The sequence below is a fragment of the Dryas octopetala genome, chromosome 8 (assembly GCF_963921425.1).
Source record: "Dryas octopetala chromosome 8, drDryOcto1.1, whole genome shotgun sequence".
In the NCBI taxonomy this organism is placed as follows: domain Eukaryota; kingdom Viridiplantae; phylum Streptophyta; class Magnoliopsida; order Rosales; family Rosaceae; genus Dryas; species Dryas octopetala.
Window position 1 is genome coordinate 18,387,536 of NC_141373.1, and position 71,662 is coordinate 18,459,197.

General features: G+C 37.1%; 5 protein-coding genes, 1 non-coding gene and 4 pseudogenes across 8 annotated transcripts; 5 read left to right on the forward strand and 5 right to left on the reverse strand.

The window, feature by feature from the left end:
- The first annotated feature begins 530 nt into the window (after nt 1-530).
- LOC147277749 (uncharacterized) lies at nt 531-1,579 on the forward strand (annotated as a pseudogene).
- Nucleotides 1,580-3,134: 1,555 nt separating this feature from the next.
- LOC147277750 (uncharacterized) lies at nt 3,135-4,935 on the reverse strand. Its single transcript, XM_086255709.1, has 4 exons — nt 4,531-4,935; nt 4,328-4,463; nt 3,973-4,102; nt 3,135-3,777 (listed from the first exon to the last, which is right to left on the reverse strand). The coding sequence occupies exons 1-4, from the start codon at nt 4,933-4,935 to the stop codon at nt 3,135-3,137; spliced, it is 1,314 nt and encodes a 437-aa protein (XP_086111835.1).
- A 14,911-nt stretch (nt 4,936-19,846) lies between these two features.
- On the forward strand, nt 19,847-25,009 carry VIP1 (VIRE2-interacting protein 1). Its single transcript, XM_086252943.1, has 4 exons — nt 19,847-20,625; nt 21,074-21,206; nt 24,233-24,317; nt 24,459-25,009. Exons 1-4 carry the CDS (start codon nt 20,057-20,059, stop codon nt 24,701-24,703), a joined length of 1,032 nt encoding a protein of 343 aa, XP_086109069.1. The 5' UTR covers nt 19,847-20,056; the 3' UTR covers nt 24,704-25,009.
- Nucleotides 25,010-39,331: 14,322 nt separating this feature from the next.
- Nucleotides 39,332-40,822, reverse strand: LOC147277752 (uncharacterized). Its single transcript, XM_086255711.1, has 3 exons — nt 40,096-40,822; nt 39,786-39,837; nt 39,332-39,674 (listed from the first exon to the last, which is right to left on the reverse strand). The coding sequence occupies exons 1-3, from the start codon at nt 40,820-40,822 to the stop codon at nt 39,332-39,334; spliced, it is 1,122 nt and encodes a 373-aa protein (XP_086111837.1).
- A 6,747-nt stretch (nt 40,823-47,569) lies between these two features.
- On the reverse strand, nt 47,570-47,675 carry LOC147277753 (small nucleolar RNA R71). The gene has a single exon (XR_015124139.1). It is a non-coding gene; the product is annotated as a small nucleolar RNA R71 (small nucleolar RNA).
- A 3,469-nt stretch (nt 47,676-51,144) lies between these two features.
- On the forward strand, nt 51,145-59,171 carry LOC147277754 (uncharacterized; annotated as a pseudogene).
- Nucleotides 59,172-60,222: 1,051 nt separating this feature from the next.
- LOC147277755 (uncharacterized) lies at nt 60,223-62,414 on the forward strand (annotated as a pseudogene).
- Nucleotides 62,415-63,419: 1,005 nt separating this feature from the next.
- On the forward strand, nt 63,420-66,064 carry LOC147277756 (abscisic acid 8'-hydroxylase 3-like). The gene is made up of 9 exons (XM_086252939.1): nt 63,420-63,753; nt 63,857-64,175; nt 64,257-64,409; nt 64,572-64,838; nt 64,919-65,005; nt 65,087-65,165; nt 65,263-65,369; nt 65,461-65,579; nt 65,974-66,064. Exons 1-9 carry the CDS (start codon nt 63,545-63,547, stop codon nt 66,062-66,064), a joined length of 1,431 nt encoding a protein of 476 aa, XP_086109065.1. The 5' UTR covers nt 63,420-63,544.
- A 458-nt stretch (nt 66,065-66,522) lies between these two features.
- On the reverse strand, nt 66,523-70,579 carry LOC147277757 (uncharacterized). 3 transcript variants are annotated; one of them, XM_086252942.1, is made up of 4 exons: nt 69,534-70,579; nt 69,288-69,408; nt 69,113-69,190; nt 66,523-69,000 (listed from the first exon to the last, which is right to left on the reverse strand). In XM_086252942.1, the coding sequence occupies exons 1-4, from the start codon at nt 70,034-70,036 to the stop codon at nt 68,575-68,577; spliced, it is 1,128 nt and encodes a 375-aa protein (XP_086109068.1). In that variant the 5' UTR covers nt 70,037-70,579; the 3' UTR covers nt 66,523-68,574. The 3 variants fall into 3 exon arrangements, with proteins under 3 accessions (XP_086109068.1, XP_086109066.1, XP_086109067.1); XM_086252940.1 differs by having other exon boundaries at nt 69,288-69,411; nt 69,534-70,578; XM_086252941.1 differs by having other exon boundaries at nt 69,113-69,187; nt 69,288-69,411; nt 69,534-70,577.
- Nucleotides 66,534-67,282, reverse strand: LOC147277758 (TMV resistance protein N-like; annotated as a pseudogene).
- Nucleotides 70,580-71,662: the final 1,083 nt, after the last annotated feature.

Genomic DNA, 71,662 nt, shown 5'->3' on the forward strand with positions numbered 1-71,662 from the left:
GGTAATGGCCCACAAGCGGTAGGAGAAATGGTGGTGGCTAAAATTGGGGTGTTGGCGGTGGCAGTGGCAGTGGTGGTGTTGGAAATGGCGGTGATGGTGGTGGCGGCGGTGACGGTGATGGTGGTGGTGGCGGTCTTGGTGTTGGTGTTGGTGGTGGTGGCGGCAGTGGCAGCAGGGGTGGTGGCGGGGGTGGTGGTGTTAGTGGTGGTAACGTTGGCGGCAGTGATGGTAGTGTCAACATGGTCGACACGACTTATTTTTCTTTTGTAAAAATTGGAATTTTGAAAATGACACCAATTTAGGTGGAATTTAAAGTTGGAATTTACAGCCTTCAAATCCCAAGTTTTTTTCCACCTAGAATTTACAAAATTCTGTATTTATTGACCCAAACAAGGAAATTAGAGCATGTAATTTCTTAAATGCTGAGTTTTGTTTAAATTCCGAGTTTTTTTCCTCCATCCAAACACACCATTAAAGTTCTATAATTATTTTTTATGAGTTCTAAATATCTCATTTTCTTTATGTAGAAAATGATGAACTTGACCAAACGAGAATTTGTTGAACTGGACATCTCTGGAAAAAAACTATTTGTCCTGGGTCCTTGATGCTGAGATCCATCTTGAATCCATGAATCTTGGTAACACTATCCAAGAAGGCAATAAAGCGTCCCCGCAGGACCGTGTCAAATCCTTGATCTTTCTTCGCCATCATATTCATAAAGGGCTAAAGAGTGAGTATCTCACTGTCAAAGATCCGTTGACTCTCTGGGATAATCTAAAAGAGAGATATGATCACCAGAAAACTGTGATCCTCCCTAAGGCACGCCATGATTGGATGCATTTGCGTCTACAAGATTTCAAGACAGTTTCTAAGTACAATTCTGCACTTTTTCGAATCAGTTTTCAACTCAAATTATGTGGTGAGAAAATGACTGATGCAGAACTGTTGGAGAAAACTTTCACCACTTTCCATGCTTCAAATGTGGTCTTGCAGCAGCAATACCGTGAGCGTGGGTTCAAGAAGTACTCTGAAGTGATCTCTTGTCTTCTCCTTGCTGAGCAATAATGAGCTCCTGATGAGGAACCACCAATCTCGTCCAACTGGGGCGACAACATTCCCTGAAGTGAATGCTACTTCATCTCATAGCCGTGGTCGTGGCTATGGGCGTGGGCAAGGACAAGGAAGTGGTAATAGGCGCCGTAATGGTCAAGGTGGTCGCAATAATAACTTGGGTCTAAAAAATGCACAAGCATTACATACCCACCAGAAGTGGAACAAGCAAGACAAAGGGAAAGGTCAAATGGACAAAGCCCCTAAAGCTTCTGAGGGTGCCTGTCACAAGTGTGGTGGAACTGGACATTGGGCGCGTGCCTGTCGCACACCCAAGCACTTGGTAGACCTTTACCAAGCCTCTTTAAAGGGGAAGGTTGAAGTCAATTATGTTGACCAAGTTCATGACCCAATGGACACTTCGGACCCGGTGGACATAAGTCATCTTGATGTCTCTGATTTCTTCGCTGACACCGATGCAAAGTCTTTTGATGCTATGATTGGTGGTGAGGTTGTCCATCCCAATTAATTTGTCGTTTATTTAATAAGTTTATTGCTTTCCTTAGGATTAGTTTCAGATTTGCATCTGTTACTTTTACTTAGTTGTTTTTCAGGTTTTGCACCTGTAAGAATAATTTTTATTATTGAATAAAATGTTGTAGTTATTTCTTTAAAATTGAAAGTAATTTTTTTCATTTATTTTATTGGAAGACATTAAATATGGACTGCGGTGGTCAAAATCATGGCAAAGATATTTTTCTTGTAGACAGTGCGACTACGCACACTATACTTCGAGATAGGAAGTATTTTTCCAATATAGCATTAAGAAAAGCTAGGGTAACCACTATATCAGGTTCTGCAAACCTGATAGAAGGCTCCGAAAGAGCCCACATTACGTTACCAAATGGAACTAAACTGTTCATTAGCAATGCTCTATACTCAAGCAAATCCAGAAGAAATCTGCTTAGTTTTAAAGATATTCGTTGAATGGATATCACATTGAAACCACAACATTGAATGGATATCACATTCAAAAGAAGAGCTGAATAACAACAAAATCATAAAAAAGGACATTCAAAAGTTCAAAGCAAATGTAATTGAAAGGTTCATTAACCATGAACAAAGCTGGACTTCACAGCAACTTCAATCCTTCAAGAAAATCTAGAACAAGGACTGATCACACTCTGTGCTGTGCCGAAGAAATACTTTACCTACTGATTTTTTATGTTTTAAAATTCAAGTTTATGTATTTTTGTTTCAAACATATTGCAGAATTTTATTTCTATGTTGAACTCTTTTGTCTTTTTATTGAAATCCTTTAGTTTTTTATTGTACTACTTTCAATTTTTATATTGAATTTTAAAATGCTTAATAGGTTGACACTGACACACAATGGAACAATACTAGATTGCCACTGCCACACAATGGAACAATACGTGATTGCCACTGCCAGGCAGTAACAATACGTGATTGTCACTGTCAGGCAGTAACAATATGTGATTGCCACTATCAGGCAAATACATTAAATAAAAACAATACCAAATAACAAATACATGATTGCCACTGTCAAACAGTAATAAACAATAACAATAACAATAACAATACACTGAAAACAAGGAAAACACAACACAATACAGTAACAAAACACTATCAAAGTATAACAATATGTGATTGCCAGTACGAGGCAGTAACAATAACGTGATTTAAAAACAAGGGAATCATAACACATGCATGGACTTCACAAACCACCATATTAAAACAAGCACAACAATTTGAAATCATAAGAATAACATAAACCGAAATCAAGAGATGAAAAAATATCATTTCCAAAAACCAAAACAACATAGTAACAAAATGTTACTATGCAACAGTAACAAAAAATATCTATCCAAAATATCATTTACAAAATAATTGAAAATCCCTAAGCCAATTAAAAATGAAAACTATGGGCTTGTATTAATAAAGTCACATATTGCCAATGCATGGAGGTGGCAATCATAAAATTCCCTCAATTGTTTAAAACCTATAAACCAATAAACTGTCAGGCAGTACCATTATTACTAAAACCTAGAGCAACCATAAAACTAAATTGGCTCTCTACATGTCTTCCGGTTATGACCATCAGGTTTTTCGCAGCAGCTACACTTTCTGGCAGGAGCAGCTTCTTCACCTATAGACTTCGACCTGTTTGTCTTCGGCCTACCACAAGGTCTCTTAGTAATAGGAGGCTGAACTATCATAGCATCTTGACTAAAATCATATAATGACTGAGCAATATTTGGAACCGAAAAAATTGAAAACTCATAAGAACCCTTAAAAGACTCCATCTTGAAATAACTGTCAATGAAACTGTACATTGAAGCTCCATGTCTCTGAATGGCAACAAAAGCATGAGCACAAGAGAACCCTGAAACACGCCACTCATGGCATGAACAAAGCTTCTTTTCCAAATCTACACACACAGTCACCTTTCCTTCAACTTGGTAGACATGAGATGGAGATCGAATCACCTTCCAGTGCAAACCAACTTTGGATCCCTCTCTCAACTTCAGTTCCAAATTAGGACAAAGCTCAATAGACCACGATTCTGCCTCTATTTTTCGATTTTCCATATTCTCCATCACTTTGGTTTTAATGTCTTCAATCATATCTAAAATGGGGAGGGACCTCAGCTCCAAAATCCAAAAATTAAATGACTCGGACATATTGTTGCACATTTTCCCATACCTGTTACCTTTTTAAAAAGCATTAGACCATTTTTCATACGGTGCTTCTACCAAAAAGTCAATAGCAGGACGACCACCCTCTGCCTCTAGCTTCCTAGCAGTTAAGTTAAATGTCTCCTCAGTACGTGCATAAGCACAACACATGAACAAATATAAAACCCTCGCACGCATATAGTTATTGTGTGTTGTCGGATACCTATTTGCAATGTTACATTTCAAATGCTGAAAACAAAAACTGTGAGGCCAACTCGGAAAAACAGTAGCAATAGCGTTGATGAGACCAGCATTTCGATCAGTAATGAAAGTAACTATCTGCTTTTGAGGAACTAAAACATCAGCCAACCTTTAATTTCCATTAACCACGTCCAATTATCTTCAGTCTCTGAATCCACAATTCTAAAGGCAAGAGGATAGAAACTTGCAAAAACAAAGCATTATAAGAAAGTTACTAACTAACAGTAGCAATTAAATCAGACAGTTTTAACACTTCAAATCAAAATGAAAACAAACCAAATTCCAAAATACAATCACATTAAAAACAAATAAATTACCTTCATTTTCGTTCTTTCCAGTAGCAGCAAGCAATTGGCCCTTGAACTTATTTTTCAAAAAAGTACCATCAAGAAAAAGCATCGGCCTACATGCCATGAATCCCCTCTTGCAAGCACCAAAACAGATAAAGAGCTTCTGAAAACGTTGTGTCTCACCATCCACTTGCAATTTCGCATCGATCAGTACCATCATTACTCAATACCAAAGATTTCAGATACCAAACAAGCTGCTTGTACGACTCCTTGTCATCCCCGTAAACAACATCTTTTGCCAACTCTTTAGCATACCATGCAGTACAATATGACACATCTAAACCATAGCTATTTTTAATGTCTTTCACAATATCAATTAGCCTCTTCCCAGGATTAGACCTAATATCATCAACGACAATACTTTTCACAACACGAGAAACCAATCTTTCAGACTTTGTTTCCCGAATCACACCACGACATGTGTGAACATTATCCAAATGCCTAATGTAAAAAGAACCATTGACTCTACAAAGATACGCTTTTACATGCCAATGACAACCATCATAAAGCTTCTTAGAGCACTCAGCATACACACCAGTTTTTTCATTTTTAATATACACAAACTTAAAACTCATCTCAGTAGCATACTTGCACAACTTCTCCCTAAACTCGATAACACCACCTTCAAATCTTTGACCAACACCTTCAATATACCCTACCCAAGCCTTGGTCAATTAAACCTTCTCTTCCTCAGCCTTATAACACCCTAGATAATCATTTTCAACAATTGATGAATCACTAGAAGAAATCACACCACTATCAACAGAACACAAAGATTTGCTACTAGAACCACTGTCAGTAACAAAAATATCAACTATTTGACAATTGAATAATGACAAACACGTAAACAACATCTTTAAGTCCTGATCATCTGCCAATACACATCCAGATTGATCACTAAGAACATATTTCAACACAAATGAGCCAATCTTCAACATTCTAAACTTTAAGCAAATTGAATTGCACAAATCAGAAAAACTCCAACTAACAGACAGTGGAAAAACCACAATTTGAGAAGAGTAAATAACCCTCGCAACAAGATTTGAATCCATGAAACCTAAAAAAGCAAAAAAAAAAAAAAAGCAAAACTAAAAAGTTAATCACATGCAGTAACAATAACAATAACAATTCAAACAGTACCAATTCTAATAACAATAACAATGGAAAAATAACAATAACAATAACAATCACAATGAAAAAATAAAACAAAAGCCACACCCTAAAATCATAAATCAAAACAAAAAACAAACAGATTCTGAATGTAAAAATCTTCAATCGATGTAAAATTTCAAACATATAAAAATTGAAATCAAACAACAATACAAAAACCATACCAGATGAAGCACAAACCGAGAGACAAAGAGCCAAAAACAAATAGATTATGAACCTAAAATCTTCAATCAATCTAAAATTCCAAAAATACATAAATTGAAATCAAACAACAATACAAAAACCATACCAGATGAAGCACAAACCAAGAGAGAAAGAGAAAGAAAGAGAGAGAAAGAGAGAGATAAAGAGAGAGAGAGAGAGAGAGACAAAAACCATACCAGATCGAGTAGACAAAGCTTGATCGATCGAGTAGACCAAGCTCAGTTGATCGAGCAGAGACACAGAGCAACTATGATCGCAACACGACATTAAAATATAACAAATTATAACAATAAGGGTAAAAATGGCATTTAAAAAAAACAATGGACCGGAAAGAAATTAAGTGGGCCGGCAAAGAAGAAACTAGGCCAAAGTAGAAAACAACAAAACCACTAGGGTTGCAAAGGAAGCGCAAGCCCAAAACTGGGTGTTAAAATCATTAACTTTAAATTATATTTATGGGCTTTAAAATGGGCCAATTTCTATACACTACTCTTAGCCCAATTGTAAAATGTGTTTTACAAAAGGTTAAAAGCCCAACTTAAAAAAATGAAAGAATTATGAAGATAATACCAACGTCCATTCCCTTAATTGCACAAGACACATAGCTTTGATCAATGATGTTGATTTTGCTTAGAGGGATGAGTCACCTCTAGGCAATGATTAGAGCCAATTAACGTAACTAGAAGAGCCAATTAAAGCCAACTAATTGGTTATTCCAACCAAGAGAGGTTGGCTTATAAATAAGAGTTGTGGTCTGAAGAGCTCACCCTTAAGCAAGCAACCAAAAAAAACAGAGAGAGAGAGAGAACTAGAGAAAGGGATAGAGAAAGAGGAGGGAAGAAACTTGAGAATGAATCACAACTTTTAGCCTCTATTTAACTTCAGAGGGTAGAGAAGAAGACCCGAGCACATAGGAACGGACCAAGAGGGAACTCGTGCTTAAGAAATTAAGGTAGGGTCTCTATTCCCCCCAATGATTGGACTATATTACAATTAATATTTGTGCCATATTGTGTGATTTATTTTCTTATGATGATATTTCTTTATTAAATGTACCAAGTTCATTATATTTGTGGATAAACTTTTATTATTAATCTTGTTGTTATTGATATCGCGCGTGGGTGTGCACTATGAAAGGGGAAGGAAGAAACTTGAGAAGGAATCACAACTTTTAGCCTCTATTTAACTTCAGAGGGTAGAGAAGAAGACCCGAACATATAGGAACGGACCAAGAGGGAACCTGTGCTCAAAAAATTAAGGTAGGGTCTCTATTCCTTAATAATTGGACTATATTACAATTAATATTTGTGTCATATTGTGTGATTTATTTTCTTATGATGGTATTTCTTTATTATATGTACCAAGTTCATTATATTTGTAGATAAAATTTTATTATTAATCTTGTTATTATTGATACCACGCGTGGGTGTGCACTGTGAAAGGGGAGGGAAGAAACTTGAGAAGAAATCACAACTTTTAGCCTCTATTTAACTTCAGAGGATAGAGAAGAAGACCCGAGCACATAGGAATGGACCAAGAGGAAACCCGTGCTAAAGAAATTATGGTAGGGTCTTTATTCCCTAATGATTGGACAATATTACAATTAATATTTGTGTTATATTGTGTGATTTATTTTCTTATGATGATATTTCTTTATTAAATGTACTAAGTTCATTATATTTGTGGATAAAATTTTACTATTAATCTTGTTATTATTGATACCGCGCGTGGGTGTGCACTATGTGATACACTCAAATTGCGTAAGATTGGATTATCATTTATGTACAATTTAATTTCTCTACACATGCATTAATATTCATCTTTACATGCATAATCATAAGTGCATAAGAAAAGTGTGGTTGTGAACAGTGTTAAGAAAATGATTAATTGAGACACCAAGAAGATAGGGAGATGGACTTGGTGGTCTCGTAATTTATTAGAGACACCAAGGAGAAAAGTGAAAATAATAATATTCAAAATATTTGGGCTTAAGGAACGGAGGGGTGTTGGCTCATACATGGGACATTTGGGGCCACAGTGGTAGAAAGCACGGTATAGGACGTGTAGACCTGTTTGTCATGGATATATGTCAACGAGAATAGTTAAGAAGTGAGTACACACATTTTTATTGCATATAACTGTAATCATTATCCATTTTCTTTTCTTTTATTGAGACATTGATTAAATGTGATAACTAGCCATGAAGGATCATTATACCCTACTGAGCCTTAAAAGCTCACACCCTAATAGATTGTGCATGTGACGAGAATATGATCGATGATGTGAAATACTAAAGTGGAATTTAGAGAATTTTCTGGAGTGTTATGTTTTTTTTTTTATAAATAAATTATAATATATAAGAAGATGAACATCTAGTGTAGTACTCTTGGAACAATAATTTTCTAAATAAAGTTTATTTTCATATTCACTTTAATTAGTTTCTTTACTTATTCTATTTTATTTTATTTTCCTTTATTTTCACGTCTTAATTGTAGAAATAATTTTATTAATTTGCGATTAGGACGTAAATCACACTTCACTCCGAGATGTCAGGTTTTATTTAGAATTGGAGTGTAACAAGTTCCTTATTTTATTTCTTGAATTTTATTTTATGGGGATGAAACTCTCCATGATGGGTTTCTAACCTCCTTATCAAGGTTGAGGAGGAAACACCACCATAGTATAACCCATTAGTTTTTTTATTTAATTAACATTTTCCTTCTATATGCTTAACTTAGATTTAATAAATATCATTTGTCGTTAAAGTGGAAAAATGATTTTTTTTCACCCATTATGCCAAGTATATTAGGTAGTTAGAGCCTATTCTACAATATGTTTGGTTTTATACTTTTTTTATAAGCAACTCCTTTTGATTTCTTGTAGTTAGCTTAGATTTAGTTTTACATGGAATGCTTAAAAGTTGTACAGCCCTAAGCTTGACAATGATATACCTAAAGATGTAATTTTTGTGCTTAAAATATAAAAATATTTGGAGAGAGCATCAAGTTGGTTATTTGGTGCTCTCCTTTGGGAAATTTTTAGATAAATGCTTTAGATTGTCAAATAGTGGTGTGGAATCCAAGACCTTGGTTTCTACAATTGTCTAAATTCCTACACCTTTTTCTCTTGTATTTATTTTTGCACTTTAGTTTCTTGCATTTATTTTCATTTTTATTTTATTCTTCATCAAATAATCACCGACCAACTCTAAGCTAGGTTAGAAATAAATTAATTAAAATTCTAAATTAGTGTGTCTCTTTTGCAACATTCCTAGGGGTTCGAGCTCGTTAATTATATGACCCTTACTACAAGGCTCGTATACTGGCGAGTAAAACTATAAACAAATAAAATTTACAACAATATACTTGGTAAATATTTGCTCTACTACATTCAAACCTACTCAGGGTTCCATGAGGGGGGAAGTTATGAACGTATATGATGTTTACCCCCTACTGTACTTGTTTTGAGTGCAAACCTTCTTCTGGTTGACATCTTGACTAATTCAAGCAGTGTGGCACTTGATCTAGGTTGACATCTGGTAGGTCTACATTTTGCAGCTTCTATTGGCTTCAAGTCACCATGTCCTACATTTTATTTTGTCCATTATCCAGTATGTTACTATCTTGAAAATTGGTTATCTAGTTTTCTTTTGGGTTGGTACTTTTTAAACATCATCCTTAGTGAATGATGTTTTTCTTTTGCAAAATTAAAACCCCAAGGGGTTGTTATTTCAATTTAAATGAATTTATGTTTTCAATTATTTTTCCGCTATGACTAAAACTCTTATCTAATCTCTATCCTTCACTCAAAGGGCTTAACTCGTCTTAAGGCACCTTGGGAAATATTCTACTCGAGATACAAGTATTATAATTCTCAAGATCCTTTGGGCGGGTACCGCTGGTATGTACCCAAAGTTTTGGGACGTGACAATTTATCTCTGATCCAATCCGGCTTTAAAAACAAAATTCAGCTTTAACATTGATTAATTGGTTCTAGAAGTGAGTTACTAGACCTTGGTAATTCATTATAGGGCTAGATGGTCAATATGGCAGCTGTTGCCGTCCATACCTTCCAGGCCCTGTTTTGGGACGACAGATAGATGTCTTTCCAATTAGCTAGGTAGAACTCTCCACCTCAAAGTCCTAGAGAAAGAGAAACAAACAAAGAAATCAACTCACTACATAAGGTAACAAGTTAGTGTTGTGAATCACTTAATGAACAAACCAATTCAACAAGTATTCCATGTTATCCTTATTAATTATATGTAAAAGAACACAAAAGAATTACTAACCTTGTCCTGCCATATCTCACCAATAAGCCGAGCAACAAAACCTTCAAGAATGCTCTTCTCACAGCAGCTCCTTATGCACAATAACTAGATGAGGTAGTTTATTGATTTGTGGTGGTGAGCTGTGTGTGAAGGGACCCTTGTATTTATACAGGCATACACCCCAACACTCCTTGCCCATCAAGAAGTTCTGGCGTGTTCCTATTGCCATCAGAAATATTAGTCCATGTCTTCTTAGAATTCAGAATCCCTTTAACTATAGGATTGGTCTTTTGCACATGTATATCCTATAACAACAAGGCTAGTCCTTATTGAATTCCTCGATCAATTCTAAGACTTAGAGTCCTTAGAAGACTAGGAGACCAATATGGTTTGTCTGTTAATAAAACCAGCTAACAATCTCCCACTTGGTCGACTAGTCAACTAAATCTTAAGCATTGATCTCTTTATGGCCTATGGAATTCATCAAGATATATAACTCTTTTCAAAACTTCTGTCAAAAATGAAAACTCATATGGAACTATCAAGGCACTTTGAATTTCAGAATATTCAAGGACTTTATAGCTACTCATACAAGCATTCATTTCCACATGAAGTACCATCAAGACATGGACACCAAAATGATCATTGTATCTCTTTAATCATGCATTTTAAAATACTGATCATTTTGTGGTCCTCCTTAACGAGATCACTAAAATCTCCCATCTGCAGCAAGCAAATGAATGACTTTTTGGTGATTTCACATTTCAGCAATCAAACTGCTAGCAACTTTCGGCTGAATGTAAGTAATTTGATCACTTGTCAATTTTATCAAGAACAAAAATAATAAAACAGAATTCATGAATTAAACCTCAACTTTATTCCATCCAGCAGAACTATAAAACAAAATTTCAAATGAAAATAACCATAAATTAACACTCCCACAGACTCTTGTACAATTTAAACATCAAAACCAACAAGCAATCCCATGTTGGTTACATGGCTTTGGAAAACTGCATTGGGTAATCCTTTATTGAGAGGGTCTGCAATCATTGAATAAGTGTCTATATGCAGCAGCTACATTTCATTTCTCTTAACCTTTTCTCTAACCAACAAAAATTTGATTTCCAGATGTTTAGTTGCATGTGATCTCTTATTACTGTTGGCAAAAAATACAGCTCCACTATTATCACAAAAAAGTTTGATTGGCCTATGAATTGATTCCACAACTTGTAAGCTCAAAATAAAATTTCTAAGCCACATAGCATGGATATATTGTAGCCTCATAACAAGCCACATACTCAGCCTGCATTGTTGATGGAGCAATAATTGTCTGTTTGACACTCTTCCATGATACTGCTCCTCCACCAAACATAAACATATAACCTGAGGTTGATTTTAGTGAATCAACACATCCTGCGTGGTCTGCATCTGCATATCCTTCTAATTCTAATGAATCTGTTCTTCTATATACAAGCTTGAAATCTTTGGTTCTCTGCAAGTACCTCACAACCTTTTTCCCTGCAACCCAATGAGCATGCCCTGGATTGGATTGAAATCTACCTAAAACTCCTAATGAGAAGGCTATGTCAGGTCTGGTGCACACCTGAGCATACATAAGGCTTCCAACTAGTGAAGCATAGGGTTTTGTTCTCATTTCTGCCTGTTCTTGTTCAGTTTTAGGACTTTGATTCTTGCTCAGTTTGTCACCCTTAGAAATAGGAACCTGTCCACCATTTGAATCTGCCATGTCAAACCTTTTGAGAACTTTTTCTATATATCCTTTTTGAGACAAACCAAGCAGCCCTCTTTTTCTATCTCTAGTGATTTCGATACCCAAAACATAGGAGGCCTCTCCCATATTTGTCATTTCAAAACTTTTAGACAGAAATAATTTTGGATCATGCAACAATGTTAAATTGCTACTAGCAAGCAAAATGTCATTGACATATAGGATGAGAATGATGAAATGCCTCCCACTAACCTTCAAATAAATGCATTCATCCACTGGATTTTCAGAGAAACCATGTGACCTTACCACCTGATCAAATTTTAAGTACCATTTCCTTGAAGCTTGCTTTAGACCACAGATGGACTTGTTAAGTTTACAAACCAAACTTTCTCTCTCTTCTTGAATGAAACCATCAGGTTGCTTCATATAAATTTCTTCAAGAAGTTCACCATTCAAGAATGTAGTTTTAACGTCCATCTGATGTAGAAACAAATCAAAATGAGCTACCAAGGCCATGATTACTCTAAGACTGTCTTTTGTAGAAATAGGTGAGAAGGTCTCATTGTAATCCACTCCCTCTTGTTGAGTGTACCCCTTTGCCACTAACCTTGCTTTTAAACGATCTATGTTTCCTTGAGAGTCCCTTTTGGTTTTAAAAACCCACTTGCAGCCCACTGCATTGCACCCTGCAGGCAGCTCAACTAACTCCCACACTTGATTCTTTTCCATAGATTCCAACTCTGACTTCATGGCAGCAAGCCAATTCTCAGTATGTTCACTAAGCATGGCTTGTTTGAAGGTAGTAGGGACATCTGAATTGGTTAAGTCATGCTCAGACTCTTGTAAATAAACAACATAGTCACTTTGTAAAGCTGGTCTTCTAATTCTTTGAGATTTTCTAACAGCTACAGGTTCTAAGTTTTGTGGCTGATTCTGCAAATTTGGTGGCTGAACTAAGTTTTGGTCTTCAACCTCCAAAGGCTCTACAAAATTTTCTGTAGGAATCTCAATTTGAGTTTGACCTTGTAAAGGTGCAACTGCTCCTACTTGGTCATTTAAAATGGTGGCCTTGACTGTGGTTGAACTAGGAATAATGACAACATTCTGAGATTCAATCCTATGTTCTTCTATTTCATCAAAATCAAAAACTTCTCTTTCAATCAAAACATGATCATCTTCAAAAAAACACTGCTCTCCCAGTCTCACCAAAACGTGTAAAGTTATTTGGACAGTAGAACCTATAGCCCTTAGTGCCTTCTGGATAACCAACAAAATAACAGCTAGTTGTCTTAGGATCCAATTTCTTTGCTGCAGGATTATATAGTCTCGCCTCTGCTTTGCAGCCCCAAGTTCTCATATGATTAAGACTAGGCTTTCTTTTAAACCATAATTCAAAAGGAGTGCCAACTACACTCTTACTCGGAACTCTATTGAGTATATAATTGGCAGTCTTGATAGCCTATCCCCATAAGAAATCAGGGAGACCTGCGTTACACATCATACTTCTAGCCATATCTTTAAGAGTCCTATTTCTTCTTTCTGAAACACCATTTTGCTGTGGTGTTCCAGGATTGGTGTATTGAGCAATGATACCCTCTTGCTACAGGTATCTAGCAAAAGGGCCAGGATTTCTCCCACTTTCATCAAACCTCCCATAATATTCCCCTCCCCTGTCTGATCTTACAGTTTTTATCTTTGTGTCTAACTGGTTTTCAACTTCTGCTTTAAAGATTTTGAAAACCTCAATGGCATTAGACTTTTCTGTTATCAAATACAGATAGCCAAACCTAGTATAGTCATCTATGAAGGTTATAAAGTATTTATAACCATCGCGTGTAGGAGTAGGGAAAGGTCCACAAATATCTGTATGAATTAATTGTAGGATACAATTGCTTCTGTTTGCAGTTTTCTTTCTTGCATTTGTCAATTTTCCTTTCACACATTCAACACAAACTTCATTCATGTCATCAAAATTCAAGGTTGGTAACACTTGTTCTTTTGTCAAGTTTTGTAATCTTTCCTTTGAGATGTGACCTAATCTTTTATGCCAAAGCTTGGATGAATTTCTTTTATCCAAAGCAAGTTTTATAGCAGTAGCATTCAAAATTAAATTGGACTCACTTTTGCAATTGAATTTAAACATATCATTCTCAAAAATTCCACTGCCAACAAGCTCTTTATTCTTAAACATTGAAAAACCAAGAACATCAAAATCAATCCTAAAATTCGACTTGACTAATCTACTAACTGAAACCAAATTTCTCCTTATGGAGGGAACATAACAAACATCAACTAAATCCAAAAAGAAACCAATTTCTAACTTAATCCTAACTACTCCAATGTACTCCACTTGGACCTTCATTCCATTTCCAACGAACACTTTCACTTCATCCTTGTTTGGGTGCCTCTTGCTTATAAACCCCTGCAAAGAATTAGCCACATGAGTAGTTGCACCACTATCTAACCACCAAGTATCAGTTTGTATATCAACTAAGTTAGATTCAAAACATACTAAAACTTGACAAGTGTTACCTTTAGCCTTCTTGTTTTCTAACCAACGTTTGTACCTTCTGTAGTCCATCTTAAGGTGTCCAAATTTCTTACAAAAGAAGCACTTAATTCTAACAGGTTTGGTAACTTTAAAATTCTGGTTGTGCTTCTTAGCATGTGTAGAACTAGCAGCTTTTGCTTTTCCTTTGTCATCATCAGGCCTAAAGTCCTGAACCATATTAACCTGTTTTTCATTCCTATCTTTCCTTATATTTTGTTCCTCATGAACACAAATAGCAATCAGATCATCTAGCTCCCAGTTCTCCTTTTGTGCAGTATAGGTACTCTTGATTTGCTTATATTCTACAGGAAGTGAGTTGAGAGCAAAATGAACAAGCAAAGTGTCATCTATATTAACATTCAGATCACGCAGCTTTCCTCCTATGTCAATAAGATTGAGAATGTGCTCTCTGACACATCCATTACCATCATACTTTAAATCAGTGAGCTTGTTCATTAGAATACCAATCTCTCCTTTCTCAGATTCTTTGAATTTCTGTCCTACTGCAGCAAGAAAACCTTTCGTAGTATCAGAAACAGGGATTCCTCCTCTTACAGTCTCTGAGATGGATTTTCTCATAATAAGCAAGGCCATCCTATTAGCCTTTTCCCACTTGTCATAGAGAGATTTCTCTTTTGCAGTGGCATCTTCAGCAGGTTTCTAAGGTTCATCGATCCTTAAAGCTATGTCAAAATCAATAAGGCCAAGAGCCAATTCCAGATCTTGCTTCCATTTCTTGAAATTGGTACCAGTTAAGGTTTCAATTGAATTATAGTTCAATGAGGCATTCATGACTGAAAATTAAAATTAAACACAATCAAAAAAACTTTATCCCCATAGGCAAACGTTATCAACATGACCTTACTCACACCAATAGGCAGTAAGTCGATCATGCTTGAAGAACTAAAAGATGAAAATCCATATGAACTTAATTTTGTAAGTAAAGATTCCAACATCAATAGACAGAAGGATTCTTCTTACCAGTTCATATGGCTCACTTTCATACTTCACCACTGCTAACTACATCAAGCATGAAGACCTTACACCAATAGGCAGTAAGTTTTTCATGCCTGGGTCAATTAACAGTGCAATCTGACCAATTGCTTTGAGTTCAAAATTCTCGAGCCAGCCAAACTGCTATAGCCCGTTTGGTTAAACTCAAGAATCAAGAAAACTTTAATCAAAACTTGTGTATAAGAATATTAATAATCATGTTATTGAACAAGCAGATAGAAAATTAAAAACAACTACTTATTGCAGAAGATAATCATACATTAGTCATGTAATTCAATAACTTCCAGATTTTTAAACATATAATCATGCTATGATACCACTTGTTATCCTTATTGATTATATGTAAAAGAACACAAAAGAATTACTAACCTTGTCCTGCCATATCTCACCAGTAAGACGAGCAACAAAACCTTCAAGAATGCTTTTCTCACAGCAGCTCCTTATGCACAATAACTAGATGGGGTAGTTTATTGATTTGTGGTGGTGAGCTGTGTGTGAAGGGACCCTTGTATTTATACAGGCATACACCCCAACACTCCTTGCCCATCAAGAAGTTCTGGCGTGTTCCTATTGCCATCAAAAATATTAGTCCATGTCATCTTAGAATTCAGAATCCCTTTAACTATAGGATTGGTCTTTTGCACATGTATATCCTATAACCACAAGGCTAGTCCTTATTGAATTCCTCGATCAATTCTAAGACTTAGATTCCTTAGAAGACTAGGAGACCAATATGGTTTGTCTGTTAATAAAACCAGCTAACATTCCCTACTGCCAAAGCAAGTTCAAAACTCTAGAAAAGGTTTCTAAGGTTTTTCTTATGTAGGTTAAACTCAAAGACTGCTAAAAGATTTGTTTTCCCTTGAAAAATCTTAACTATGCAAACTGCCAATTCAATAGGTAATTTTGTACAACACTTGGAGTTTGATTTGTTTAAAAAGTTTTGTAAAGAATTTGTCCAATGAATTTCACCAACACAAAATAGACATAAAAGTCACAAGTACTGAAAATACCAAGGTGCAAATCCATTTACAAGTTCACGAAAACATGGAGACAAGTTCATGCTATCTGACTTCCAGGAATGTGGTTAGTCAGAGCAATGCACCTTCTCCAAATTTAATAAACATTATTATAAGGTCAATGACTTTAAGATTTTACAAGGAATTACTAGACATGTAAGAGAACATTTTAAAAAATTTCAAGTAGTTTCAATTCAATACAGTTCTTCTATCTCTATATTTCCCGATCACATTTGTGAGGCGTGGAGTATTTAATCAAAACTTCTAATGTGGTCATATGATCAGAATTTACTAGATATGAGTTTTTATGAGATATAATTAGAAGACACAATTCTCAATTATCATCTCGCATAATTTCTTCGGTCAAAGTCTTTATGACTCATATTAGATCAATTACATAAGACACCATACTTCCTCTATGGTAAGGTGATTGATTCCTTGTTGACTACTCATATGTTCTCGTACCTTACTTAGTTATACGCAGAACAAAGTATAGCGGCCAAAAGCACATATAATCATGGTGTCTAAAGTCTAAGAACTAATTCGAATGTGCTACAACCCTAAGTGATCTTAGCTGAAAATTAAGTACTCTATACAAGATTCTCATTTAATTAGATCAGTTTAGTGAACCAATGTGTCAATAGGCACTTATACACTTGCCCTGGTGTCCCTCACACAGAGTTTGAGAATGACTATCTCCTCAATCGAGCAAGCTTAAGAGCGCGCTATTGTTTCTTGGAATCATTATTTTCCAGTAAATGATCCTTTGATCAAGAACAAGTTTAAGAACTACAAACATAGATGTATAGGTCTCGCGGTTAACCCACTTTAGTTTACTATACTTCATACTAGATAGTTCTAGGGATTCAACTATAATGGGTCTAGTGATGAATAACTGCTCGAAATGTTTAACCTTCAATCCAATTCTCGATTTGCCTTAGGGCACATTTTCTACACTAGGAACATTGAGGAATTCTAAATTTCGGATAACATGAGTCTCAAAGACTAACACATTATCTCATCATGTTATTCTCTTAGATTCCAATTAATGACTCATTATTAATTAATAAAAAAATCATAAATGATTGATCAAAAGAATAATGTGAATGTCGATTGATTGAATAGTAAATCCTATTTAAATCAATAAAATATTTAAATATTATATAATAGTCGTTGTCGCTCTTTCTTTTTTCCCATAAAGGTTAATGGGTTTTGAAATTTTATCACACTTTAGCCCAATACACTTGCTAATGTCATGTATTTTAGTGCGTTGGGAAATACCAATTTGTCCATTTCTATTTTTTTCATTACTTATAGGCGTGAAATTATGACGTTGCCCTTAATTTGGTTAAGGGGTTAGAAATGAAGTTTATTGTTTAGAATTAGGGTTCTTGAACTTATGCATGGCTAGGGTTTACGTTTCAGGTTTTAGGCTCTGCGTAGCAATCAAATACAAAACTAATACAAATCTAAATATGCATTGTAGTGTATGTTTTATTGATTTATTGTAATTTTTCTTTTTTTTCATTTTGGTTAATGGTGACTAAAATAGAATTATGGAAAAGTGCATTAAGGAATCTGTAATTTTGAAAAGTTTTATTGATTTATTTATAAATGACCCTTGATTAAATATCTCTTAGGGCCCGTTTGGTTCAAGTTTTGAAGGTCTGAGAATAAGAAATTAATTTCATTCCTATGTTTGGCAAGTTCAGGGAACAGAAATCATTTCCTGACCTAAGGGAATTTGATGCCCTTATTGGGGGGAAAATGAAACCTTTGTTAGAGGTTGATTTTTGTTTCCCCCCCTCTTGGAAAAGTATTTATTATTAATTTTGTTGACCAAACTAACCCTGATATTTTGTAATCCTTCAATTAAATTAATTAAAAAATATATTGCTTTTGTTTAATAAATAAGGGTATAATTGAAAAACTATACCAATTTTATTTCCTATTCCTGCACAACCAAACATGAAAATGGAAATGAAAATTGAATTATTGGTTTACTTTCCCAACATTACCAAATGAGGGAATGAGAATCTTACATTCCTTTTTTCCTGAAAAATGTATAGGAATTGATTTTTCAGGAAATCAATTCTATGTACTAAACGGGCCCTTAGAGTCATACACCAACTACATTGGTTTTAGGGCATATTTGATATATGTTTAAGTATGCTTTAGAGGTTTTATTGGTTTAATATTTAAAGTTAGTGTTTTTTTATTAAGGATATATAATGTGTCTACAATGTTGTTAGTTATAGCTGCAATTAACAACATTGCAACCTGAATTAACTGCAATTGTTGTTACAATTGAGATAACCATGATCTACTGAGCAATCAACAGTTCCTGCTGAGTGCTTAATATTGCTTTTTGTCATTTTGGGTAATAAAATTAGTGGTATGTCACTTATAGTTAACGGACCCAAAAAAAAAAAATTATGCTTCATGCACAAACAATGCGTAATGCGTACGTAAGAGAAGGAGTTGAGTTAGTTAAAGTACCAACATGATAAGAGCACCTAGGTTGTTAGGGGTTATAATTTACACGTGCATACATCTTAGAACTTTATAGAAATGATAATCTTTATGGAGAAGAAATCTTAGCAAAGAAACTCTCATAACCTTAGAAGAATTCTAGCATATAATCATTGATTTATTGAAATTTAATTTGTTACATTTTAGCAAATGGAAGGTTATTCGAACCCAAATTTATTATGGAAGGAAAGTTGGTGCCCTTTTTGAGAATTCATATTTGCAATGTCTCCTATGAAATGTACATACAATGAGATGTATTCTTTTTAAGCAAACATTTGTGCTTGTTGTTTTAGTTTAAAGCTCAACACATGTAGAGTTGATTGAACAATTTGGCAGTCGTCCAAAGTACATCTCAAGTGTAAAGTAAATTTTCAAACATCTTCATGAATAAGAATAACTATGGTACAAACTATAAGAAAAAACTAAATTTCTCTTACAACAACATTTAATGCAATATTTAACCATGTTCGTACTTCAATTAATGTAACTCTTCCTACATACGCATAGCGTGTGTGCGAAGTATGAATAAAAAAATAATGTCAAACTATAATTTAGAATAGTCTAATGCAACATTTAACTATGTTCGTACTTCAATTAATGCAACTCTTCCTACATATGCATTGCGTGTGTGCGAAGTATGAATAAAAAAATAATGTCAAACTATAATTTAGAAGAGTCTACTCGTAGTAAGAAGTTCTCATAAATTTAGAAGAATTTTTAACCTCGGTAAGCATACAATCATTGATTTAGTGAGATTTGTTATCTTTTAGCAAATGGAAGGTTATTGATACTTGAATATTTTCTTATGGGAAGAAAAGTTGATGCCCATTTTGACCATTAATGATGGCAATGCGGCAATGCCTCTTATGAAACTAAATAGTGTGAAACTAAATAAAACTGTGCTGAACAGAGTCAACTCAACTCGTTCGAGTCGTACTCAGCGAGAGCAAAAGCAAAAACCCAAGTGCCTTTTTATCACTTTACCAACCTCCAGCTCCATTTTTCAACGCACTCTCTCCTCCCCCACCTCAGCTATCTCTCTCTTTTTCTCTCGCTCGTCCCCGTTGCTTTCAGAAACCTAAAACTCTCCCACTCTGAGTCTCTGATTATCAATAAACATTAAACACCTGACCATCAGCAGCATCAGCAGCAGCAGCAGCACTGAGTTCACTCACCACCAAAACCAAACAAAAAAAAAAAAAAAAAAATGGATTCCAACAACAACAACAACTTCACCAGCGCAAAGCCATCTCCAACCTCCTCAACAGACATCGAGCAGATGCCGGAGACCCCGCAGCGTGGGTCCCACCACCGCCGGGCCCACTCCGATACCTCCTTCCGCTTCCCCAACTTCGACGACCTCCTCCTCTTCGACCCGTCCGACCTCGACCTCTCCACCCTCCCCTCCCCACCCTCTCTGCCACGTGGCACCATCCCCATGGCTCTGGACTCCGACGATTCCTCCGGCCCAAACCCCTCCTCCAGGCCCAACCACAGCAAGCCGGCTTCCTCCGGGTCCACGGCGGCCCATTTCCGGAGCCTGTCGGTGGACTCCGACTTCTTCGATGGGCTGAGCATCGGCGAGGAGGCTGGGAAGGAAGTAGTTGGGGGGAAGAGGCCAGGTGGCCACCACAGGCATAGTATGTCGATGGATGGCTCCTTTACGCCGTCGTTTGAGGGTGACTCTTCCATGGCGATGCTGGACGGCATGAAGCAGTCTATTGCTCCTGATAGACTTGCTGAGCTTTCTCTGATTGACCCTAAGAGAGCTAAAAGGTTGCCCCTTTTTCTTTTTATTTTTTTTATTTCTCGGTCTCTGCTTGACCCATCTTCAAATGGATCATCGTTTTTTTTTTTTTTTAAAAAAAAACTTTTTTGGGGGCTTTTTTACTTCTTTTTCGAGAATTTCAGATCAACTGTTTGCAATTAAATAATCTTGTAATTAATGCAATTAAATTGGGGCAAAATTTTACTCTAGGTTGCCCTTTTTATTCTTCAAAATCTCTGTCAATAATTGAATCTGATTTCAAAATCTCTGTCAATAATTGAATCTGATTTGATATTTGTTGGTCCCTCTTTGGAATCTTTTAGTTCAAGTTTGTGTTTGGGAAGAAAGAAAAACTGATTAATTGGACATATTGGGTTGTTTTTGTACATGTTATTTATTTGGTTGAATGAGAAAGTGATTTTTTTTTTTTTTTTTGTTTAATTCTGAGGTGTATAGGATTTTAGCTAACAGACAATCTGCGGCGCGGTCCAAGGAGAGGAAGGTAAGATATACCAATGAGCTGGAGAGGAAGGTGCAGACGCTTCAGACAGAGGCAACCACCCTCTCTGCCCAGGTCACCATGTTACAGGTATTAATAACTAATACCTTGACTTTTGTAGAGTCATATAACAAAAAGTATGAAATGGGCAAGACTTTTAGCCTTTAGGTACAACTTGCTAATCCAATGGAACCCACAGTGGATTTATTGTGCAAATTCATTATCAAGATGGCATTTTCTGCTTTGCAGTGATCATCAAGAAGTTATTTTCATTTTTTGTTTATGTCGGTGGTTTGGTTCTCAAGCATGGTTGATAAGTCTTCATTGAGACTTTATTTTCCTTCTGTTTTCTACTACTTGTTAAACTGTTGATGCTTACAGATGAAATGTGGATATATGGAAAATAATTTAAGAGAACTCTATCAATTTCCTTAATAAATACTTTTTTATTAAAGGGTTACGATAAAAAATTAGTTAGTTACATCAAAGTTCCCCCTCAGACCAAAAAAAATAAAAAATCAAAGTCCCTCTTAATAATTCTTAGTCTAAAGTTCAACATTCTTTTAAGGATTAGGTTCCTCGGTCAGTTGAGTTAATGAAGCTAATTCCCTTGATGCTACTGGTTCTTGCGGCAGGATTTTAATTCCATTATTCTTTTAGAAGGTGCTTAATTTAAAGAATAGTTTACATTGATTATGATTCTTATTTTTGGAATGATTTCAAATTTCTGTTAACAATACAATAAGAAGACATACACATTAATAATATGTGTAAAAATTTAATGATATAACTCCATCACACCATATGAGCTTGTACTGTATGAATACATATAGATTAATGTCCCTACATATTGACACATAAGTTATTTAATGCATGACATATGATTATTGTAATACATTAATATAAGAATGAAAAATATCAGTAGACATATTTTATGGAAATGTCGGTGAAAATATTAATAATGATGGAAACGTGGGTAAAATTTACAGAACAATAAAATTAATATAAGAACATCGAAATTTTGCATGAAACTTTAAGAAATGCTAAACTAATTAATAATGCATCAATAAACATGTAAACTGCATAAAGTAGTATATCCATGATAAATATATGGCACATGGTATGAAAAAGGTTCAGGTCACTGCCACCAGCATATAATGTTCTCAGTGATATATCGCCAAGTGGTCAGTGATATTGTTCCACCCCATATCGCTATTGGTTGCTTCACAAAACAGAAACTTTGATGGAAATATCAGTATGTCGATGGAAAATTTAACTGTTAATTTTATATGCATAGATTATCCACAAGAAAAAGCAGATGTACAGAGTTTGGGTGATACAATCACTTAGGTTAATATTTCAACTGTAGTGTATGGTATTAGTGATATTTTTGATTTGGGTTTTTTGGTGTGTGCGTGCGTGTGTGTGTGGTTTGAGTTGCTACTGTTGAAATAGTTAACATGAAGCTCAATCATTTGTCTTTTCAAAAAAACATGGGGCCGCTCCTACCAATAGCTGCTAAGGACCACTTCCAAAAAACACTAAAAAGATCAAATAGTTTTCTAAGATTGACATAACAATTCATATTTGTAATAAAATATCAAAATTAGTATTAGCTCGGGCATGCACTCGCTGAGAATCACCATGACATCAACAATCTTTTATATTTTAGTGTCAAACAAAATTGACTACATATTTAGAAATAAGGATGCAAATAGGGAAACAATATCAAGGGGAAAACACAGTTTTGTAACTTACAATCAATACTGTAAGTAAAATTGATACTGACTTTTCTGTTTAATCACATTTAAACATCTGTATTGTTTTAGTTATTGGGAATCCAGATCTTTTTGGTGCAGTAATCGAGTTTGGGATAGGGCAAGGGCATTGGCCACTTAGCTAGAATGTGGAATAATGAGCAGGTTTATGCATAGTTGATGTTGTTTATTTATTAGTAGTTAATGATGTTAAGTTATAACTTGACAGTGAAAAAGTCAAACTCTTCTAAACTGAGATCTTCTGACCAAAACTTTTAGTTGTGTATAACATTTTAATTATATATATATATATATGTATGTGGTACCCTTTCAAGATGGTTAGATGAAATAAGAAATACTAGATGGATCACACACACACGCGCTGCATGTGTAATTTGAGGACAGTTATAGTAAAAAGAGAAAAAGTATGTGAAGAGAAAGTGAGTAGGTTGGATTATATATTATTTTCTCTTTTCTGGCAGACATCTGCATTTTTCTTTGCTTGATTGAACTCTAGAGGTTGATATTTGTATCACAAACAGATTTGACAAGTTGGGATCTTTCATTGAATCTGCTTAATACTCACAAGTGAATGATTTAGTATTCTTAGGTGTTCCTTAAAATATCTGATATGTTTTAAAAGTCTGGACATATCCAAACCTAACACGTGCTTGGTGCAAATAAAGTCCCTATATTTTATATTTCCTTAATCAAACTAGGCTAAGCATTGTCACTGTAGATCCTTAAGACACATGGAATGGCATGCATTTGTCTGAAGCTGCCTAAATTCTAGAAAATTTATTTATCATTGCTTAATTTTCAATGTGTAGAAAGGTACCTAGGTGTTTGGTGTATCTTGCATTTTTCGTTGTCTATACTATATACTATATTATATACATGTGCTGTATTGTTTATACTAGAGCAACTATTCTTACAAATAATTACATCACTATTCCAAACAGCTTGGATGTGTCACTTGACTGCATGTTTCATGTCTCTGCCCTTAAATTCTTGGTTGGTTCTTAGGTTCTGAATGGTTACAGTAATAGCGCCATATTGTATTTGTATTTCAGCCCTTGCTGTCATTTTGAGAGTAAGAGTAGCTGATTTGATTTTCTTCACAAGCATGAGTAGTTTGCATCCTCTAACCTTATAACTGGAGTTTATATATCACATACTAGTATTCCAATTCGTCTGATGTGAGCCTGTAGGTCACCTGATTGAAACCTCATGTTGTGTATTGTTGGCCTATTATGTTGGTTGGAGTCACCCCCAAAAACTTAATAAGAAAAACAATAAAAGGAAAGGCTACAACTAATACAAAGTATTCTCATGTTTATTAACTCATATGTGATGCAGAGAGACACTGCTCTAATAACTTCTGAGAATAAGGAGCTCAAACTTCGGCTACAGGCAATGGAGCAACAAGCACAACTTAGAGATGGTATGCATGTTATTTAGCATGTTTGTGCTATTTGTGGGGTCATGGGGAAGCCTCATGGAAATGGAGTTGTCAAGCTACATCAACTTTTCTTTTAAATTGTTTGTGTTGTTATATTCTTATTTGTCTATTTTATACCTACAGCCCTGAATGAAAAACTAAAGGAGGAAGTGCAGCGGCTTAAGATAGAAACCTGCCAGATCCCCCCTGTCAATGGAAACCCTTTCTACAGAGGGTTCCCCCCTCAATATGCCTCCCCCCATCATCAGCTTGGTAGTGGCCAGACCCAGCAGCAGCAGCAGCATCAGCAGCAGCTTCACATGATGCACAACCAGGCTGTCAATGGGCAGCCTCACCCGGGCTTCTTGGACTTCAACCAGAGGGCTTAGAAAACTCTATTAAACACAGGAAGTAGTTAATCGCAAATAGCTTCTGGTACATACTACATACAGATGTATATGTATGTGGGCAGGTACAGGTTGTGAAGATTGTTACTGAGATCAATACCCACAGGACCCACTACCCACAGCACCCTGTTTTAGTTAAAACTACATTTTATTATTATGTTCTTACTTTTAGGGTAGAATATCAATTAGAGCATGTTGCAGCGCAAATGGACTCTTTGCTGCCTTTGTATTTATTGAACAAGCAACCTCTAGGGCTTCAACGGTTATATTGATATCATAAATTTTTCATGGAAGATTGCTTTACATCTGCTGTTGGAATCAGAAAAGGCAGTCATTTCCTGCCATCACTATAATCTCATTGTCAGTTAAGTCTTGTGAGAAATTATTGCATACAATTGTTCTATACAACCTCAGAAAAGAGTAGCATACAATAGTTGTGTTTAATTAAGTCCCTTGTGTGAGCATTTCTGCAAATGCACAATGTATCTAGATTTTGGACTTATCATAATGATTGAAATCATTGAACATTCAAGTGAAGTTGGTGCTCAAATATATTGTCCTTCAAATTAAGTCCAAGTCCTTAATGTGAGCATTTCTGCAAACTGTAATCTATAGGTCACAACTCCATTATTTGTTTCTGTCAATTTTGGGTTTGGGCTTTTTCTTTCAGTTTTTATTTTTTGTCACTTGAGTCCACACTTCCACTCCACCGTTCAAGGTTGTCAATGCAAGATGTTCCCTTCCAAATGGTGAGGCTGATGTCACTGTGTCCCCTATAATTGCATATGAGTGGAGCATTAGGATAATTAATTGTCGTTGTTGACTAAAAACAATTAATTGTGTTGCTTTCATATTTTATTAAGTCCATTATGAATCATCGAGAAGGAGATATATCACATGCAAGTTAAAGTGAGCATGACATGTGCCACCCTTATACAGGTAGGATTGAGAATCATGTTCAACGACCAATTCTCTATTTTCTATTAAAAAAAGCGAGACTTACTATTATGCAAGTTAGAGTCCGGTCTATTTTATGAAGTTTTCTTAGACTAAGACTGATATTAATTTAGGATTTTTAATTAAATCTTTTTATTTTTCTTTTTTGACGGCTTTATGTTAGGTTTTTTGCCTCTACAAAGTCCACTCTACACCTTAGGAGAGGAAATACTCTTCAAATGGAGGGAAATACCCTTCAAATCGGAGAAGAACTTTATTATGAATTAAAAAAATTTTCTTATAAATTAAAAGGAATTTATTATGAATTGAAATGATTTTTTTATAAATTATTATGAATTAAAAATATTTTTTTATAAATTTTAAAATACCCTCGTTCTTCATCTAAAAACTGTTTTTCTAAAGGACCTAAACCTAATTATTTCTTTATAAAATTTCAATTATATATTATTTGATATATTATATAATAATGAATTGGTTTAAAATTAATTTTTTGAGGGTTGAAATTTCTAGGGCTGGGTCAGTATCGGTTACCGAACCGCCAGACCCATACCAATGACCGACCCGCAAGCCACGGTTTGGCCAGAAATGGAACCGCTGTCGCTACCTCCACCTTCGGTTACCGACAGTTGCGGTTGCGGTTCTTGTCAGTTGTGATTGTGGTTCTTGTCCGTCGAGCTGGCTTTGAGGAAGAGTGCAGCTGGACCAGTTGGTCACGGCAGCGCGCATGAGGACTAGAGGAGCAGGCAGAAGAGAGAGGGCGGTGCATGGTGGCCGGTGGCTAGGTCCTAGCGTGTGAGCTCGGTGGCTGCCATGCAGCGGGTGGGTCGTAGTTGTTTGTTCGTCCGTCGAGGTTGCAAGTTGCGGTGGTATGTGTATGTAAGTTTGTCGAGCTCGCAGAAATCGAAGAAGAAGAAGAGCTCGCAGCAGTTGAAGAAGAAGAAACTGCTGCCACCAGAAACCAGAAGAAGAGGAAGCGGTTTTGGTAGGTCGGTTTACCGACCGTACTGGGTTATCCAAACCGCGATTGCCACCGCGAAGCTTCGGTTCAGTCGCCAATCGCTAAGTCGGTATCGGTTTACATCAGTATCGGTTCCCGTCAGCATTGGTTATGGCGGTTTCGGGCTGCGGGTAGGTTTGGGCGATACACCGACCCAGCCCTAGAAATTTCAGGCTCACAATCCGTCAATTGAGCTAGTTATTTACTTATTTGACTCAAGTTCGACCAATTAGGAAGTCCAATTTTTATTTTTATTATTATTATTATTATTTTATATTGGATTGTTTATTTGAAGTGGGCTTCTAAAAAAACTCCATAAATTTCCTTTTTTTCACTCGACTGAAATTTTTTTCCAAAATATTCTAAATTACTTTCAGTCACAGAGTCATTTTACTTAAGAGACTTAACCTAAGGGACAACTTATTTCATTGATTGAATGTAATACGATTGTGAAATTAATAATTTGTTGAAATAAATGCAACCCTTGAATAGGTTGTCCCTTATTGTGCATGACAAGACCGCCCCCAGATTCCATTCTGAAACTCGGAGAGGTCCTGTGGGATCCAAAATCAAGAAAAATCCTACAAAAAATTCGGCAGAATCTCTTCTAAAAATGGACTAATCCAAAATTTATAAACCTGTAAAAACACTTCTAAAAACATCAGCCACCTCTACCACAATCAAAAGGATCCTTGACCCAATAACCAATCCACATCCAAATATGTTATTCACCCAACTCGGGGTTATCAGAGCATACTAAATTAACTTTACACCTCAAGTACACTAACTAAAGGAAGAACCCATTAAGCTCAAGGATACTGATGAACTGCAATTGGGGAACTTGCTGCCTCGACGTGGTACGACCCAAACTCAACGATCGCTAATACCTAGGGGAAAAACGTGAGGAAATAATCCCAGTGAGTGGACAAAATAACTTTAAAACTTTTTCTTTAAAAATCATTTAATAAAACAACTCCTTTCTTTCTTATCCAACAGTTTAGTTTTCTTTAAAAGCCCCCAGATTTAAAAACCATTTCACCTACTTTTCGAAAAACGTCACAAAGCCATTAAACGCAAAGATTTGAATAACCCAAGTATACAAGAGATTTTAGAATTTCTTCCACAACATATGTTAGATAAAATATTAATTAAAACATCATATAAGAACACAGAGGTCAAATAATCAGATTTCACAACTTAAAACTCAAACAAAGGAAAATCTCGAGAAATTTCATAAAGTCACGTTATTACTAGTACCCCGGGGAACTACTGGTCATACGTACATGCAGAGCTTGTGATGCTGGTCATACACTGCCGATTAGGCAAGTGCAGAGCAGAGTGTAATGCTGGTCATACGTGCACGCAGAGCTTATAATGCTGGTCATACATTGCCGACTTATTTCGAGGCGAGTGCAGAACAATATATCATGCTGGTCATACACCGCCGACTAGGCCAGTGCAGAGAAATATATAATGTTGGTCATACACCTTCGAGTCATCTCTAGGCGAGGGTAGAGCAAATCTATACTTGCTGAGGGGGTACTAATAGGACGGTTTAAAACTGCTCATTTTAATATTGAAAACATTCGTGCCCATATAAATTCATAAAACTCGTAAATCAAATCAAACCTATGTCAAAAGATACTTAAACCATTAAAATTCACCACATATGTTCATAAAGAAAATGTTTAACTCTCAATCAATATTTCTAAGCCAAAACTCATGATAACCAAAATAAATAATAAAATCATAATTTAAGAAAAACACTTTCAAGATAATAGTCCAATTCAATTTCTATTTTTTTCTCAAACAAATTCAAATAACCAATATGAATCAAAACATGAATTTTGTAAAATGTTCGTAAAATAAAGCCCATTCACATTTAATCTTTCTTAAATCCAAAACTCAAATAATTAATATAAATTATGAATTTCATAAATTATTTAAATTCTTAAGGGTCCACTCACGATTCATCAATCTTCAATAAAGCTCAAGACAACAAAGAAAAATTAAATTAGGAAATTTCATAAAAACGTTTATAAAACAAAGTCCACTCACAGTATTTGCCAAGCTATGCTCACCCCTTTTTCGGAACACGTTTTTAAATCACAAACCCTCACTTGTTCGCCACTAACAATAATCAAGAGACGAAGCTCCATTGACCTAATACAAAAGTAATCGCTCACTTTAATAATTGGGGATTAAGTATAAGAATTTCAATTGAGAAACTAAAACGACCAAACGACCCTCATGGTGTAAGTGAAGTCCCATACTAAATTTCCATGATTTATCCCATCTTATTAACTCAACTCAACTTAAATCAAACGTACAAAACCAACTTATACCTCTTGTGAGAGTTTATTCGACAAATGATACGGGGTCGGTTTTTACATTGAAATTGAAGTTTGACGGAAAACGCCGCCGGAGTCGCCGGAACGGCCACTAAAGTAGCCGCGGTCTTCTAGCTTCGCACCACCATTTCGGGTGGTCGTCAGCGTGAAAGAATTGTACAGGGAGGCTCAGAACGTTGAGGGGAGTCAATTTGTGGTGGTCGGACCTCGCAATTTGGCTGGAAAATCAAAATCGTCTCCAGGGGCTGGCTTCGGATTTCCCGCCGTCACATCGTGGTGGTGGTCCTATTGGGTGATTAGAGGCTAGGGGTAGATGGAGAAGGAGAAGGCGAGGTGATGGGTGGGTGTCTCGTTGCCATTGGCTGCCGGACGACGAGACACTCACTGAAGAAGATGATCGGCCAGAGAAAAAAGAGAGAGAATTGGGGGGGGGGGGGCGGTGGTCAGCTCGTGAGTGCGAAGAGAGAAATCCCCATTAAATTGGTCCTTCTAGAAAAATCCCTACGATGCGAAAGGACAAAAATGCCCTTATAAGTTTATTTGTTCGTAAAACTCAAACTGTAACTTTGATTAACGAATCATTCACATCTGCACACTCATGGACTCAAGACCTTACCAACAAGCCCAAAACTGAGATCGAAAACCAATTAAATTCAAAAGTCAACATTTGGGTCAAACTTTTATAATTTACAAATTACAAATTTTTGAAAAAAAAGAATAATCCAATTTTCGTCAAAGTCAAATAAACCTCTTATAAAAATAATTAAAGTCTAGAACTTGTTAGGGTAATTTAGAAAAATTTTCCGAGGTCCTGCAAACTAACTTCCTTTAAAGCCTTTTAAAGCCAGAGTTAAATAAAAGTTAAAATTTATAGTGAAATTTGAGGTCGGGTCGTTACAGTGCATTTGGATGGAGAAAAACAAAAACTTGGAATTTAGACAAAACTCAATATTTAAGAAATTTCATATTTTAATTTCCTTGTTTAGGTCTATAAACACAAAATTTTGTAAATTCAATATGGAAAAAAATTTGGGATTTGAGCGCGCTATAAATTCTACCTAAATTGATGTCATTTCCAAGTTTTATCAAAGAAAAATAAGTCATGTTCATCCATCACCTTGCCAATTAATCACAATACCACCACTACACTACCATCACCACCACCACACCGCCATCGCCATCACCACCTCCACTGTCACCGTTGCCGCTGCCGCCGCCGCCACAACCACCTCCACCACTGCCACACCACCACCACCGCCACCGTCGCCATCGCCACCACCACTGCCACTACCACCACTGCCGCAGTCATTGCCACCACTGCTACAACTACCACCATGTCGCTGTCGTTGCCACTGCCGTCATCGCCAGCATCGCCACCACCCCAATTTTCACTACCACCATTTCTCTCACCTCCCGTGGGTCATCACCCTTACCAACATTGTCAACTCATCACAAGCATCAGCCTTATTATTGCCACCATCACCATCACTCATTTATCGACAAGGTTATTGGCCTTAGATTGTTTCTGCAATGGGTATGTGAAAGAGAGAGATATATATCAAACTAAAATAATGCATATAAAAGAATTTCCACTAGTTGAAAAATGTCTGCAAATTCTAAGCATTCCCATTTCACATAACATTTAGCCCAAGTGCATATTCATGAATACTATTCATCCATTTTATGTATTTTAATGACTACAGCAATCCCAATGTTGAACAAAAGAGGTTAATTGTAACGCTCCGAACCTCGGGCCCATAAAAATACTGAACATCAAACCTTTTTAAATATGTTTTCTCTTTCCTTTGAGCCATGCACATAAATATAAATAAATAAATTTCTTTCAAATAAAACATTTATGTAAAACCTCTGTACAAAAACGTTTAAACAAAACAAAATGGGTCCCACTGCCTCGTTTTTTCCTCACTGCCTTCTTAGCCTGCTTAACCTGCAAAACATCAACCACACTGCACCGTATCCATGGTACACCGGGTCATTTAAACAAACAATCCGGTAAACTCACTAGAGCTCGTATGAGTGAAATGATGTAAATAATAATCCTCAATACTTCTTCAATTTCCATACTCAGTAATAATCTACAATAATAACCAATATTTACTTAATCACATAATAAATTCATCGCCAATCATCCAAGCATCAAGATAAATCATAATTCCTCAATTCACATGAAAATCCACCAATAATAATAAATCAATTCAGCAATTCAAATGCATAAACATCAACTATTAAGCTTAACATCAACCATTCACATCCTAACCCATAATCTCAGTGCATAATCATCCTCATTCTCATCTCAAAGATTCAAGCCTAGACTTTACCAAGTTCTAGCCAAACAAAGTCCTAGCAAACAAATGCATACATGCAAGCAAAGCAACAAAACAAACTATCTAATTTCACTCACATCGCTCTTTGGAATCCCTCGGTTTTTAAAACTATTTTCAAAATCTCTTCTTTCAAATTCATTTTTAAATCCCCTCAAACCATAAATCAAACTCTGAAAAACAAATAATACTCTCAAGCTGTAAAACTATAACATGTCTGAAATAAAACGTAATGCCTTACTGAAACTGTCATTTTAAATATTTACCGATGTAATATCATTTCTCAAAATACTCCACAACTGAAAACTCACACCACACTAGTACTCGGGGAACTGCTGGTCATACACTGCCGAGGCATCTTTAGGCAAGTGCAGAGCAATATGTGATGCTGGTCATACACCGCCGACTAGGCAAGTGCAGAGCAATATGTCATGCTGGTTATACACCGCCAACTAGGCAAGTGCAGAGAAAATACTGGTCATACACTTCCGAGTTATCTCGAGCTGAGTGCAAAGCGATATATAATACTGGTCATACACTGTCAACTGGGCAAGTGCAAAGCAAATGCTGGTCATAAACCGCCGAGTCATCTCTAGGCAAGTGTAGAGTAATTTTATACCTGCTGAGGGGGGTACTAATATGGCGGTTTGAAACTGCTTTTGAATATCTCAATAAACCACATCTCAGGAGTACTCATCCAGATAAAAACTGAAAATATAATTCTTTCAATAAATCCGTTAAAATAAAATCATTCTCAAATCATGAAAGCTGCTAGATCCAAATCATTTGCAAAAGATAAAAATTCAATAATAAAACTTCCCCAAAATAATACCAAAAACCATTTCCAAAAACTATCCATACTCAATTAAATCAAGAAAAGAGTTGAATTATAAAATGTGCAAAACATTTCGAAAACCAAAGATCCACTCACAGTCTACCTCAAGCTATACTGAATCCTTTCTGAAATTAATTCCTACTCACATGTAAGACCCCGTATTTTTCAAGGAGTTATTTTAAATATTTTGCAAATTTATTTTAAGGATTTTGGGAATTTATTTGGAAATTTAAAAGGTTTTGGTTTTAATTTTTTTTTATTTTTGTTTTAAATTAGGCTTGACCCAAAAGTTGACTTTTAAAACTAATGGACCTTTGTCTTTGACTTTGGGTCCGTTGGATTGGTCTCGAGTCCACGAGTTCGTAGACACGTGGCACGCGTTAATCGGAGTTACGGTTTGAAAGATACAGACATGTGAAGTGAGTGGCAAACTTGTAATTTTTACGAAAGTGGGTTTTAAAAACCCAAAAAAGTCAGACATCTCTCTCTCTCTCTCTCTCTCTCTCTCTCTCTCTCTCTCTCTCCCCTCGCGCCTCTGTTTCTTTCTCGCGCCTGTCACCTTCGCCGCGCCTGCCACCGGCGCGTGGCGACGCGTCCGGCGGCGGCTGGGCTGGGTGTTTGGCCCATGCTGCTCACCTCCCTCCTCAGTCCTTCCCAGTGGCCTTCATTTTTCCGGCCGATCACCCACGACGGAGAAACGACGCAAAACAGGGCCGAGCCCCTTCGCCGGCGATCTGATTTTTTCCGACGGAGTTGCGGCGCCGGACTACCTGGGTTCTCTTCCCCAGGCCACGGCGAGTCTTCCCATGCCCTTCCCTCACGCCGGTGACGCTCCACGACGACGATTCGACGCTACAAGGGTTGCGGCTGCACCACCGCGATTTCACTGTTTCGGCAGAAATTGGATGGTCGGACCTACTGGGCTTTGTTCCCCTCGTCATGGTGAGTCTAGCTATGGTCTCTATTCGTCCATACGAGGCTCCACGATCGAGCAATGAGCTCGGGAAGCCAAGTCAGCCGCCGGCTTCCGCCACCGATTTTGGCCATTTCCGGCGAGTTTTGGCCTTCGACTCAGGTTGACTACCACGGACCACCGCGGGTCCCGCCGCGTTTGGTCGTGCCGTTGGTTGGGATTGTTGATTTTTGGCCTCTGGCCAGTCATCCGAAGCCCGTGGGTACACGGGCTCGGGAAATCTCATTTCTGATGTCGTTATGCTGCCGGATTGGAGATCCGAGCAAAGGAGCCAAGAAGGGCATTTTTGTCATTTTACGTGATTGAACTGTGAGTGAAACTTATCTGTTTATATTGTTGAGTACCGTGGTTTAATTGTCTGTTTTATGGATTTGCTGCTTTACGTTAGAGAAGACTAGGTGTAGGACTTGCATTAGGAGAATGAATTGACGGGGATTTGAGGCTAAGGAATTAATTGGGGAATTATAGAGTTGCTTTAAGGAGAGTCATCGAATTAGAGAAGGATTGTTTATTGTCGAGGTTAATGATTGATGATTAGGCAGTTATTATATACAAATGATGAAATTAATTATTGAGGAAGTGTCGGTATGTTTCGAGTGACAGACAAGTGATGGTTTATGAGTGAGAATCAATTTCGGAAGGATTCGGCATAGTACGGAGTAAATTGTGGGTGGAATGTTGTGAGTTAGAAATGTGAGTACTGATCGGTCGAGCCTGCCTGTGTTAAATGCACGGGATTGTGGCCAGGATACGAGCCTGCTCGTGCGGAGTGACCCTCCGTACGGGATTGTGGCCAGGATACGAGCCTGCTCGTGCAGAGCGACCCTCCGTACGAGATTGTGGCCAGGATGTGAGCCTGCCCATGCGTGGGATTGTGGCCTATACATTGTCTAAAGTATGGGTACAAGTATGGTGTGAGTTTAAAGTACAAGTGTTTTGGTATATCAATTATAAAGATAATTTCAGTTCAGATTGGTTATTTCTCCGCTTGGAAGTTTCATTGCTTTTTCAGTATATCGAGGTTCATTTGAGATGATTTTCAGAAATGGATTTGTGAAAAGGTTTTAAGCTGGGGGATTCCAAAGAGTGAGATTAGGGGGATTTCAAAGAGCGACGTGAGTGAAATTAGATAGTCTATTTCGTTGCTTTGTGTGCATTTGTTTTGTTAGGATTTGGTTTAGCTAGGACTTGGTAAAGTGTAGGCTTGAATTTTGAGGATGGACATTGATGAATGAATTATGCATTGAGGTTATAAGTTAGGAAGTGAACGATTCGAGATTTGAGGTTAATAGTTGACGTTTAGGCAATTGATTTTCCAGAATGATGATTATTATTTATTGATGGGATTTAAGATGTGAATTTGAGGAATTGTGTTTATTTTGATGCTTGGATGATTTGTGATGAAATTGTGATGTGAATCAGAAATTATGGGTGTCATTATGGATTAATTTTTGAGGTTTATTGTTTATGTCATTTCACTCATACGAGCTCTAGTGAGCTTACCGGGTTGTTTGTTTGAATGACCCGGTGTACCGTTGGATATGGTGCAGTGTTGTTATTGGTGTTTTGCAGGTTAAGCAGGATGAGGAGGCAGTGAGGAGAAGACGAGGCAGTGGGACCTATTTTAATTTGATTTAACTGATTTCATACAGTGAATTTTACATAAATGTTTTGGGCTTACACTCTGATTTATTTAACGTATTTATTTATTATATTAAGTGCATGGCTCATTCTTTGAAAAGAGGTTTAAAGGACAAATTTTCAGTGTATTTTTGGGCCCTAGGATCGGGGCGTTACATCACAACCCCTCACTTGTTTGCCACTCATACTCACAGTCTACTGTATAATAATTGCCTAATCCTCATTCATTTGCCTCGACAATAAACATTTTTAAAATTTCTAATCAAATCCCTTAGTCTCAAATCCTCGTCAATTCACTCACATGATTCAAATCCTACACTTTGCCTCCTCTAACAAATAACAACAAACACACAAAACAGACAATTCTTTAACGGTACTCTACAATATAACCAGATAAGTTTCACTCACAGTGTAACCATGTGAAATGACCGAAGTGCCCTTCACGGCGCCATTGCTCGGATATCAAATTCGACAGCATAACGGCATCAAGGATAAGATTTCCCGAGCCCGTGCACCTGTTAAGACCAGACAACCAAATAAAAAACAAACCAGAAACACAAACGGCTGCTAAACGACTTAAATGGGCGGCCGCCACCACACACGGTGGTTGCTCAACTTAGAACAGTACACAAAACACATAGAAACTCACCCACGGGCTTCGGGTGACTGGCCAGAGGCCAAAAACCAACAATTCTAGCCATCGGCTCGGCCAAACGCGGCGAGACCTGCGGTGGTCCGTGGTGGTCAACTGGGTCGATGGCCAATTATCGTCGAAAAAGCTCGAAATTTGCCGGAGAAGTCACCGGCCTTCTCAGCATCGATCCACTGTCAAGGAGTGTTGGGTGGACGATCGGAGCACACCACCATGCTCGGCTCGACGAGAAGAAAATGATGAGGGTGGTCGTAAGCCTCGAATCCGCCAAAAAAATCGGGTCAACGCCGGAGCTCCAAGGATCGGCCTGAGCTGGTTCGCGGGTCTGGGGAAGTTTCTGGGCTGCGCCGCCACCAGGGAGGAGGAAGAGGGAAGGACGGCGAGGAGATCAGGGCCGGTCCCTTCCCCAGCCACGGTCAGATGCGCCGCCACGCGCTAGTGGCAGGCGTGGCGAAGGTGAGAGGGCGAGAAAGAGAGAGAGAGAAAAAAAAAACCTGGGAAAGAGGAGAGAGAATGTGAAAAATCCCCGAATAAAACTGGTTTTTGGTTATTTAAAACCCCTTGTGCAAAAATTATAAAATCGCCCTTTACTTCAAATGCCCGTAACTTTCAAACCGTAACTTCGATCGACGCGTGCTACTTGTCTACGAACTTGTGGACTCGTGACCTATCCAACGTGCCCAAAGTCAAAATCAAAAGTCCACAAATTTTGAAAGTCAACTTTCAGGTCAAGCCCAATTTAAAACAAAAAATTAAAATTAAATTAAAATCTTTTTAAATTCCAAATAAATTCTCAAAATATTTAAAATAACTCTTTGAAAAATACGGGGTCTCACATTAATTAATCTTGAACAAACTGCAAGTCCTAAATAATAATAATAAAAAAACATATACAAGTATTTTGGAGAAAGTCTGATTCTCTTTATATTGCTTGCTCTTCCTTACACGCACACAACTCTCATTTAATATTAAAACTGCATGAAAAATCACACAGCCACAACAAATATTAAAATTGCATCAAAAATCACACCCACAGCCACTGACCCTTTTTACCATTTGACCCAAAGCTAGTATAATACCTGATATTGTGGACTTGTAAAATGATCACACAACCACATCCACCCATCAACTCATTGTTCCATGATAGGAGGTGGGTTAGCTTGTGCTGCTTCATGTGAAGCCATCTTTTTATAATAACATCCCAAACTGTGCTTGAAGCACCTGTAGCGCGCCCGCATGATCCAATCAACATAATTGAACATTACAGGATCAGTCAGGTCAATCTCAAAATTCACCTAAAAGCATGTAATAAACAAGTTAGTGAACAAGTTGGTAATATATTTAATTAAACTGTAAATAATAATAATCGAAAGCATATAAACTAGATCACTGTCACTGCTGATCTAAGCTCATCTTGATCATCATCATCAATTTCATCCCATGTGTTGCACAACATCTGGGCATTGTTCCGAACAATGTACCCACACTCATGCGATAGTAAGCTAGAAACACCTGGTCCCTTAGGTCGCCCAAGAGCTGGAGGAATCTCTATCTGAATCCTTCTTCCCGTGGTGGCCTTCATGGTGGAGGTCTTGATCCCCCTAGATAGCCCTCGTGACTTCTTGGGGGCGAGCTCTGAAGCTGATGGTGCATCTGCAAATTAACATACAGCTATTGAGTATATAGAATCAATAAATAGTATAATAATAGATGGAAAAAAATATTGATACACATGGTCATAAGTTTTAATTACTCTGAGAATCTTGTACATTATTAGCAGAGGGTGGAGAAGAAGGAAGTGTCACACTCGTTGCACGGATTGCAGCACTTGTGGCCATAGAAGAACTCGAAGAGTTGGGTGTTGTACTCCTTGTACCCAAAGGGTGAAGCATCGCACCTAATGCACTCAAAGGGCGAGGATGGACCATACCAGATGCACTCGAAGGGCGAGGACGGACAGTACCAGGTGCATTCAAAGTGCGAGGAGGTGTAGTACCTTGAGCACCATGGGGACGGGCAGTCATACTTGATGCACTCTTTCTCTTTGTGCTTCTAATCATGATCTATTCCAAAACAAAAAAATAAACTTGTTAGTAATTAAAAATTAATATGCATAAATATATAATATGTTAACAATATCTGCAATTACAATCAAATTATCTTACTAATTCTTATCAATTTATTCATTATCAAGTTCATTATTTTCTGCATCACTAGAATCAATATCATCCTCTAGCACCCCATCATCAATAAAGTCATCAATTATTGGTCTATGTTGAAGATCAACTATATTGGAATCAATTTCTTCCGAATCAACATCCGTTCTGTGCAACGTGACACCCTGGTTCTCATCATTGTCATCTCGAATTGTCCAACCAATAACATTTGAAGAAGAATTGTCTTGGGTTGCCGTGTCGTCGTTTATTCTATGATCATCAGTCATTTCTTTCTCTGGAATATCTCATATGTGTCTATGTTGAATATGTTGTATAACTTTCCAACCATAACCCATCTTAGGATCGTCCACATAAAAAACTGGTTAGCTTGAGTTGCAAGTATGTATGGATCATCCTTATACCACAGGTTCCTTACGTTCACAGAGGTCAAAAGATAGTCTTTTTGAATTCTTCCTTTCCTAGTATCATCTGTATTGAACCACTCACACTTGAATATCACAACCCGATAGCCTCGCCTGTATTGCATGCAGTTCTATGACATTGGTCAATCTACAATAGAAATCCAATTCTTTTGCCTCATAGTTCCCTGGAACATAGATCCACTATTTTGTGTGGTGAGTTTATCATTGCGCTCCACACAAATAAATCGAATTCCGTTAACAATACAGTCATGATAAGTATAGACACGAGAATCAAGACCTCTTGATAGCTTGTACAACTCATCAGTGTATATAGATGAACCCTCTTCTTTTAGACTTCTCATCTAATAGATTTTAAAAAATATATTATTATTATTATTATATATAAAATTAATACAAAAATATTAATTAAGATAATCAATTTGAAAATGAAGACTTACATGATTGCAAAACCAAACGGGAAACAATTCTCTATGTCTTTGTTGTAAGTTTCCAATATTTTGTCTTTCTAACATTTCATAGTGCAAAAACTACATAATAAGTAGTGTATCACTATTATAATGATTCAATTTGATATGAAATAAATTCAAATGCACAAAATTGCACTTACTCGAGGAATGGTGACACTTCATCACAATTGTTTAATATATACCATTGAGCAACATCTAGTTGAGAATTCGACCATTCTACCACCATTCTTCCACTAAAAGGACGTGCAATGTGTGCAAAAACAGAAAGTTTCTCCACGCGTTCACCACCGTCATCATTTCTTTCAGGCCAATTAAAAACGGTTTCCACATTACGAAGATACATTGAACAAAAGGTAAGGGATTCATTTGCAATGTATGCCTCTGCAATCGATCCCTCAGGTCGAGCCATATTTCTTACGTAGCTCTTGTATGTACCCAACATTCTAAAAGAGAACTACACTCTTAGAAACTTTACTAGACATAAAGAGGCACCAAATTGGAAAGTAAAGGTTAAACTGACATACCTTTCAATTTGATACATCCACCGATAACTAACCGGTCCTGCAAGTTTTGCTTCTAATGGTAGATGCACAGCTAAATGGACCATGATATCAAAGAAAGATGGGGGGAATATTTTTTCGAGCTTGCATAATATGTACACAATCTTATCTTCCAACATGTCTAGATCTACCACCTTCAATGTTTTAGCACATAACCGTTGGAAGAAACTTGGTAAGCCAATGATAGGTGCACAAACATGTTTAGGCAAGTGTCGCCGAATATCCACCGGAAAAAATCATTGTAATAACACATGGCAATCATGGCTCTTTAACCCTGAAATTTTTCCAGTACTATCATTCACATTTCGTGCAATATTAGATGCATGTCCATCAGGAAATTTCACAGATTTCAAAAACCCACAGAACTCCTTTCTTTCAATTGGCTTAAATGTATAAAATGCATGAGGCTTTATGTACTTATTACCATGAGGCTTTAGGTGCAAGCTTTTCCTTATTTCCATGTCGACCAAATCTAATCGGGCCTTATAGGTGTCCTTTGTTTTCCCATCTATGCCCATCACTGTGCAAAGCACACTATCACAAATGTTCTTCTCGATGTGCCTTACATCTAAATTATGCCTAATTTTCAATTTAGACCAGTACTCTAGCTCAAAAAAAAAAATACTCTTCTTTGTCCAGTTTAGTTTGGGAGTGGTTCACTTCCTCTTCCTATCTTTATTATCAAGATGCCTTCCAATCTGCCCAAATGTGATAGCATCTAACTGAGCCTCAATTTCATCACCTGTGAATAACCTAGGTTCTTTTCGCAATTCAGTATGCCCATCAAAATCCACCCTATTCTTGCGCCACGCATGTCATTCTGGTAACCATCAATGATGCCCCATGTAACAAATCTTACTTCGCAACCCATGTGATGTTGTATCCTTATTACAAACTGGACATGCCTTATAATTCTTTGTGCTCCATCCAAATAAATTCCCATAAGCTGGAAAATCGTTAATTGTTCACATCACTACCGCACGTAAGTTGAATGAAGTACCAGTTATCTTGTCATAAGTTTGCACACCATATTCCCATAAGTGTTTTAGCTCATCAATCAACGACCTTAGATAAACATCAATCTCTTTTCTAGGGGCTAGTGGTCCAGGAATCAACAAGGTCATCATTGAATATTGTTCCTTCATGCTCATCCACGGTGGTAAATTATAAGGAACCACTACCACGTGCCACATACTATAAGATGAACTCATATTCTCAAATGGATTAAAACCGTAGGTTGCCAACCCCAACCTAACATTTCGTGGCTCGGCAGCAAAATCAGGGTACATTTTATCAAATTCCTTCCATGCAACACCATCTGTGGGATGTCTCATCACACCCTCAGTGTCAACTCGCCTATCCTTTTGCCATCTCATATGACCAGATGTATGCCTCAACCTGAATAACCTCTGTAATCTTTGCGTTAATGGAAAGTAACGCAACACTTTATGCAGAATCTTCTTTTTTTGGTTACCATCATTGTCCTTATAACGAGGCTCATTACATATAGGACATTTATCCTTATGTTCATGCTCCTTGTAGAACAGAGCATAATCGTACCTGTAAGCATGAATTTTTTCATATCCCAATCCAACATCCCTTAATATCTTATTTGCAACACAGTGAGACTCTGGTACATGATTATCCTTTGGCAAGATTCGCTTCAATATCTTCAAAAGATCATCAAAAGCTTTGTTGGTCACCCGATGTTGGACTTTCCAATGCATCAATGTAATGACCCGACCCCAAGTCTTTTTTTTTAAATAAAAAATTTAATCTTATTGGATGAACTTTATTAAAATTTTGGAAAGGAATTCTAGTATTTAGAGGGGCATTTTAAAAAATTCAAAGTTGTGGCCTTTAAGCTTGAGACTGCTAATTAGAACCCAAGTTTCCAAACGTATAGGCGAAAATGGTGTTCTAATTAGAAATTTTTATAGTAAGTGTGGAGAATTTTCTAGAAAGGGCATTTAAGAAATTTCAAAACCCAAACACCTCAAATTAAAATTAGCCCCCTCTCTCTCTCTTTCTTCATTTTTCTCTCCTCTCTCTCCCCGCGCTCTCTCTCTGTCTTCTCTTCCCCGCAACCCACCCCTGCACACCAACCAACACCACCACTCTCGCCGCCGACCACCACCTGCCGACCCAGCCTTACCGGCATGACCCCACGAGTCGACCACCACCTCCCATTCACCCCCCTTACAGCCCAGCCCTCACACGCGAGTGAATAAGGCCAGAGGAAGCCATTTGCCACCACCAGCCGTCGCCGGCCGTTCCGGCCACCTGAGACCTCCTGCGAGCCTCCCCCAACACCGACCACTTCCTCGGCCTCTCCTCCAGCCAACCCAGCCCTCCTGCACGTCGAAAATTGGCCAGAAAAACCACCAGCCACCGCTCTCTCTCTATGTGTTGATTTCGGCCACCTTCGACCTCCATCTGACTTGTTTTCAGGTGGGTTTTCCTCCACTCCCTATGGGTTTTATTTCCCTATATCTATCTTAATCAATTTTGAGTATTTAAAAACTTAGATTTTGGAAGATTGAAGGACCAATTTTGAGTTCCTCTATAGATTTCGGATTGAAGGCTTTTCTCTTTGTTATCTGAGATGAATTATATCCCTAAAATACCCATTGGTCGTTTAGAACCCAAAACTTAGACTGAAATTGGAGGAATTTAAGTTTTAGGAGATTGGAATTGTAAGGTTGGAACCCATTTCGGGTTTGTTGAGGTTTGGCTGAGGCTTGGGGTAATTTTGGTGTGGTTTTGGACAATTTAATGTTTAGGAAACCTAAAATTTGATATTAGTTTTGTATGTATGCGAATATATTTGGTTAATTTTGGGCTTGAAACAGCCACCTTGGGCAACAACCTTTGTGATTTTGAACCCCCACTGATATTCCATAATTTTAGAGTATTTATGACAATTTGTTGAGTGAGTTATTGATATTAGTTATATTGAATGTGGTTAGGTTGAGCTAAGAAGCTTTTGGGACGGTTGTGGAGGTGTTGTTGGTCAACTTGTGTAAATCGTAAACCATCATGTAGGAACGAAAGTCGGGTGGGACGTTAGGTGTAACACACACACACACACACACAAATTTAACGTCTTGGGAATTGAGACTAATTTCTTATTTTATTGTTTATGTTATAGGCGAAACGACCATGGCTCGAGACGATCTGGCGGAGGATCGAAGCTAGAGCTATCTTTGTGAGTGGACTTTTATTTTTGAAAATGTTTATGAAAGTTTATAATTTAATTTATATTTGTTTTCTAGTTATTGTTTGAGAAAAAAGAATCTTTGAGTTGGTTGTTTAATCCTTAATGAGTTATGAAAATCATATCATTTTAATTATTCTATAATGTCGATTTTAATTTGGGATTGGATGTTTAGATTTGAAGTGTTTGGCTTTTAAAACCATACACAAGTGATCCTTTTAGCATAACTTTTATATGTTGATTTTTTTTCCTCGAACGAAGGGTTCTTGATATTTATTACCACTCCTCTTTATTATTTTTATAACTTATTTTATTTTGGGCCTATTGTGAGAAAGGTGGAATTGGGATTTATATCGACTCATTATTTCATTTTGAAAAGTTTCGAAGGTTTGGGAAGCTGACATTCTAAGTAAAAGCTATGTTATTTGTTGAGTTGTTTTTGTCTTTCAAAATCCACCATTTGCAGTACCCTCCAGATTATCAAATTGGATAGGTCTTTGGGACCTATCACGACACACATTTAGGCTTTGGGCCGTGTGTCGGGATACTTCGCCCTTTGGGGGCTGCTCTGAGTGCATGTATGACCAGGATTGCCTGCACGTGTATGGATTTTACTCTATGCGTGTGTATGGCCAGAATATTGCCTATCTGTGCGATGCAGGAATTCTGCACAGGTTTATAGCCAGGTTTTTCAAGGTATAAGTATGGTGGAAATTAAATTGTTATCTTCAAGAGTTTAAATATGGATTTAAGTGAGGAATTCTTTTGAGTTTTACCAAGATTTCTGTTGAGATGTTTTTATGATTCTTTTATTGTAGAAAGATGTTTTCTGGAGAAGTGATATACCGTTTTATTTAATTTCTTGAGTTTAAATAATTTTGTGACTTTCTTAAATATAGCAAGATGGTTTTAAAATTGGGGGATTTCAAAGAGTGACGCGAGGTTTTAAAGTTAAACGTGGCTTTAAAGGATTTTCCTGAAAAGATATATAATCTTTATTTCGTTTCCATAAAACTGTTCACTCACTGAGTTAGCTCACCATCTCTCTGTTTTTGTCTAAATCTTTCCCCCCAGGTAGCAGCAGTGGTGGAGGTCGAGTCAATCACGTCGAGGCAAGAACAACCATTTTCTTTACTCGGACCCCGTAGGCGCCACCATCATTTTGAAAAGTTTCTTTTCATTTTAATGTAAAAATTTTGTGTAACTGAAGTAGTGGCTCTGATAACCATACTTAAATTTTAAGATGGTATTTGCTTTGTATTTGTTGGGTCTGATATCCTTTTTGCTTGTGGTAGAGGCGGCTTATGATTTTAGAAGTATTTTTACAGGTTTATAAATTTTGGGTTAGTCCATTTTCAGGGGAGGTTCTGCCAAATTTTCGGTAGAATTTTTCTTGATTTTGGATCCCACAGGACCTTTCCGGGTTTTAGGGAGAATCCGGGGGCGGTCCTATCATCAATTCCACAATGGTTGTTAATATAGATAACTCAGAGCAATCAGGGTACCATTCTCGTAGGGTGTCTTCTAATAGCTTCTCGTATTTACCATATTTTTCACTATCCACATTGAAAGTGTCATCACCCCTAAGTTCATCAATCCCTATGGGACCTTGGTTATCATTGAATGTTATGGGTGGAAATGCATCGTCAATTATGTCTAAAACAACATCATCACCACCATCACCTCTCGATTGTGAAACTGAAGGGATATTAGAACTTGAAGCATTACCATATTTTCCCAAGCGTTCCCCATGATAAATCCATTTGTCATAATGCTGAGCCATACCAAATCTATGCAAATGAAGTTCAACATCCCTAATTGACATCCAGTATGCATTATGACAATTTCGACACAGACACTTGGTCTCAGTCATAAAATTGACATGATTTCTTGCAACTTGAATAAATGACTTAATTCCATCTAGATATTGCTGACTACGTCGATTTGGATTAAGTATTCATTGTCTATCCATCATAGTGGAAATTTCTGGAGCATTCAATAAAATAAAACAATGACAGTTAAACTACACAAAAGTCTAGCATACATCTCTAAATGGATTCCAGACTAATCACAATAAACATATAGCAGTACACTGTAATCCAAATCTCAACATGTAACTACATTTGAGAATTAAATGTAGTTACCTAAGGTTTGGCATGTGTTGACAAAGCACAATATTGTCGCACGAGAATGTGAAGACCACAATATTATTTCAATAATTGTGAAGACCAATACATGATTTCAACAATCGGAGCAGTTCATTTTCTACGTTTATAATCAAAAATTAATCCTGAAAAAAATCGGCCAAATCGGAATTCATCTACCCGTTCGATTATCAATAGAAAAATCATGATCGTTCATATGTTCGACCTTTGTTACCTAACTTCTACATCTACGATTGAGCTAATTTTTTGCTGGTATGATCTTGATTGGGAAACTAAAAAATGAACGGTTCAGATCGTTAAAAACACGATTGAGATGTGAGCTTCTACATATAAATACACTTCAAGAGTATTATGCTATTAATTACTTTTTCATTGAAACCTTATTGTTTCAATAATTGTGAAGACCACAACGTGATTTCAACGATCGGAGCCGTGCATTTTCTATATTTATACATAAAGATCATCCCTGCAAAAAATCGGCCAAATCGAAATTCATCTACCCGTTCGATAATCATTAGAAAAACCATGATCGTTCATAAGTTCGACTACCGTTACCTAACTTCTACATCTCTGATTGAGCTAATTTTTTGCAGAGATGATCTTTGATTGGGGAACTAAAACATGAACGGTTCGGATCGTTGGAAACAAGATCGAGATGTGAACTACTACATATAAATACACTTGAAGAGTATAATTCTATTAACTTTTTCATTGAAACCTTGACATTTCAATAATTGTGAAAACCATAATGTGATTTCAACGATCGAACCAGTTCATTTTCTATTTCCCCACTCAAAGATCATCCCTGCAAAAAATCGGTCAAATCTGAATTCATCTACCCATTCAATTATTATTAGAAAAACTACGATCATTCATTATGGCAACAAATCATTTAGTTGTCGCTTAAGAATCGCATAGATCACAAACTGACTTGTCACAAGAGAAATCACTTTGTCACTAAACATTAGCATATGTCTCGACAAACCACTAAATTGTCGCAAGAGAATGTGGAGATAAATATTAAGGTTGTCGTGCAAGAAGCCCATAAATCACAAACTGACTTGGCACAAGAGAAATCACTTTGTCATCTAAGATTGACGTATGTCTCGACAAATCAATAAATTGTCCCAAGAGAATGTGGCGACAAATATTTTGGTTGTCCCGCAAGAAGCCCATGGATCACAAACTGACTTATCACAAGAGAAATTGCTTTGTCACCTCAGATTACCCGCCAATATGTGCGGTATGTGGGGCCTGGTGCGTTATATTACGCCACAAAAGTCTAAGTTTGTTGCAAGAAACCTCTTCTAGGGACAAATTAAGTTTTGTCGAGAAAATGTTTGTCGCAAAATCTACTTTTCCTTGTAGTGACCCTTGCCGCAAGCCCTAGCTCACCATTGCCGTGAGTCCATTGCTTGTATGTCTCTCTCTTCTCCTCTTTCTTGCTGCAGCCCCCTCTTGTGATGTTCTTTTGTTTTTCTTTTGGAATTCTTGTTTCTTTTAATTGTTTTGTTTAATTAGTTTGCTACTCAACATGGATTGAAAATTTATTTATATATTTCAGTTTTGTTTCTTTCTTTTCATTATGTATTAGTTTATTCTATCTTGCATGTTAAGCCGTAGGTTGATTTTCAGATTTGCCATGCTTTAACTTATCGTTTATCCATCTCTTAATGAATTTATTTAATGCTTAATGCTTGCACTTATCAAATACTGTTTATCTATTAGAATCTGTTTGCTAGCTGTTTGCACTCTTTGATTGGTCACCTTAGGGTAATTACATCTAGTTTATTTGTTAAATTTAGATGTGAAATTGTCAAAGACACTAAATCACAAGTAACAAGGGAATAAGAAATTGTTCTTGATAATTGTTTTGTAGGACCTCTACAAGGAAATAACTAAAGCTTATATGTTGTGCATGTTTGACGTCCTCATAGATCTTAAAGATTCTTGCATGGGTAGCAGCTGCCTTAGCTTAGTACTAGGGAACATGTAAGCTAGTTAACTAATTAAGCGAGGCCTAAAAAGCTCTTAATTATGTCTTAGGGGAACAATTGCGAGAAAGTAACTAGCTAAACCTTTTTAGCAGTCAAACTTTGATTTATTGTGTTTAAATTGGTTTATCATTAGCCATGGATGGTTAGAGTATGCTTATTTGGATTGATAACTGAATGCTTAACATTGCAAGATAGGGTAGTGTGTGTGTGTGTGCGTGTGTTATCCAACTTCCAACCCTGGCTGTTTAGTTATTCTAATTGATTGATTGAATTGGTTTATCATTTATTAACCATTCCGCATGGGATCGACCTCATGCTTGTACGCTTCTCTACTAATGCGATTTGTGCACTTGCGAATATACTTAGGATAAAATATGTTTTTATTTTGTTTTAAGAAAAAAATCAACAAGTTTTTGGCGCCGTTGCGGGGAATGGTGTCTAATATTAATGAATTAATTTGATTAATCATTAGAATTAGGATATATTAGTTAGATTTGTTTTTGGTTAATTTTTAGTTTAAATAAATACCATGACTTTCTAAGCATTCTTTCTACTAATTTGATGTTTGCTCTTGTTTAGGTAGTGTTTTATGAACCCTGAAATCATAGAAAGATTGGAGAGACTCAAGAACGAAGCTAAATGGAATCCGAATAGCAACCCTCCATCTTGTGCATTCGAGTCGAGTGTTGAGGAAATTGAAATTGAAGAAATGGCTGATGCTAATGAGAATGTACATCAACCTTTGAGTCACTTTTCAGCACCCTCGCTGCCCACGCAACCTTCATGCATCCGATATGCGACAATTACTACTAATTTTGAGATCAAAAGTGGTTAAATCCACTTGTTGCCGAGTTATCATGGTTTGAATGGAGAAGACCCTATTCACTTTCTAAAGGAAATTTTTGGGGTATGTGAAGCCACACAGTTGAGGGGATTGAATGTCGATCAGTATCGTTTGAGAATGTTCCCTTTTGCGCTTAAGGACAAGGCAAAGAGATGGTTGTACTCACTACTTAGTGGTTCAGTATCAACTTAATTGGGACGACTTATCTAACTTGCTCTTAAACAAGTTCTACTCAATTTCCAAGACAAATGAGATTAGGAAAGAGATACTTGGGTTTGTGCAGAAGGCCGATGAGCCATTCCATGAGACTTGGGACAGATTTAATGAGTTGCTTACTAGCTGCCCGCACAACAACCTATCCCCTTGGTATGTGATTTGTTGTTTTTATCAAGGACTGTTGGAGAGAGACCAAACTAAGGTGGATTTGGCATGTGGTGGTGCATTCATGTCCAAAACTGAAGATGAGGCTAATGGATTGTTTAAGTCACTCTCTTTGACTTTGCAGCAATAAGACGTGAATCATTCAAGAAGAGGATCAAAGAGAGGGTTGTATGAGATAGCTGATACACCTAACACAATGGAAGGGCAGATTGCTGAGATTAAGACAATGTTGCAGAAGTTATCATTAGCTTAAGAGAAGATGATGACTGTGCAAGCACAAGGGAATGATGTGGAACTAGTGAATCAAGTTGGGAACTACTCTAGGGTGCCTTATGATCCATTTTCCAACACTTATAACCCTGGATAGAATTTTAGGTGGAGCAACAACAATGGATAGCAAGCTAGTGGGAGCAACAACAAGCCTTATGTGCATCCTAATGTCGAAAGCTCTAGCTTGGAGGAGAAGATCGCTCAGATTGCTCAAAGCACCACTTCCCTAGCTCAAATCATCAATGTATTTATGAACTGAACCGAGCAGCAGATGCAAGCCAATTCGAAGGCTATTGCGAATTTGGAGAGCCAAGTGGGCTAAATTGCTACAACTCTAGGGCAAAGAGAGAAGGGGAAGCTACCTAATCAGCCCGTTGTTAATCCAAAGAATGAGGAGCCTGTGAATGCTATGTTGAGAGCAACTCCAAGAAAGAGGGTGAGAGTAATCAAAACTAAGATGGTGATTGAGATCATTGATAGTAAAGAAGAGGAAGATAATGGCTTCAGTGTAAAACGGCACACCGAAAGCACTGGTGCATTGAATTCACAATAGCCTTCAAATTGGCTTCGAATTCGCAATAGCCATCTCGCGTTAACTGCCAGCGCTTTGTTAGCGCTTCTCCGCCAATCGGAGCTTGCCATGTGGTAGCTGTCAATCCCAGTTAGCCACTTTTGACATTGTTTCAAATTTCCTATTTTATATTTTCTCCAAACTTCGTAAATTCACAAAAAATAACTCGGGACTCCAAATAATTCTCTGAAAAATCCTACAGACTCGTAGTGATTAATCCTAATTTCTTGTAAACTCAAAACAACAAATTGATCTCTAGAAAAATTATAAAAAATCAACTCCAATGAATTTAATTCTAAAAAATTAATTCCAACTTGATAATCACCAAAATCACACTCAAGGGTACTAGAGCTCAACTCTAAACCTCTAATGGTACAAGTTAGTTACTCAAAGACAAAGGAAACTTCTTTCCTTAAAGAAAATCTTAAGTTTCTAAGTATAAAAAAATTTTGAAAACACGTGTCAAAACACGATAGGATTACAAAAATCCAGGGTGTTACATCCTACCCCCTTTAAAATAAATCTCATCCTCGAGATTAACTCGTTTCTCTATCAAACAGGTGAGAAAAGTTTTTCCTTATCTCGGATTACAGTTCCCATATTGCCTCTTCTATTCCATGATGTTGTCAACAAACCTTTACTAAAGATACAATCTTCTTTCTTAATTGTTTTGTCTCAAATGCCAAGATTTCTACGGGACCTTCTTCATATGTAACGCTTTGCAATAAACGACATGTCGATCCAAGGCTTTATTTGTGGAAGTTCAGGTGCAGTTTTCTTCAATTGTGACATATGGAACACATTGTGTATATGTGATAGTTTAGAAGGTAATTGTAGTCGATATGCAACAGGTCCAACTCGTCCAACGACCTCGAATGGTCCCACGTATCGAGGGGCTAACTTGCCTCGTCCTTGAAAACGTACGATCCCTTTATGCGAACTCACTTTAAGGAAAACAAAGTCCCCAACAGCGAACTCGAGTGGCCTACGTCGTCGATTAATGTAAGACTTGCTTCTATCCTGAGCAACCTTCAGTTGCTCCTGCACAAGCTTGAATCTAAAGAAATCCTTTCTTCAGTTTTCGCCCAACAGAGAGGCAATTTGCAAGGCTTTCCATGCAAGGCTTCAAATGGGGCCATGCCAATACTCTTTTGGTAGCTATTGTTATAAATAAACTCGATTAGCGGTAGATACTCGCTCCACTTGCCACCAAAATCCAAAATGCATGCTCTAAAAAATGTCTTCAAGTGATAACCAAAATGCATGCTCTAAGCATGTTATAAGCTAACCTTAGCTTATACCTCAATCAACGATCCACATGAAGTGTCTATCCATCAAATGCTTCTCTAGACATGATTCCTTTCATGATGCTTAGAAGTTCAGGGTCATCATCTTGTCTCTGAATGACCTCCTCATTCAAAGGTGATCCTAACTTCAAACCTGTAAGCATACCATTTGATAGCATCTTGATGTCATAATCCTTTAGAGTTTGAAACAACTCTCTTTCAGCCAAAAGTAACTAGGCTACAATTCTAATAGTTTTTCTACGCAAAGCGTCAGCTACTTTATTTGCTTTTCCAGGATGATACTGTAATTCAAAATCATAATCCTTTAAGTACTTCATTCATCGCCTTTGTCTCATATTCAAGTCACGTTGTGTAAATATGTACTTGAGACTCTTATGATTTGAAAATACTGTGAACTTGCTTCCATAGAGATAACATCTCCATATCCTTAAAGGATGTACGACTGCGGCTAACTACCTTTCCACTTTACATCAGAACACATCCAATGCCTTGTTTACATGCGTCAGTGTAAACATCATATGGATCCTTGTCATTTGGTAATACCAATATTGGTGATGACGTCAACCTTTTCTTAAGTTCTTGAAATAAAGCTTTACACTTCTCGTTCCACATGAACTTAACTCCTTTCTTTGTCAATGTTGTCATTGAATTTGCAATCTTAGAGAAATCCGGAACAAACCTTCGATAATAACCTGCCAATCCAAGAAAACTTCGCATCTCGATGACGTTATTTGGTTGTTTCCAATTCATTACAGCTTCAACCTTACTAAAGTCAACTTTTATTCCCCTTTCGGAAATAATGTGTTCAAGAAACTGTACTTCAGTTAACTAGAAGTCACACTTTGACTTGGCATATAACTGTTCCTCGAAAAGTACTTCTAAAACAATTCTCAAGTGATTCTCATGCTCCTTATGAGTTTTCAAATAAATCAGGATATCGTCGATAAAAACTATCACGTACTTATCGAGATAGGGTTGAAACACTTTATTCATTAAGTCCATGAACACGGCTAGTGCGTTAGTCAATCAAAAAGACATAATTGTAAACTCGTAATGTCCATAACAGGTGTGAAATGCGGTCTTAGGTACATCTTCCTCTCTTACTCGCAACTGATGATATCCAAACCTTAAGTCTATCTTCGAAAAATACTTTGCTTCAGCAAATTGATCAAACAACTCATCAATCCTTGGTAAAGGGTACTTGTTCTTAATCGTCGCTTGATTTAACCTTTGATAATCAATGCACAAACATAACGATCCATCATTCTTAACAAACAAGACATATGCTCCCACGACGATGTGCTTTCTTGTATAAATCTTTTTGCTTAGGGTTGGGCATCAATACCGTATACAGAAAACCAATTCTATTTCATTTTGTTCCGTGTTAATTTCGTGCCGAAAAATGGTATCAGCCAATATCTCATACCGAACCTGTACCGTACCGATCATCAATGAGATGAAAGTGATTTTCACATCTCAATCTCATACCATCCTGTATCGTACTGAAAATATTTAATTTAATGTTTTATTTTTTTATTAAGTGTGAAAAAAATTATATATATTCAGTTGGACTTGATATAATAATTAATAAAATTAAAAATATTTTACATATCATTTCTTTGGATTTTAAGATATTATTTTAGATTTCTATTTATTATCATTGCAAAAAAAGTTAATACCAACTCAATGATAGTATCGTACGTACTATTTGATCGCCTAGAAACCCTACTAAAAGCACAAGCAAAACGTCCACTGCCACTCCTCATTACTCAACATTCTGCTCTCCAATGGCTTGGTGGGCCTGTGGAAAAGATCCGAATTTCGATGATTAAGGCTTGTAATCCGCAGACGACCCCCGCTTCGTGCTGGACCTTTTGCGCCGGATGAACTGCAGTGCTCCCAATCATGAATTTGAGTTCATGCTCACTCCCAGGTCCTACAATTTTCTTTTAATCTCACTGTCTTATGTTTTTACAGATTGAAGATGTGAAAGCTCTGTATTTGGAAATGTTGGATGATAAGATTGTGCCAGATATATATACGTTTAATGCCATGGTGTTTGCGTATTGCAAACTTGGCAATGTGGATCAGGCAGACTTATATGTCAGTAAGATCGTGTAGGCAGGTTTGAGCCCCAATTATATTACCTACAGACATTTGATAATGGGGCATTGTAGGAATAAGGATGTCGATAGTGCTTTTCGAATTTTTAAGCTAATGCCCCATAAGGGTTGTCAACCAGATGTGTTTACGTATAATATAATAACACATGGTCTTTGTAAGGTTGATCGGATTGATGAGGCTTTCAAGTTGTTCTCTCACATGGGGGAGGATGATTGTTTTCCAAATGTTTCACTATATACTATTCTTATTCGTGCTTTGTATAGATTGGGAAGGAAATCAGAAATGATTAATGTACTTAAGGAGATAACAGAGAAGGGTTGTGAACCAAATTGTTATACTTATACTGTGCTCATCGGTATCATGTGTAAGGAAAATAAACTTGATGATGCTAGACAGTTGCTAAACATGATATTACTTGGAGAAAGGGTTTGTTCCTAGTGTTGTCACATACACTGTATTGATTGATGGGTATTGCAAGGAGGGAACAGTTGAGGCAGCATTTGAGATTTTGTCTTTGATGGAAGCTAATAATTGTTGTCCAAATGCCTGCACATTCAACGTATTGATTTATGGGTTTTGTAAAAGGAATAATGTGCACCAGGCGATGACACTTCTTAATAAGATGCTTGAACGAAACCTTTCACCATACTTGGCTACATGTAACTCATTAATCCATGGGCAGTGTAAAGCAGGTCATTTAGATAGTGCTTATAGGTTGCTAAATTTGATGAATCATAGTGGTTTGGTTCCTGACGAGTGTACTTACAATGTTTTCATCAACACTCTTGTAAGAGGGGGAGATTAGAGGAAGCTCAAGCCCTGTTTAATTCTCTTACGGAAAAAGGCATTAAGTCAGGTGTAGTGACATTTAGTATTTTAATTGATGGTTACTGCAAAGTTGGGAAAATCAATGATTCACGTTCTTTATTTGATAGAATTCTTATTGAGGATTGTTTGTGTTAGTATTGGTTAGCACATAATGGAAATCACAAACCCAAACCAATCAAGGAAATAAAAAAAAAATAGAGACACCAAAGATTTAGTGTGGTTTGGCAATGTGCCTACGTCCACAGGGTAGCAGTAACAAATATCTTCACTATAAATAATGGGTACAACAATTAAAGAGTACAAGAGGAACCCCCCAATTCTCCAAGCCACACACGTCTTGAAGTAAAGACACAAAGAACACACTCTCTTTTGTCTTCTCTTACACTCTCTCTTTCTCAATCTCTCACTCTTACTGTATAAGTGGTATACTATATATTAACTGAATACTTATCCAAAGAGATGACTTCACCTCTTTATAATTACAGGTGTAAGGCTCTAGAAACAGAGCATTAAAACCAAACTCCACCACCATGCAATAAGGAAGCAATGGAAGGCTAAAAGCCTTGTTAATAGCCCAATGTATTGATAGAGTGATATTGATCATTACACACTCCATCAAGGGAATAACCCACCATGTATCCTTCTTTCATCAATTAATGCAAGACATGCATTAATTGGAATCCCAAAAGGCATGGGCTGGAAGGCAAACCCAACAATCTCCCCCTCTAGACCATGAGGGAGGAAAACCAATCATGACTCCGAATTACTTGCAGCTCATCCCAACAATCTTGATGCAAAACTCTTGCTTGTGTTTAGGTACAACTTTTGTGAGCATGTCGGATGGATTCTTATCGGTGTGGATCTTCTTTAATTGTAACAACTTGTTCTCAATTGCTTCTCCTATCTAGTGGTAGCGAATCTCAATGTGTTTGGTGTGAGGATGAAATGTGGCATTCTTGCTCAAATCAAGAGCACTTTGACTATCACAGTGAATCACATAGTCATCTTGCTTCAACCCCAGTTCTTGAAGAAACCTCTTTAACCACAACATCTTTTTACTAGCCTCAGTAGTAGCAATATACTCTGCTTCTGTTGTGAAAAGAGCTACAAACTTTTGTAATTTAGATTGCCATGACACAACTTCCCTTGCAAAAGTAAATAAGTACCCAGAAGTGGACTTTCTATCATCGAGATCACCTGCCATATTAGTATCTGTAAACCCCTCCAAGACTGGTTTAGAACCACCAAAGCACAAACACACTTTAGAAGTGCCTTTCAAATATCTGAGAATCCATTTAACTGCTTCCCAATGCTCTTTTCCTGGATTAGAGAGAATTTGCTCACCATACCAACCGCATGAGCTATATCCTGTCTTGTGCACACCGTTGCATACATAAGACTTCCCACTGCTGAAGAATACGGTGTAAAGGCCATTTTCACCTTTTCTTCTTCTGTCTTTGGGCATGACTTCTTGCTGAGCTAGAAATGACTAGCTAGAAGAGAGCTTACAGACTTAGCTCTTTTCATGTTGAACCTTTCAAGCACTCGTTCAATGTACCTTTCTTGTGACAACCATAGCTTCTTAGCTTTTCTATTACGAACAATTTGCATGCCCAAAATCTGCTTAGCTGGCCCTAAGTCCTTCATGTCAAATGATTTGAATAAATCTTCTTTCAACCTGCGAATCATGGTGGCATCTTGACCAACAATCAACATATCGTCAACATAGAGCAACAAATTAATAAAATTACCACCAGGGAAGTGCCGAATGTAAACACATGAATCAGCATTAGTCCTCTTGTATCCATGACCCACCATGAAGGAGTCGAACTTCTTGTTCCACTGCCTTGGTGCTTGCTTCAAGCCGTATAAGCTCTTTTTCAGCTTGCAAACCATGTGCTCCTTCCCTTTGATTTTAAAACCCTCTGCTTGTTCCATGAAAATCTCTTCCTCTAAGTCACAATGCAGAAATGCAGTTTTCACATCTAACTGCTCCAACTCAAGATCCATACTTGCTGCCATACCCAATATAACACGGATAGAGGTCATTTTCACAACTGGTGAAAAAATCTCATCAAAGTCTATGCCTTTCTTCTGCCTAAAACCTTTGACCACTAAGCGAGCCGTGTACTTTGTTAACTTCTCATTGCCATCTCTGTTCAACTTGTATACCCACTTATTCTTGAGTGCTTTTCTGTCTTTCGAACGCTCCACCAACTCATAAGTACCATTCTTTAATAGAGAATCCATCTCTGACTCCATGGCCTTCATCCATTTATCACCATCTTTAACAGACTTGGCTTCTTCAAAGTTCTCAGGCTCTCCATCACCAGTCAGCAAAATATATTTTGGTGAGGGATACTTGGAAGATGTCTTATGCTCTCTAGTGGATCTTCTAGGTTTAGGTCTTGGACTTTCATGTTGAGGTGGCAGCTCCCCCTGATCAAGCTCCTCTTGATTTTGCTCCCCCTGATTGGTAATTTCTAGAGGCATCTCATCATTACTCTCTTCAGTTACCTTTTCAGCTTCATCATCTTGTTCTTCTACATTCGTAGTAGCATGTTGTGATGCATCTGAGGTCAAGTTAACAACGCTTTTGATTGGGCTTCTTGGTTGTCCTTCATTGTCAAATATCTCATCTTCATGAAAAATTACATCTCTGCTCCTTATGAAATTCTTCTGCTTTGGGTCCCACAACCGGTGGCCAAATTCTTCATTTCCATAGCCAAGAAAGATGCATGGAACTGACTTATCATCTAACTTTGTTCTTTGTTCTTTGGGTACATGTGCAAACGCCTTGCAACCAAACACCTTTAGATGAGAGTAGGAAACATCTTTGCTTGTCCAAGCTTTCTCTGGAACTTCAAGACCGAAAGGTGCTGATGGAGATCTGTTGATAAGATAGCAGGCGGTCCTCACAGCTTCAGCCCAGAAGTGTTTGGGTACTTAGCGGTCCTTAACATGCATTTGACTCTCTCCATAATAGTGCGGTTATACCTTTCAGCCACAGCATTGAGTTGTGGAGTGCCAGGAACAGTCTTTTCATGCCTTATGCCATGCTTCAAACAATAATCTCTGAATTGGTGAGAAGTGTACTCTCCGCCATTGTCACTACGAAGACATTTAAGAGATCTCCCTGTCTCTCTCTCCACCATGGTATGGAACTGTTGAAACGTCTAAAATACCTGATCTTTTGACTTCAACAAATACACCCAAACTTTGCGTGAGGCATCATCAATATAAGAAACAAAATATTTGTTACCAACCATTGATTCCACCTTCATCGGACCACACACATATCAGAATGCACAAGATCAAGCAAATTTTCTTTCTTTGTGGAGGATTTAGAAAAACTTACTTTATGTTGTTTTCCATATAGACAATAATCACAAGAGTTCAGTGCCATACTTCTAGCAGAAGGAATGAGTGACTTCTTTATCAAAACATGCAAACCTTTCTCACTGATGTGGCCTAATCTCTTGTGCCATATATCTAGAGAAAAATCATCCACTGCATTCAACTCATTCTTGATTATCTTGCCATGTGTTTTTTATAGGGAGCAGCAAGCCTTGCCTCTAGCAACCACCAACGACCCCTTTGTGAGCTTCCACTTGCCATTTGCAAAAAAAACTCTCAAAGCCTTGGCGATCAAGAGCTATTCCAGACATCAAGTTGAGACGTAAATCAGCAATGTGTCTCACATCCTTTAGCATCAACTGTGAGCCAAGATCGGTCTGGAAGCAAATATCACCAATTCCCAAAATTTTGGAGTGACTGGTGTTGCCCATCTTTACTGTACCAAAGTCACCTTTCTTATAGTTGGTGAAAAACTCCAGGTGAGAAGAAGCATGGTAGGATGCACCAGTATCAACGATTCACTCAACTCCTTGGTCACCCATATGCAGGCACTCTTCTCCAAAAGAAAGGATTTCAGCCTCATCATTGGTCAAGGTAGCAGTAGTGTTGTTGGTATCTTCTTTTTTCTGGTTGTTGCCATTGTTCACTTCATTTTGCTCTCTTTTCCACACTCGGCAATTCTTCTTTATATGGCCTTCTTTGCCACAATGGTGGCAAGTACCTTTAAACCTTGACTTAGATCTGTGTGAGCTTTTTTCACGACCCCATGATCCTCTACTCTTGCTCCTCCCTCTATTCTCCATGACAAAGACTTGACCATTGTCAGTACTCGAGGTCTTTCTCCTTGTCTCTTCATTAAACATGTTATCTTTAACATTATCCATAGATAGAACACCATTAGAGGCAGAGTTACTTACAGTCACCACAAAGGTCTCCCAACTATCTGGCAAGGATCAAAGTAGCAGTAGCGCTTGTAGCTCATCATCAATATTCATGCCTATAGTGGACAACTGATTGAGCACATTCTGAAAATTGTTTAAGTGTACAGCTACACTAACATCATCGTTGTACTTCATGTTGACAAGTTCCTTGTTCAAGAATGCTTTCAGCATCAGTCTCCTTGGAAACATGGTGAAACACACTATGATCCACCCATTGTCTAATGGTGGCAATTGCTTTCTTGTTCATCTTCTTCCAATCGGCATCAGACATATTTTCTGGCTTTGCTGCAACCCCTTCAATTGGCTCGTGCAAATCCTTGCAAATTAGGATGTCTTCCATTCTTGTCTTCCACATCACCCAGTTTGATTGATTAAGTTTGAACATGGTGTTGGACTCTTCCATTCTATAAACCAATGCTCTGATACCACTTGTTAGGATTGGTTAGTACAGAATGGAAATCACAAACCCAAACCAATCAAGGAAATAAACAAGAAAATAGAGACACCAAAGATTTAGTGTGGTTCGGCAATGTGCCTACGTCCACAGGGCAGCAGTAACAAATATCTTCACTATAAATAATGGGTACAACAATTAGAGAGTACAAGAGGAACCCCCCAATTCTCCAAGCCACACACGTCTTGAAGTAAAGACACAAAGAACACACTCTCTTTTGTCTTTTCTTACACTCTCTCTTTCTCGATCTCTCAATCTTACTGTATGAGTGGTATACTATATCTTAACTGAATACTTATCCAAAGAGATGACTTCACCTCTTTATAATTACATGTGTAAAGCTCTAGAAACAGAGCATTAAAACCAAACTCCACCGCCATGCAATAAGGAAGCAATGGAAGGCTAAAAGCCTTGTTAATAGCCCAATGTACTGACAGAGTGATATTGATCATTACACACTCCACCAAGGGAATAACCCACTTTGTATCCTTCTTTCATCAATTAATGAAAGACATGCATTAATTGGAATCCCAAAAGGCATGGGCTGGAAGGCACGCCCAATAGTTTGCAGATTCATATACTTTCTCTGCCTTGATTAGATGGGTTGTGCAAAGAGAGGAAAATAATGGAAGCATCATTAGTGGTGCAAAATATGTTAAGTGCTGGTCTGAAGCCTAGCATCTGGGATTATACAACTCTGATTAGGCAAGTGCTGAAAGAAGGTGACTTTGACCATGCTGATAGGCTTTTCAATGAGATGGTTTCAGTCGGTAACCAACCTAATTTATTTACTTACACTGCATTTATTCATGCATATTGCATCATAGGGAATGTAAAAGAAGTAGAGGAGGTAATGATTAAAATGAATGAAGAAGGAATTGCCCCAGGACTTACACATTTTTAATTGATGCATATGGACGCATGGGATTAATAGATTGTGCATTTGATGTTCTTAAGCGCATGTTTGATGCTGATTGTGAGCCTTCTTATCAGACCTATTACTTTTTAATCAAACATATTTCAAATGGAAAGTTGGTTAGGACCAACAATGATATACTGGGACTTGATATAGTTTCAAATGTCTCCTTTGTTGGTTTTACTGATTTATGGAAGACAATGGATTTTGAAATTGCTTTAGAGCTCTTTGAGAAGATGGTTGGACATGGTTGTGCACCGAATATAAACACTTTTGGCCAGCTTATAATCGGACTTTGCAGAGCGAGGAACTTGGAAGTAGCCCAAAGGTTATATAGTCATATGATACATTTAGGCATTTCGCCCAGCGAGGATATTTGTAATTGTAATCTGAATTGTTGTTGTGAATTGCAAGTGTATGGAGAGGTAGCATTGCTGGTGGACACTAAGATTGAGCATAGTTATTTACTAGCATTGGAGTCATGCAAGTTGCTTATGTGCGGACTTTTTGATGAACAGAATCACGAGAAGGCAAATGCCATTTCCTGCAGTATGCTTCGTTGCAAATATAACTATGATGAAGTAGCTTGGAAAGTTCTCTTGGATGGTTTAGGTGCGCTGAGCTGCTAACCATTATGGAGAAGATGGGTTGCCAACTATCCTCAGACATATTCATTGTTGATTGAGGGGATTGATGGAACATAATACGGATCTTCAAAGTGATATGCATCACAGACTAGGGCATGGTTTCTGGTGTTGGTAATTAACTGTGTATCTGACTTGCCTGTGAACTTCCTCTGATGGAAATGTACCACTATGGCACTATCTAGGAAGCACCGATATGCCAATTTTTTGAGGTATGTCGTATCGGGGCCGAGGATACCACCGATACGCACTAGATATAGGGATATGCGTATCAAAAGCATGCTAACCGTATCTGTTGACTTTGACTACTCGATAAGACTGCGATACTTCAGCGATACGGTCAAGATACGATCTAGATACGTATGGGGTATTTTTTCAAATTTTTTGTAAAAATGGGAGGTCTAATTGCAATTTTAAAAACTTTACAAATCTTAGATCATTAAAGCCCTAATTCAGGTATTCAACGCAGCCATCACTATTCATGCACAAAATAGAAAAGGAAGTAGAGAAACCTGTTTTCAAGCAGCCATCGCCGTCGATCAGCCATCTTCGTCAAGCAGCCATCGTCCCGATCTGTGGCGCTGTCGTTGAGGTTAGCTTGCGTAGTTGCGTTTGAATAATCTGGTTGGTGGTTGCAGTTGGGTTGGGTTGGCTCTGTTTGTTTTATTTCTCTGAATAATCTAGTCCCAATTCAAGTATAACCTCTGTTTGTTTTATTTTATAACTCTAAAAAGTGAAATATGAATAGTATTGGGTTTGGTATTTGGGTTTGTTTGTTTTGAGCAGTAATCATAAATAGTATTGGGTACTTGCCTATTTGGGTTTGTCATTTTTTTTTATAATTATGAAATCTGAATAGTGAATAGTATTGGGTTGGTTACTTGGGTTGGGTTTGTCACTGTTTTTTTTATAATTATGAAATATGAATAGTGAATAGTATTGGGTTGGATCTATTAGAAAAAAATTAATGCTATTCTTACAATTTGTTAGTTATATTAGTAACTCATTTGTCCAGGAAATGAGTTCAACAACAAATATGAGTTCATCAACAAATAGTTCCACTGCAAATTCTACTTAAGTTGCTGCTGTTGAGGTGAATGATAATGCCCCATTATGGCAGTATGTCAAGAATCTTGGGAAAAAAAGTGGGGAGTTCTGGAGGAAATACCCAGTTTATGTGCAATTTCTATAATGGCACTTTTAATGGATCCTACTTTAGAGTGAGTTGTCATTTATTACGAAAGTCAGGAAATGAAATTGCTATATGCCCAAATTCAAAGACTCATTTGCCGAGGTTGCAAAAAGAGGTAGATGAGGCTAAAGCTAGGAAGCAAAAATCTTTACCTAATCAAGTTCCTTTACCCACAACAATGGGTTCTTCTGCGAGTAGTACTATGAGAATGGATGGTGAACTTTATGAAGATATTGTTGAGCCAAAAAAGAGGAAGGGAATGAGTAGAGCCATTGAGAAAGCCTTCACAATGGCAGCTAGAGAAGAATTGGAAGGTGAAATTGCAAGAATGTTTTACACGGGTGGTTTGTCATTTCACTTTGCAAGGAATCCACACTATGTGCGTTCATACACTTGTGCTGTTTCTAACTCAATTCCGGGTTATGTCCCTCCAGGTTACAACAAATTGCGAACTACACTTCTCCAAAAGGAAAGGTCTAACATTGGCAAATTGCTAGAGCCAATTAAGATGACTTGGAAAGAGAAGGGTGTAAGTGTATGTAGTGATGGGTGGTCAGATTCACAAAGAAGACCTCTTACAAATATTATGGCTACTTGTGAAAGTGGGCCTATGTTCTTGAAAGCAATCAATACTCAAGGTGAGTACAATGACAAATTCTACATTTCTAACATACTTATTGATGCCATTCAGGAAATTGGTTCACAAGATGTGGTTCAAGTAATCACTGATAATGCAAGGCCGCCAGATTGCTTATCGAAGCCAAATTTCCACACATCTTTTGGACACCATGTGTTGTCCATACCGTCAATCTTGCTTTGAAGGGAATTTGCTCACCATCTTCAAGTGCAAGACATGAAGATATTCAAGAACAATGCGGTTGGATAGCAAAGATTTATAAGGATGCTTTGATGATAAAAAACTTTATCATGAACCATAGTATGAGATTGTCAATGTATAATAATCAATGCAAGTTGAAGTTGTTGTCCATTGCCGATACACGTTTTACCTCCACAATTGTGATGCTTAAAAGATTTAAGAAAATAAAACAAGGCTTGGAGCATACGGTGATTAGTGAAGAATGGGATTCATACAAAGAAGATGATGTGAAAAAAGCAAGAATGATCAAGGATAAGATATTAGATGAAGACTTTTGGAGAGTCATTGATTATATACTTAGCTTTACCGCTCCCATTTATGAGATGCTTAGGTTGGCCAATACGGACACACCTTGCCTTCACTTGATTTATGAGTGATGGGATTCTATGATAGAAAAAGTGAAGGAGGCTATTTATGCACATGAAAGAAAACAACTCAATGAAGCATCAAGGTTTTATGATGTGGTGCATAGAATTTTAGTGGAGCGATGGACTAAGAGTAGTACACCACTTCATTGTTTGGCACATTATTTAAATCCTAGGTAACTTTTTTTAATATATATATTTACTATTTAGTAAATTTTGAATATTTGGTTTTGCCATTTTAATTTTATATTGGTCAACCCTATTGTGCTTCTAGGTATTATAACAATGAGTGGCTAACGGAGGCTCCCAACCGTATTGCTCCACACAAAGATATTGAGATCACAACCGAAAGGAAAAAATGTATCAAAAGATATTTTACTCATGAGGGGGAGCGAAGAAGTTTCAATATGGAGTATGCCGCTTTTTCGGCATGTATTGAAGATTTTTCTAATACTGATTCAATTAAGGGTAGAGGATTGGTGCTTCCGGTGAAATGGTGGATTGTCCATGGAGCTTCCACACCAATCCTCCAATCCATAGCTTTAAAGCTACTTGGACAACCTTGTTCATCCTCATGTTGTGAAAGAAATTGGAGCACTTATAATTTCATTCACTTGGTGAGAATGAACCAAATAACACCACAAAGGGTGGAAGATTTAGTGTTTGTTCATTACAATCTTCATCTTTTATCATGGAAAAGTGCAATCTACAAAGAAGGTGTGTCTCAAATGTGGGCTGTTGGAGGGGATGAATTTGATTCCATGAAATTGGAGAGTGGCGGAACTCTTGAGGTTGCAAACCTTTCCCTTGATGAACCGGAATTAGAAGCCATGTTTTTTACTGATGATGGTGATGAAGATGATGAATGAAGTTCATTAGGAATTTGGATTTTATGAGTTTTTTGTGTTTTATTTGGAACATATTTTATGTATTGTTTTATTTGAACATGTTTTATTTTGTGTTTTGTTTGGAACATATTTTATGAATTATGGTGTGTTTTATTTGGAATATTTAGATGATATTTGATTTTTTTTTTTTAAGTTTAAATATATATATATAATTTTAATATCCGTATCAGAGCTGTACCGGTGTTGTTATTTTTTAGAAATTTGCCATATTGTGTATCGGTGTCGTGTCACGTATCGGTGCCATACCCGTATCGATGCTTCCTAGGGCACTATTATATCTGGGAAAAAGTATATGTATCTGTCTTGTTTCCAACAATTGATAAGTGCTTCTTGTTGTTTTGGCAGTGCCGCTGCTGTTGTTTTTACTTCCGAGGCTTACTGCCGTTCAAATTTATACCAATCCCAGAAGACAAGAAAGAGAACAAAGCAGAATGAAGCTACGAGAAGTTAGCAGTAGGCATCTCACATGGTGATGGTATATTGGGTCTACAAGCATTAATGCACTTGCACTGAACTAATAGTCAAACAGCTAATTAATTAATTAATTAAATGGAGTGTCTACCAAAGGAACTGTCTAATGATTGTCTAATTCTCTTGCCTTGGACTTACCCTTCACTGCTTTCCTCAAATACAAGCGGCAATATCTAATATGTGCACTAATAAATATGGAGATTTTGTGCTCAAACATTGTATTAAGCTCAAGGCCGGCAAAGAAATTCTTACCATCATATCCACAATTCGAAACCAATATATAGATACAGTCAAGCCTCCCATATTGTTTATCACTGAAAAATAAGAAAAGAAATTAAAAAATTTGTCACCCTCGTAAAGGAAACATAGAAGAAACAAGAGGGAAAACAAGGCATCCCCAAATACCAATGGAGTTAAAAATGTCAAACAAGAGGGTGTACAATGACTCAATGGTTGATTGGATGCTAACGTTAATTACAAAGTCTACTCCAAGTGTGCTTTAATATAATGTGATTACTAATGAACAAACATCAAATTCAAAGAAGAATATGAATATGTGGAATCAAGACTGAGAAAATTGATTATTTTTGGTGTGCTATCTTCTGGTTGAGTAACTCACAATGGAGCTGTTCATCTTAATCATCATGTTGCTGCTATCCATTTTTGTGTTTTCAGCTTTCTTTGTGCTGCAATCTTGGACTTCACCAAAAAGCATGGTGGGAATCCCAGGTAGCTTGGGTTGGCCTATTGTAGGAGAAAGCTTCTCATTTATATCTGAGTTTTCAAGCCCATCTGGTATATACAACTTCATGAACAAAAGGCAGCAGAGGTATCCAATTAACTATTAAAAAGGAAAAATCATTACTGAAAGGTGACAATTTCCAAAAGCAATTTTATTTTGATCTTTCTGTAATATGCATGTCATTTTGTAGGTATGGAAATGTGTTCAAGACTAGTGTGCTTGGTAGATTCACTGTCTTCATGACTGGGAGGGAAGCAAGCAAGATGTTGTTAGCAGGAAAAGATGGAATGGTTAGCTTAAACCTCTTCTATACAGGGCAGCAGGTGCTAGGACCTACCAGCTTGCTCCAAACCACTGGTGAAGAACACAAGCGGCTTAGACGGCTGATTGCAGAGCCCCTATCAGTTGATGGCCTTAAAAAATATTTTCAGTTTATCAATACTCTGGCAATCGAAACATTAGAACAATGGCCCGGACGAACAGTTTTGGTTCTTGAAGAAGCTTCTACAGTTTAGTATAGCTTACCAACTCAAAGAGCAAGTTTCTAGGGAAGCAACTTATGTTTTAATTTTTTATTTTTTTTTTGGCAGTTCACTCTCAAAGTGATTGGGAACATGATAATGAGCTTGGAGCCTGCTGGAGAAGAGCAGGAGAAGTTTCGAGCCAATTTTAAACTGATATCTTCCTCTTTTGCATCCCTGCCATTTAAAATCCCTGGAACAGCCTTTCATAGTGGTATACAGGTATCACTTCTTGGTTACCATCAAAATGAAACACTAACAAATACATACTGTCAAGCTAATTTACAGTACAGAAGCAAGCACATTCCTGAAATGATGTACAGAAATTCTTGCTTCTTCATCAAATAAAGGAAATTGCTGATGGTATCAGTTCCATTTTATCAGGCACGAGATAGGATGTATGCAATGTTAGACTCAATCATTTCTAAAAGGAGAAATGGAGAAGGCTTCCAACGAGATTTCTTAGAATCGCTGCTAATGAAGCATAGCAAAGCAGCAGGCGATGAAGATAATAAAGATAAACTCACTGACAAACAATTGAAGGACAACATATTAACTCTGCTGGTTGCAGGTCATGATACCACAACTGCTGCTCTCACATGGCTCATTAAATTCCTTGGCGAAAATCCTGCTGTTTTGGAACAACTAAGAGTAATGTATCTAGGCAGGGTTTAACTGATATTTGATTTCCACTGAAGACTGAACACTAAAAATTGTCAACTTAATTACAGGATGAGCACAGACAAATTCAAGCAGACCGAGACAATGGAGCAAATCTATCATGGGATGAAGTTAACAACATGCCTTACACTGCCAAAGTAAGCACTACATCAATATTCAAAAGCTTTTCTAACAATTTATCAATTGAAACTCAACTATGCTTCATTATTTAAGCTCAGGTAATCAATGAAACCCTTCGGAGGGCCACTATTTTACCTTGGTTTTCAAGAAAAGCTGCCCAGAATTTTGAGATTGATGGTAAAACACTTTGTCTCTGAAAACCAGATAACAAAAGCGAAAGTATTACTTCACCAAGTTTGACTATGTGGTTCTAAATAATTTTCCACTATTACAGGATATAAAATAGAGAAGGGCTGGTCTGTTAACTTGGATGTTGTCTCCATTCACCATGACCCAGAAGTCTTTCCCAATCCTCAAAAGTTTGATCCCTCCAGGTTTGATGTAAGCATGCTCTTCCTATATTGGGAAAAACAGCAGTTGATTTTGCTTTTGAAACTCTTGCATTAGAAATTAATTATAAAGTAAAATGCAGGAACCCCTAAAGCCTTTTAGCTTTCTTGGATTTGGTAGTGGGCAGCGTATGTGCCCTGGAATCAACCTGGCCAAACTCGAAATCTCCGTATTCATTCATCACCTGGTTTGCAGATACAAGTAAGATGAAGAAAAACTTTCAGAATATATATATTATATATATATATTTTTCAAAAGAAGAAAAAGAAGAAGAAATTGACAGCTATGACTATAAGACAACTAATAACTAAATGCAGCCTAGTCAATGTATGTAAGAAACCAAAGTTGTGCATATCATATAACAGTAACCATATGATCTGTTCTCACCAAAAATGAAAACAAAACCATATGATCTGCGAACTAGTAAAGGATTTCTCCAATTTTTGCATACTGTTCGAAAGAGTTGAGATGTATAGGATGACTATAACCATCTGAGCAGGTAATTCTTCACAGAAGATAGGAGGAACATTTAAGTTCCAACCTGAATTTTTAGGTAGCTATAATTCTGATTCTGGATTTTCAATCACTATTACAGGTGGAGCCCTTTGGAGAAAGATGACTCGGTCCAGCCAACCCTTGTAAGGATGCCAAAAAACAAGTATCCGATTGTAGCCGAGCTACTTTAAAACATTTCTGTTCAAGAAACTCTGTAGACACTAATAACAATAAACATTATTAGATCAGTCCAAGCTACTGTTGTGCAATTATGCATCAAATCAACACACAACGGTCGACATTTCCAATCAAGATGCTGTTTTTCTCCATTAGTTCCTCCATTTCAAATCTTTTGCTTTTGTGTATATATAGTTAACAGGAAATAGTTCCATTATCATGCAAGTACGTTGTACTTCATCCCAAAAAGAAAAAAATGCGGACATTTTGAAAGTTTGGTCAAAGTAAAACCACCATAAATACATGAATATAATTCCATTAGAGATTCTTTCTTCTTGTTTCATTTTTCACAAGCGCAGCACGCTATAGAAGATAAGGCAAGAAGAGAATATAAAATCTTAAACGTAAAGAAATAGAAAGAAGGAAAGGCTAAAACATTTAGATATAAAACATCTTCAGTTTAGAAAAAGCTATTGGATCCAGTTACAAACTTTTACAACAGTGCAGAGTGGAACTACACATCAATAAGCAAAAATTAACAGCTTTCAAACCAAAAGCAATGCTCTCTTTTGGATGGTCATACATGTGGACAAGCGATCCCTCTTTTACATCTGCAAGAAAGCAGCTAACTTCAAAATTGTGGGAGATACTCTCATAAACTAGTCTAGTAATCGTTGTCTTACCTGTCCGCCCTTACCCCATATCCCTATACAGCGATCATCATTTGCCTTCGGTTCTAAAAGCATAGTTATATTCCTTAGTTCAAAATCAATTCCGACAAACTTCTCCTTGGAACCTAACAATGTCAATGTAGGCTCCACTTTATTCCACACTGTTTCAACAATTCCTTTGATAAGATCTACTTCACCCCTATTCTTTGAAGTCCACCCAACAAAGTTAGACAAATTTGTTAACGCATCTCTCCAAAGTAGCACTTTTGTTTTCTTAAACTTCTCTTCATGCTTGTCGAAAGCTTCCACAAAAGTTCCAAATGTTTTCGGACATCAGAAGTTCATAAAAACTGGCAAAATTGTGTTCCTGGCTTCCATGCATTCAAGAATCCTTAGAAGTTCATCCAAGCACCAAGTGGAAGAACCATAGTTTAACGAGATAACAACAATTGCTGTCTTTGAAAACATTAAATACTTGCCACTGCAATTTGTGGTAGACACGCTCTGTAAAACGCTCTCAAGTGTCTTCACCCTGAAACTCAAAACACATGGTATTTCCATGGAGGAGTAGATGTGGAGGATCCTTGGCTGCTGAAAGCCATTGGTAATCTGCTCATGGCTCAGATCCTTATTTAAAAATTAAGGATAAGGATAACGGGGAAAGGAGATTACGAACCCACTGCTTTAACAGGCAATAGTTCATTTTTGTATTTCTGTGCTCATCTCATGTACTATAATGGAAAAAAGGAAATTATATTTAAATGGAGAAGATTTTTCATCCACACCTGACTATATAAAAGAAGAAAGCTGAAGCTTCGGTTTTGTAAAGTTTCTTCTATGTCACATACATCTTATGGCCAATCTTTATACTAAATGTTACAATCTTTAAAAATGACAGAGAATAGATCTCTGCCTAGCTGGCAGAGATAAAAGGTTCTGCTGCCTGGTGGTGGGACTGTGAGGCATTCATTGAACAGTTGATAATTCAATTTCTCAGGTCAACATATATCAGAACATATCCACTATGACAAGAATAATCAAATTTGTTCAGTCACTAGCCAACAATCTCCAGCAAAACACACTTAAAAAGGATGTTACTGATAACTGAATTAGCATTTTGTAGCCTTAACCCTTATGTGTGATCTTATGAAATCGCCAAATGACATTCTGTAGAAGCAGTATTTTAGACTATTGTTCTTGGCATTTTTAATTGTCACAGTGCTTCTGCTGTTGGTTTTCTGCTTGCTTTTGAGTTTTCTGGATGGTGATTGAGAGCAATTCAGCCAGTCTTAAGAAAGTCAATACTCGATAGCTTAATTATCATGGGAAAGGGGATTTCTTGAATTGTGATTTTTTAAAATTCTAACTAAATTCATTGTGTAAATGTTGATACAGAATGTAAGTTGCTAATTATGTGTCAATGTCTAGTTTTCTCCTATCTCCATTCTCCAATTCTTCTCTTTTCTGGTAATTATATTCTACAGATAAATCTTATCAGCAAATCCAAAACACTTCAATGCATCAGGCAAAATTATTCCTGCTTGTAGCACATATCATGTATAATCAGAATTATTATTAGCTTTGAAGAAACAACTCATCTATGTGGAATCCAGCTAAGAAAATTCTCCATCTGCAGGGTCTCATATAGTTGCTCAACACTAATTTTGCAAAACTGATGATTACGCTACAAAATAAAACTAAAATTCACAACACTTGAAAACTAAAATTCAAAACAACAACTGCACAAATAACTATATATATGCCCATGTCTACTCATAGGTTTCTCAAAGAATCATCCACTTTATTTGCTCACAAAATTAACCTTTGTCTAAGCAGTAGGTTCCAGGCTCGCATTAATGGTTTTGATTCCTATTTAGTCTTGTACCAACCAAGCACATAAGAAAGATAGCAGGCAAAAGGGATAGTTTGATAGGGCTATCAGCATACTGATGGAAGTAAACATACTGAGTTGTGGAGCAACTGCATTGAGATATGCCACTAATTAATCCATAAATGTCAGGGAGAGTACCAAAAGGTGTTTTATTGTGAGGATGTGGATAATAAAACCACCACAGCTTTCCGGACCTCTTCAATACTACTCTTTCCTTTATACCCTTGTGAATCAGCTCCCAAATGCAAGTGAGTACAGCTGCAATCGATAACATCATACCAATTAGTGCATAGTGGGGCTTACTTGGGGACGAAGCCTGATCAAATGCAGCGGACAAAATCTCTAGGCTGAGGTTAGTGAGTAAAAAGATCCACTCTGCTGAGGTAGCCTACAAAAGTAATTTGTTATAAGCTCAAGTAAAAATTAAAGAGATCTATTAAGCAATATGCAACGAAAATGTACATTGGTTAATTACTATGGTTATGAGTTTTGACAATTACATTTGTAGTGTGCTTTGACTCGTCATGGGCAATATTGTTGCTCTCATTCGAACTATTGCTAGTAAATGCGACCTGCTGCTGGATGGATTGAGTTGTAGTTAAGAATACCATCTACAAGTTGCTCAAAAAGCTTTAAAAACAGTTGTATTTCCTTTAGTCTAAAATCAATTCTAACCAAGTCGTGTGTCGAATCTAACAATGTGAATGTAGGATGCACTTTCTTTTTTGGACTGAATGTAGTATGTAGCTTGTTCCACACTGCTTCAACAATCTCTTCGATAACCTGTACTTCATTCCTACTACCAAGAAAATAAAATAAGTAATAATCATCAGATGAGATAATAATGAAACGTGAGTACCCAACATATCCAAGTATTGGTCTTGTGATCAAGCCATGGACCAATTTTTCATTCTTACTCACCTGTCATTGGAAGTCCACCCAGCAAAATTGTAAACCTTTGTTAAAGCATCTCTCCAAACTTCCACCTTTGCTAAGTCTTCCTTAAATCTCTCTTCATGCATGTTGAAGGCTTTCTCAAAGGTTTCCTTTTGTTTTTGGACATGGGAGAGATTGACATCACGAAATACTGGTAGAATTTTGTTCCCGTCTTTCATGCACTCAAGAATTTTTGAAAGCTCATCCAAGCGCCGGGGGGAAGAAGCACAGTTTGGCGAGAGAATGACAATGGCAAACCTTGATTCTTCAATTGTGTTCAAGAGCTTTTCAGGACTAGTTGTGCCTTTTTCAAATTCTTGGCCGTCCTTGAAAGTACAAATTCCTCGCGAAAGCAATTTGTGGTATAAATGGGATGAAAAATTGTCTTCATGATCACAACTCAAGAAGACATCGAAGGCCCATAGAGAAGTCGAAGGAATAGATATGGCTAAAGGAATATATACAACTCTTTGTTTGTGCAACACCATTGGATACTGATTGAAAAACTTGAGCTCTCCAAATTAACAATCAATTAAGACAAGCAAGTTCCCAAACGTATGAAAATTGAGCTGGTCTGTTAATTAGCTCTCCAAGTTGAAGAATTGGTCTTGGAGTGGCTTTGGTCATTGGTCGGGACCACTCGGTTTCTCTTGTCAGCCCTGCCTTTTCCTTCTAATCTGGCCCCTGAAAAATGACCTTAGTAGGACCATGACTCAGTCCAGCCAACCATTGTAAGGATGCCAAAAAACAAGTATCCAATTGTAGCTGAGCCACTTTAAAACATTTCTGTTCAAGAAAATATGAAGGTACTACTAACAAAAAACATTACTAGCTGCTGTCATTCCTCAAATCAACATCCAACGGTTGACAAATCCAATCCAGCTGCTGTTTTTCTCCATTAATTCCTTTATTTCCAAATATTTTCCTTTTGTGCATATATGGTTAACAGGAAATAGTTCTATTACCATACAAGTTGTGCTTATCCAAAAAAATGCGGAAGTTGTGAAATTCTGGTCAATGTAAAACCACTATAAATACATCAATATAATCTCTCTCTACCTTCAGAGATTCAGTTATTTCTCTTGTTCTTTATTTTTTAACAGGGACAGTTATAAAAGAGAAGGCAAGAAGTGAATATAAAAGAGAGGCTTAAGTTGTTAGGTAAAGAGGCTCAATAGTTTCTATATCTTTTGAGCAACCTTGTATTCATCCTTTGAGTGTTGAGGGTTTAATTTTGTTTTTGCAAAACATATATATTCAAACAAAGAATTGGGTTTAACTTTATCATGGAGACAAATTTGAACATTGTGTTCGATCAATTGGTGGGGCAAATATTATTTCAAGGAGGTGCTGTTTGATTATTTTAATTATTAAATGATAGTGTATAATGGACATGTTGAGCAATTTCAGACGAAAAAAAAAAAATGGATTCCTCCATTGTTGTTCTTAAACAACCCAATGATCAAAAGAAAAAAGAAAAGAGAAAGAACAACTTTTCCAAGAAATGACACAAAATAAAGAAATGAAAATGAAACAAAGCAAGGCTGGTGCAATGAGCCTGGTACACAAATGCAACGCCATACGACATGTCTTGGCTAAATGCTGAAAGCTGTCTGCTTCAATAAAGGGCGCATATATTTCAACTAAACCCAATAGTACTGCACAATTTATACAAATGATAGCATAATTAGCTCTCCAAAACCTTACAATTTATACAAATAAAAAAACTAAAATGATATTTATACAATAATCTTACCACTATTCCATTCTGAAGCTGATCATATATTCTGATATGTAGATTGCGGTCAGGAAGTTCATCCATCTGGTTGAGTACTTGGTGTTGGATTTAACCTTTAACCTGCAACAATCTCACACAAACACAAATGGTGGAAGATGCAAGCTAGGCACAGCAAGGGCTCAAAGAGAACAGAGAAAAAGCAGAGAGAGAAGAGAGAAAATATGAATAGTGAAAATCAGATTTGATCTCACCTACTAATTGTGATATTTTCATAACTGGCATAAAGTACTTTAAGGTAATGATCTCAGCCATCCATTGTGAGCTTGATGATCTTACCATTCAAAGTTAAAGCATAAAGTAGATATAAGTGCAACAT

Excerpts from the sequence above, each read along its gene's own strand:
- LOC147277750 (XM_086255709.1), bottom strand. The coding sequence starts at position 4,935 with ATGAGTTTTAAGTTTGTGTATATTAAAAATGAAAAAACTGGTGTGTAT. Across the intron at positions 4,464-4,530 it reads TTTGGTATCTGAAATCTTTG|AAGCTCTTTATCTGTTTTGG; the intron begins GTATTGAGTAAT and ends CAACGTTTTCAG. Across the intron at positions 4,103-4,327 it reads TGGAAAGAACGAAAATGAAG|TTCCTCAAAAGCAGATAGTT; the intron begins GTAATTTATTTG and ends CTGATGTTTTAG.
- VIP1 (XM_086252943.1), top strand. The coding sequence starts at position 20,057 with ATGGATTCCAACAACAACAACAACTTCACCAGCGCAAAGCCATCTCCA. Across the intron at positions 21,207-24,232 it reads CCCAGGTCACCATGTTACAG|AGAGACACTGCTCTAATAAC; the intron begins GTATTAATAACT and ends TATGTGATGCAG. Across the intron at positions 24,318-24,458 it reads ACAAGCACAACTTAGAGATG|CCCTGAATGAAAAACTAAAG; the intron begins GTATGCATGTTA and ends TTATACCTACAG.
- LOC147277752 (XM_086255711.1), bottom strand. The coding sequence starts at position 40,822 with ATGCATTGGAAAGTCCAACATCGGGTGACCAACAAAGCTTTTGATGAT. Across the intron at positions 39,838-40,095 it reads AACTTATGACAAGATAACTG|GTGATGAAATTGAGGCTCAG; the intron begins GTACTTCATTCA and ends GGTTATTCACAG. Across the intron at positions 39,675-39,785 it reads ACATTTGGGCAGATTGGAAG|GCATAATTTAGATGTAAGGC; the intron begins GCATCTTGATAA and ends ATTGAAAATTAG.
- LOC147277756 (XM_086252939.1), top strand. The coding sequence starts at position 63,545 with ATGGAGCTGTTCATCTTAATCATCATGTTGCTGCTATCCATTTTTGTG. Across the intron at positions 64,176-64,256 it reads TTCTTGAAGAAGCTTCTACA|TTCACTCTCAAAGTGATTGG; the intron begins GTTTAGTATAGC and ends TTTTTTTGGCAG. Across the intron at positions 64,839-64,918 it reads CTGTTTTGGAACAACTAAGA|GATGAGCACAGACAAATTCA; the intron begins GTAATGTATCTA and ends ACTTAATTACAG.
- LOC147277757 (XM_086252940.1), bottom strand. The coding sequence starts at position 70,036 with ATGGTGTTGCACAAACAAAGAGTTGTATATATTCCTTTAGCCATATCT. Across the intron at positions 69,191-69,287 it reads TAGATTCGACACACGACTTG|CAGCAGGTCGCATTTACTAG; the intron begins GTTAGAATTGAT and ends CAATCCATCCAG. Across the intron at positions 69,001-69,112 it reads AGTCAAAGCACACTACAAAT|GCTACCTCAGCAGAGTGGAT; the intron begins GTAATTGTCAAA and ends TTACTTTTGTAG.